The sequence below is a fragment of the Podarcis filfolensis genome (assembly GCF_964270895.1).
Source record: "Podarcis filfolensis genome assembly, chromosome: 7".
Taxonomy (NCBI): domain Eukaryota; kingdom Metazoa; phylum Chordata; class Lepidosauria; order Squamata; family Lacertidae; genus Podarcis; species Podarcis filfolensis.
Genome location: NC_139603.1, coordinates 15438779 through 15510867, shown reverse-complemented (window position 1 = coordinate 15510867; position 72089 = coordinate 15438779). Strand labels below are relative to the sequence as shown.

The 72089-nt window shown below is 43.4% G+C and overlaps 3 long non-coding RNA genes across 9 annotated transcripts; 1 reads left to right on the top strand and 2 right to left on the bottom strand.

Annotated features, from left to right (window-relative positions):
• Positions 1 to 20390: 20390 nt before the first annotated feature.
• On the bottom strand, positions 20391 to 39524 carry LOC310767197. 5 transcript variants are annotated; one of them, XR_014550711.1, is made up of 4 exons: positions 39372 to 39524; positions 34296 to 34497; positions 33231 to 33324; positions 20391 to 20405 (listed from the first exon to the last, which is right to left on the bottom strand). It is a non-coding gene; the product is annotated as an uncharacterized lncRNA (long non-coding RNA). The 5 variants fall into 5 exon arrangements; XR_014550712.1 differs by lacking the exon at positions 20391 to 20405 and adding an exon at positions 26117 to 26131; XR_014550713.1 differs by lacking the exon at positions 20391 to 20405 and adding an exon at positions 29989 to 30099.
• A 7-nt stretch (positions 39525 to 39531) lies between these two features.
• LOC310767204 lies at positions 39532 to 43362 on the top strand. 2 transcript variants are annotated; one of them, XR_014550723.1, is made up of 3 exons: positions 39644 to 39676; positions 40486 to 40992; positions 43232 to 43362. It is a non-coding gene; the product is annotated as an uncharacterized lncRNA (long non-coding RNA). The 2 variants fall into 2 exon arrangements; XR_014550724.1 differs by lacking the exon at positions 43232 to 43362 and having other exon boundaries at positions 39532 to 39676; positions 40486 to 41096.
• Positions 40456 to 65666, bottom strand: LOC310767276. 2 transcript variants are annotated; one of them, XR_014550830.1, is made up of 3 exons: positions 65538 to 65666; positions 49684 to 49801; positions 40456 to 40552 (listed from the first exon to the last, which is right to left on the bottom strand). It is a non-coding gene; the product is annotated as an uncharacterized lncRNA (long non-coding RNA). The 2 variants fall into 2 exon arrangements; XR_014550831.1 differs by lacking the exon at positions 65538 to 65666 and having other exon boundaries at positions 49684 to 49901.
• Positions 65667 to 72089: the final 6423 nt, after the last annotated feature.

Below are 72089 nucleotides of genomic sequence, written 5' to 3'. Positions count from 1 at the left end.
ATCCTGAGATGTTAGCTATCCCTCCTAATTTGGTATTATCTGCAGATTCGATCATTGCTTCCTCCATACCTTCATCTAGGTCATTGATAAAAATATTGAAGTGTATGCAGATCATAAGACAGCTGTCATGATCCCCCCTTGAAAGTTCCTCCAGCTTTATGAGGAACCATTGATGAGCATTTTAAATAGTTTTCCATCTCCGTGAATCCAGCTGATGTGACAGTATTATCATCCAGCCCCCATTTAACCACTCTTGTAGCAAAACTTTGTTGAAGTAGGGCTTTTAAAAAAATAAAATAGAATAGAATAAATGTTTAGAACTAAATTAACATGGCACTGGGGAGAATATCAGCTTCTTACTTTTTCTTAATAGTTTCAGTTCTTTTAACTTTTCTTTCAACTTTTCTTTGATATGGAAACGTTTCCCTTAGCACTTTCGTTGCATCCTAAATTGTCATAAAGTGTTATTAGAATAAAAGCAGTCAGTCTTGTTCATGGGCCTGTTATGATTTCTTTGTAAGTGGGGTCAATATTTCTTATTCTGAATTACAATGAAAGCCCCCTTCCACCCTCTTAACTTCCTACAAAACAAGTATAAGAAGTAATGAATAATTCTATCACTTCAAGGAGTTTTAGCATTTTTGAGAAAAAGACAAGATGCCGCGGCTATAGCTATTCAAATTATTCAAGCATTTTCTCCTCTTTTACCACTAAAATAATCTCTCTTCTGTTTTCTTACATATGGGGGAATGAGGGTGGTTAATTCCCATCATCATGAAATATGCTTGATGGAGACTCATAATATAAGCAATTGGAGGGGCGAATCTGTTTATTTCTGGCCTGGCCACTTTCACATCTCCAAACCAGTACAGTCATACCTTGGAAGTCAAACGGAATCCGTTCAACTTCCAAAACATCCAGAAACCAAAGCGTAGCTTCTGATTGGCTGCAGGAAGCTCCTGCAGCCAATTGGAAGCCACAGAAGCCTCATCAGATGTTCGGGTTCCAAAGAACGTTCACAAAACGGAACACTCACTTCCGGTTTTGTGGTGTTTGGGAGCCAAAACGTCTGAGTACCAAGGTGTTCAGGATTCAAGGTATGGCTGTAATTCCATCCCCTTTCTGCATGAATCAGTATCTGTGTGTGTTTTTTAAAAATCAGTTTGCAAACATTTATTCAAAATACATGCTTAAATGGTCACCCACCCAAAAAAATCTGTATTTAAGTGTGTGTGTGTGTGTGTGTGTGTGTGTGTGTTTCAAAACATTTAAACAGCTGAGCTCTGCATCACAATATTTTGAGAAGTGCAAAATCCAGCAAAACAGCTAAGTGGACAGTTTAGTCTGAGAAGTGTGAATTGACTAATTCCGTATAGGAATTCACAAAGCATCACATGAATAAACGTAAAGGGGCCATGGGGCATGCACCACCCTCCAGTCTCCTTGACCCCATGACTGGTGTGGAGAGGTAAAATCTGAAATGGGTTTCAAGTGTGCTTGAATGAATGCGCTCCATGAGCTAACCAAGGTTTCCTGGTCATGCAGGGCCATCTAAACATATTCAACTGAACATAGTTAGAAGCCCCTTTCACTCTCCAGGTGTGAAGGTTGCCTGTGAAGATGGGGACGATGGGTGCAGCTTGGACACATGAACCAGATGCCATCTTCAGGTGTTCACTTTAAATGCCCAAAGAAGGTTTGAATTCTTGAAGCATCTCTGCAGAGGCAAGGTCCCAGTGTACAGTTAGATTTTCTTTTACCTGCACCTGCACCCGAATCTTTTTTGCTTTCTTTGTGCTGCAGAAGGTGGTGGAGGGAATAACAGAAGGAAATTGCAATTCGGTGTTTCATAAATTGTGGTCAGAACCTACCAAGAGACGGTGTGACCTATCTGCATATGGTGTCAAACTGCGATTAAGAGGGCTAAGGAGGGAGTGATTTCCAGATTACTGGGTTATTCTTCTGCAGAAAGATAATGCTTCATTTGGGAAGTATTTGAGCCAAGTTATTCCACAGGTAACCTAAAGGAAGGCTTGCTTTCTTTGCTTCCAATTGTGTAAACCTGTCAATTTATTCAAAGCAATCTGCATTTGGGTTATTTAATACCAAAGTGATCTGAACCAAGAAAAAGAAATAACAGTTAAAATGTACTCCAACAATGCTGGCTACCAGTCAGGATCATTCAGAGTCCTAAGTAATATCAGTTCAATCACAGTAATTGTGGTCTTCCAAGTAGAAAGTGAAGACTCAAACTCACAATATGCAGAGAGAGAGAGAGAGAGAGAGAGAGAGAGAGAGAGAGAGAGAGAGAGAGAGAGACCTTTTACTTTGTCTTAACAACAAGAATTATTTAGATTAACAAACGTCTTTTGTAATCTGGTAGAAGTATAACACCATCTGTTTAATAGTGGCAGTTTATAATGATTTTCCCAAGTCACAGTATCTAATGCATATTTATGTATACCATTAAGAAAACCCCCATTCCATTATTTGCATAATCAGATATATCCTATTTAGTCTTAAATTCCATATCTATGTGATCTTTGTCCATCAAACATTTATAACTGTTGACAGGAGACCTCTAGTTACAGATTATCCTGGACTTATTCCTGGATCTCTCTCTCAGCATCCTCTGTGAAAAAGAGCTGTGTTGCCTCTGGCTAATTTGGGATGTGATGGCCTGCTGATCTACAGTACCATTACCCTTGACCTCCATCCCCAGACACTCTCCACTTCACTTGTGTATTGGTCAATACCCAACCGGCGAGCCAGAGAAAATCTGCAACCAGTCCTTGCTCAATTGCAAACCGAGCTTGAATGAACCAAGGCAGTGTACACAGATATTAATTAATGCCTACATTGCTTCTGGCAGTGTCATGGGGCAGCTTGAAAAGTTTGTTAATGAGAACAGGAAACTGGAAGCATATTGCTTGTCTCCTCTCCTAGATCTTTTGAAGGAGCCATATGTAGGATAAGAAAGTTGACATTTTAGAGAGGCTGCTTGGAATATTTATAGCGAACTAGAGACACTGAATCCCAGACAGATCTCAGACAGCTGCTCACTTATTGATACAATAGTTTTAGCCATGAGTAATAAAAATTTCAGAAAACAGTCTGCTACAGAAGGGTTTGCAATTACTTTTAAAATTTTCATTTTCGTTTATACACCACATGGACTTGCTTCATACAGACATTTCCCTACAAACACCCTGTCCCACAGTCAAATCCATCAGCTAAAATAAATCTTCGGTTTCAAGCCAAATCTTGGTGCCTTATGTTTATTAAGTTTAATAATTTAAGAAATGTTTATTGTAAGAACATCTTGGAATTTTATTTTTGAAATTCTTTTAAATCACAAACTTCTCAGAGCGGCTAGGACAAATATAGGCAAAACATCAAGAACAAATCAACTATACAAGTAAAATAGACCAAAAAGCAGAAGGGAAGAATAGTAATGAAATAGAATAGCATCCAAAATCAGGTGAATGCCTGAGTGAATAATTGACCAAGTGAATGCCTGAGTGAATAATTGACTACACATTGACCAAGGAAGCTGCCCTGGAGAGAACATTCTGTGCAGTAATTATGCCACCACCAAGAAAAAGGGTTTTTCCTTGGCAACCACTTGCCCAATTGTGATTTTAGCTATTTCAGCTGTTGCACATCCAAACACAGATGATAATATCCTAACTTGATAACAGCTTGGGGCCATGTTACTTGAAATATCTCCACCTACCTGTAGATACCTACCTGAACCATAAGATCTTTAGGGTCGTGGTTCATATGCTATTGGCAAGAGAGATGTTGTAGATGGCTTCAAAGCAGAGCATCTTCTCAGTTGTAGCACCCCAAATAAATCAACCTTTCAGGATGTCCTGGTTCCCACCCAAGAACAGCAACAGGTACACTTTCTTATAAGTAAAGAAGCTAACCCATTAGCAGATTGACCATGCAAACTCAGTAACCATAGAAGAACAGGGATTAGTTCAGAACCTTTTGGGCATCAGCAAGGGTCAGTTCTGGTGTGTGTGTGTATTGATGATATGCAATGTCCAGACTCTTTATACATATATTTTTAAAACCTTTACTTTCACAAACATATAACTTAGAAGAATATACTTACAATCTCATGCTCAGGCTTCTCCCTATAAATGTTTAGGGATCACTTCAGACAGATCACACACTAACACACACTGTCCTCAGCAGTATTCTGGGATGTCTCTCTCAGGAGCCGTTCTCCTCTCTCTCTCTCTCTCTCTCTCTCTCTCTCTCACACACACACACACACACACACACACAGAGAGAGAGAGAGAGAGAGAGAGAGAGAAGCAGAAAAAAGAGTTAAAATGACAGTTACTTGAATAACTGTCACAATAGAATGGAATGCTTCTCTCATGTGACTCACAGTCAGCCAATCACATGAGAGCTATTACCATAGGCAGTGGCGTAGCGTGGGGGGTGCAGGGGGGGGGGCGGCCGCACCGGGCGCAACATCTGGGGTTAGGGCAAATCCATGGGTTAGGGGGCGCAAATCCATGGGTTAGGGGGCGCAAATCCACGGGTTAGGGGGCACAAATTACTTGCCTTGCCCCGGGTGCTGACAACCCACGCTACGCCACTGACCATAGGAACTGCCCCCAGCAATTCAACATAAGCAAACATTTCCAATTCAGGGAATTAAACCATTGTCCTTAACAAATTCAGCTCAGGATAGGTGCTTGAAGAATCCTTCAGATAAGTTCGGGGACAAGGCCAGAGACCAGGATGTGAAACAAAGATCTGAGACTGCACAGGAGCAGTCCAATTATTGACCCTGAGTACACGACACACTTTTAAACAGGAGGGAGAAATCCAGCTACTCGTGAGAATGTTTGATCACCCAAGAGCTCCTGGCCTGAAGCCATGTGCTCCTTTCTTGGGGGCTGGGGCTGCTGTTGCCTCTTGAGACAAAGATTGGCTGTTCTCCTCCACAACAGCTAAATCTGTTCTGTGGAGTTTCCTTTTTCATTTAAGTTTATTGCTTTTGCTTATATCCTGGGCCATAAAGGTAAAAGGACCCCTGACCGTTAGGTCCAGTCGCGGACAACTCTGGGGTTGCGGCGCTCATCTCACTTTATTGGCTGAGGGAGTTGGCATACAGCTTCTGGGTCATGTGGCCAGCATGGTGAACCAGAGCAGTGCATGGAAACACCGTTTACCTTCCCGCCGGAGTGGTACGTATTTATCTACTTGCACTGTGACGTGCTTTCGAACTGCTAGGTTGGCAGGAGCTGGGACCGAGCAACGGGAGCTCACTCCGTCGCAGGGATTCGAACCGCTGACCTTCTGATCGGCAAGTCCTAGGCTCTGTGGTTTAACCCACAGTGCCACCTGCGTCCCTTTTATCCTGGGCTATAGGCTTACATTATTTAGGGAAACTAAAGAAGGACAGGGGGGCACTTGTGTGCAGACCAGGGTTTGGACTGATCCCTTTTTCTTTTTCTTTTCTGTAGCTGCGAACAAGCTAAAGGAAACAGTGCAACTAGAGAAAAGTTCCCCAGGCATTCTTAATCATCTCAAACATGAACTTATTGGATTCATAATGAAAAAATGTTTAAACTTCCTTAGTTACCTAGTTCCTTTATTAGTATATCACCACCATAACCATCTTAGGGAAGAAACATAAAGAAATTAAATTTGTAATCATTTTTTTTTTTAGAAGTCTAGCTCTCGGTATGTGCAAGAATGACAAATCACCCAAGAATGCAGCAAAAACATAAAACAAACAAACAAACAACAAAATTGTTAATGGACTGGAGATTCTGAGACAGTCATAATGATGTCATTGACCAGCAAGATTATATGCAAAAATGTAACTTGAGCTTTGTACATTCGAAGCACATGGCTTCTTCCAAAGAATCCTGGGTAGTATAGTTTTCTCCTCAAAGAGTTACAATTCCCAGCACCCTTAACACACTACAGTTCCCAGGATACTTAGGGGAAAACTTTAAATGTATAGTGTGTGTACAGTCTTGTTTACAAGAAAATGGGCTTTATTTCTGATGTTCTGCAATACTGAAGTATAGGACTGGATGTGGCCATATGCCTTGTTGAAATTGCCACAAATTGTAATACATTTGCCTCAGAATGTGTTTCATAATTGTCCTCTACTTTACAAGCATAAAAGAAAACAAAATAGAGGGAAAGCTTTGTATGATTATGTCTGTGTGTTTATTTTCAGCTGTGTGTGTTTCATTTTGTGGCTTCTTCAAGTGGTGAGTCTTGGAAGACTTGTTTTTCTTGTGATGCATGTTGTACTCCCATGTCTTGTTCTGCAGGTTCTGCTGCAAGCTGTCTATAACGTCATTTGGTATTAGTAATGTTTGCAGAGACTGAATGAAGCCTCTTCGAAGTCGGGTGGGATGCCTCTAATTAGCTTCCTTCCACATTTTTACCCAAATATAATTAAACTTTTAATCCTAAAGTGCCCTGACTATTAGTGGAATGACTTATAATGAATGTTTCCATTGTGGTTTTTAATGTGTTGTGCCTAGCTGCCTTCCTAGCATTCGAATGTTAAAGGAGGGGGAGGGAATCACTGGCCTTCAGGGAATAAAAGGACCCTGGGAATTCATAATAGGATGAGCTGAATTTGATATCAAGCTAATTTTCTTCCAAAAGTATTGACCAAAAACTGAAGTTGTGTGTTAGAGCAAGTGAGAAAGGACCATTTGTTTCCAGAAACTGTGAGAAGATTCTTGGAGATTCTCAAAGCATCAAGGTGCAAGATTCTTTAGTCTACAGCAGTTATCAATCAATCATCTATCATCTATCTATCTATCTATCTATCTATCTATCTATCTATCTATCTATATCTATCTATCATCGACTTGTGTGATTCCTACAAGGGAGAGACTGCTGAGCTGAGTGCAGGCAGCATGGAAGACTGAAGTATGCCTTACTATCTGTGTGGTAGTAAAGTTGTAAATAGTCTTCTACATAGACACAGACTTCCCATAGACCTCTGGTCGGTCAGTGTGAGTGCAAGATGTTGGACTCGATGGGCCATTGGTCTCATCCGGCAGGCTTTTCTTATGCTCTTGTGATCCTGTGAATATTCAGTACCAAAAATTCAGAGGAGAGCATTTTAGGAGCCATCTCATTTCATTTCCAACCCTGGCTCTGTTTTTATGATAACATGCTATTGTGGGGGGGTTATATTTAACTTCCAGAAACCCTGCTCAACAAACCCTGCATGCTTCACAATGAAGGAACACTTGCTTCAGAAATTGAAAGGTATTTCCACTTTTATTCACGATTTCCCATGATCAAGTGAAGTGGCTTGGGCTCAGCATGTTTTATTCTGCTCGGCAGTATAAAGCTCTTAATTAGGTAAAGCATTGCTAGGAATAAGAATGCAAAAAATGGCACAGGCATATATGAGCTTGTAAGCGGTTTACGTTCCGCAGAGTTCCTGGGACAGCCCGGGATCACACGGCTTTGCTGGGGGAGTGCAAATAGAGATTTAGCACTATTTGTAACTGTCCTACTAATTGGGAGGAGCAGAACATGCTCTGATGTGAGAAAGATGTTCTCTATTGTACACTTCGCTAATTAAGCTTGCTGGAAGGCTTACGATTTAGCACAATTTCCTAGCAGAATAATTTTTAGTAAAGGGGGAGGGAAGGATGATCTGCTAAAGTGCTTAGTGCTATAGATGCTGACAAAAGCAGGAATTTAAAAGTCTGGATTCCATTGTAGCTGAAGTTCATTTATCCTAAACATTCTATTTACAGAAGCTGTCACAGTTTGGTGCGGTAATGATGAAATATTCTTTGAAGTTCAACTTATCGTTGTAATTTGTGGCCATATTACCACGTGTGTTTTTTGGCGTTTGCCTGTAGTGCTGCCATCTTTTCATTTTAAAAAATACGTCTCCTGGGTGAGACCACCAAGTGATGCCAGAAAAGCCTGAACCAGGGAAGAATTTAGCGGATCAGAAATTCACAGGGAATGGGGCCTGGGGTGGTGGTGGGAGGAACGAAAGTGGGGGATATTGACATCAGCACCTTGTCATGGTCAAGTAATTTCATGTTGAGATTTATCATGTTTTTAATATTCTGCTGGGAGCCGCCCAGAGTGGCTGGGGAAACCCAGCTAGATGGGTGGATTATAAATAATAATAATAATAATAATAATAATAATAATAATAATAATTATTATTATTATTATTATTATTATTATTATTATTATTATTCTATGAGGATGGTCCTCTTTCAGAGGCTTATGGATCCAATTCATTTCAAGATGGCCAGGATGCTCACACACTAAAATATATTATGGGAAACTGCTTGCAAAAATGTGTGCATGAATAAAAATTGCATGCAAAATTTTGTTTATTCAGAGACATTTGCTGTAAAAATGCTGACACATTTCCATAAGGATTTTTTTAAAAATATACAAATCGCTACAGAAATGTGGAGAACTGAATTTACCTCTGGAAAAACGACAAATGCAGAGAACAGAAATTCACAGATCCTTTCATCCTGACATTGAGGTAAGAGACATGACCGCTAGGTGAGATAAGGTCCTGATACCTCTTGTTTTACATATCAAACAACTGGTTATTAGGCCTCATTTCTTTTTTTAAAAAGCAACACTCGACCCATTCACTACTTTGCTGTAATCAGTATTTCTGGAAATAAGGATATATATATAAAAGGATGCAATATTTACATCAAGAAATTGAAAAGGGAGAGAAAACCCTCAGCTGGACTCCAAACTCTGAGATCAATCGGTAGGTTGATCCTCTTTGCACAATAGCTAAAGTCCTTTGCATATATATGAGTGGCATATAAATAAATGATGATTATTATTACTCACTGAAAAATGGGATGCCAGATTCCTCCCCACCCAAAAAAACCACACCTCAAGTTTCCCTTCCGGGAGACAAGTGCATTGGCTAAAGAGAGAGAAAATTGAGATAAATTAGATGAGATAAATTAGGGACGCGGGTGGCGCTGTGGGTAAAACCTCAGCGCCTAGGACTTGCCGATCGCATGGTCGGTGGTTCGAATCCCCGCGGTGGGGTGCGCTCCCGTCGTTCAGTCCCAGCGCCTGCCAACCTAGCAGTTCGAAAGCACCCCTGGGTGCAAGTAGATGAATAGGGACCACTTACCAGCGGGAAGGTAAACGGCGTTCCATGTGCCAGATGCAGCTTGTCACGCTGGCCATGTGACCCGGAAGTGTCTGCGGACAGCGCTGGCTATAGAGTGAGATGAGCGCAGAACCCTAGAGTCTGGCAAGACTGGCCCGTACGGGCAGGGGTACCTTTACCTTTACTTAGATGGCCTTTGGGACTTACGATTTGTATATGTGCGTTTGTCATTTTAACAATCACACATTTTCTTAGTTTTTACACTTTACACCATGTCAAATTTATAGCATGATGTAAACAAACAGCCAAAGGGATCGTTGGTCGATTTTCCTCTCTATTAAATGCGTATCATGTGCAAGCCACTTCATATTACATTAATAAGGCCTTTAATCCAGTTACATTTCTGAGCTTGCAACAAGAGTTTAGTCTGTATTTTATCATCCAAAAGTTGAGACTATGATGTTCTTTTCCGAGAATTCCTGAGACAATGAGTGGAATCCATAGTGGGATTGACTGGAATCCCACAAAGCGGATTCTCTCACAGGTGGAAGATTTCTGCCAATTTGTGATTGTTTCAAATTTCCTTTTCCCTATGTGCTCCTCTCTGCCCCTCCCATCTTTTTGGAGTTGGGGGCCCACTGGAACAGTGTGGGAAGTGGAACTGAGAATTGCAGCTGAAAATTGCCTCTTTTCCCTTCCACCCATGGGATCTTCTCGTCCATAGATGGAGAGCCTCCTCTGCAGCTTATATCTGCAGCACCAGTATGAAGTAAGCAGCACATAAGCGGCACACAAAACACTACCAAACCATTCTACGTTCTAAATCTTATATTAATAATCCAAAAATTCAGAGAACAAGGTACAAGATCTACTACAGAAGCCACAAACAGAAAACTCATTCAAATTGTGTCCAAAAGGAAGATTCAGTCTTTAAAGTTCCTTTAGCCAGGCTCCAGTAGATATCAACAAAGCTAAGTTTGATCAAACGAAGTGTCGGCGATGTTGTGCTCAAGGGTTAGATATCAATGAAGATAAGTTTGATCAAATGAAGTGTCTGTGATGTTACGCATGAGAGTTAGACAGGGTGCCGGCGTATGTTACTTGTTTCGCCCATGAAGATTCACTGGTGGCACAAACCAAAACTTATTAATGTTTAAATAAAATTTCTAAATAATATCTGAACAGACAAGTACAAAAGTCTCTGCTTACAGTCCATATGTTACATTCCTTCTTGGCTTAAGATACAATATTTAATTTCTTTCTTCAGGAAATTCTCCCTCAAGATTTTGGTGTATTTACATACATTCACTGGTCACTGGTGTGCTGCTTATGTGCTGCTTACTTCATACTGGTCTATATCTGCAGCACAGCAGACCTGGATCCAAGCCAATGCTTTCTGTTTAAAGCAGGAGAAATATATTTTATTCTATATGAGATTATTTTGTTCCAGACTTTTTTGAAATTTGAACTTCTTGTGGAGGAGAGTATCAGCTGGTTTTCTCTTACCAAGCCTTGGCAAAGGAAACACCTTTTGAGAAGCTTTGTGTTTTTCCCCTTTTCTTATTGAAGTCGAGGAAAAAGGAGATGGTTTCAACTTTTTGGTCTTTGTTTTGCTGTGCAAAGGAAAGGCGCACCTCAGGACACAGAAGAGACAAAGATTGCATTTAAATATGCCATCAAAATGGCCCTAAATCACAATCTCTGTTAAAACCACGGTAACAGAATGGCCAAAAGGAAAGAGAAAGCCAGTACAAAAAAAAAATTGAGCCTTTTTATCGATATCCATAGCCAAAGCATTAAGATACTGATGCTTGAAATTAAGTGGGCCAAAGCTTTGCTCATAAAATAAGTTATAATAGTTCACGATAGTTGGAAAACTTTTTAACAGCAGACAAAAACCACATGTGAAGAAGTCACTTCTTGTTCTTATTGAAATACTAATTTTGAAAAATAGATAATATTGCCAAGGTGGACAGTCCTGCTTTTTTTGGGGGGGGATACCCCTCTAAACTCTTTGATTCCAAATATCTTCATTTTTCTTGGTTATCTGATGGCTTGTTTGCAGTAATATGCCACTCCTAATGTACTAGTATTGTTGACCAATTTGGTTTATCCCCCAATTGTTTTTATTAATGATTTTCTTGGGTTTACAAAAGTACACACATCGTCTCTGTTTTCAGATCATAAAGTTCTTTCCACAGATCAGCTACATTGGTACCTCAGGTTACATACGCTTCAGGTTACAGCCGCTTCAGGTTACAGACTCTGCTAACCCAGAAATAGTACCTCAGGTTAAGAACTTTGCTTCAGGATGACCTCAGAAATTGTGCTCCGGTGGCGCGGAGGCAGCGGGAGGCCCCATTAGCTAAAATGGTGCTTCAGGTTAAGAACAGTTTCAGGTTAAGAACCGACCTCCAGAATGAATTAAGTTCTTAACCAGAGGTACCACTGTATATGCAAGGTGTTAAACAACTCTTAGCATGCATTAGGGAAAGGAACTGGAGATATGTGCATCTGAAAGAGAAGGTTGAGGCAGAGTATGTTTGAGCAGAATGCTTCTCTTAGAGTAATGAACTGGTCTGAGGAAACAACATAAGACGCAGACCAACCCTGTCTGCATCTGAGCCTATCAGATGTGCTTGGGGAAGGTTTCGCATAGAATCCCGGTAGTGCTAGGACCCCCTCCCCCCACATCTGACATCCTGAGATGAAGGAAAGCGGAGAAGGATTTATAGAAGCTTTCCCCTGATCCTATGGCCCATTCTTGGATTTGAAGGATTTAAGTCACTGCCTATCAGCTGACAGGCAGCAATCCTAAACTTGCTTTCTGCAGGGATTGGCTGGGCAACAGAGTTCCCTGTGCAGAACCGTCACATAGCCAATCCAGCCCCATGCCTGATGACATATGTCTGGTGCAAAGCAGGTGAGTGTAGTTTAGGGGAAAACAGCCTCATGGGCCTAACAGAGACCCTTCCTGGGCCAGATTTGGCCCCTTAGGTCAGAGGTTCCCTACTCCTGCACTAGACAATATTAGAAGGACTGACCAGATAGAAGGAATCTTCCTGCCTCCTTTCTTTCAGGTGGACTGGACCTGTCATTTATTCAGTCCTACTATGCACAGGAGAGCACCTCCTTCCTAATGATTGAGTACACTAACCATTTATACCAGTTTCCCCAATATATAATGAAATGAAAAAAAAAATTCAGATATTCATTTTTTTTTAAAAAATATTTTTATTTTTCCATATAAACACAATACAACAAACATAAACATACAAAAACAAAAACAAAACAAAAGACATGTATCATTTCATATCCTAATTTCATATCCTATCTTCCCCGACTTCCTCATGCCTCCCCTTTCTGTATTCCAAATTCTTATCGATTGTTCAGCAAATCTTCCCTTATTTTAATTTAAATTTAGACTATTCTTCCTTATTTTCCTTGTCTTAACCATTGCTAATAGTAACCATTTACTTTCCAGTCCAACATCATTCTAACTTTCATTAACTTTGTGATATTTCTTTAAATAGTCCTTGAATTTTTTCCATTCTTCTTGCGCTGCTTCTCTTCCCTGGTTTCGGATTCTGCTCGTCATTTCTGCCAAGCCCATATAGTCTATCACCTTCATCTGCCATTCTTCCAGTGTGGGTAGTTCTTGCGTCTTCCAGTACTTCGCAATGAGTATTCTAGCTGCTGTTGTAGCATACATAAAGAAAGTTATATCCGTCTTTAACACCCCTTGGCCGACAATACCCAAGAGAAAGGCCTCTGGTTTCTTGGGGAAAGTATATTTAAATACCTTTTTAAGTTCATTATAGATCATTTCCCAGAATGCCTTAATCTTCGGGCAGGTCCACCAAAGATGAAAAAATGTACCTTCAGTTTCTTTACATTTCCAACATTTGTTGTCAGGCACATGGTAAATCTTTGCAAGCTTGACTGGGGTTATGTACCACCTATATATCATTTTCATAATGTTTTCTCTTAAGGCATTACATGCCGTAAATTTTATCCCGGTGGTCCACAACTTTTCCCAATCAGCAAACAAAATATTATGACCAATGTCCTGAGCCCATTTAATCATGACCGATTTAACCGTTTCATCTTGTGTATTCCATTTCAGCAGCAAATTGTACATTTTGGACAAATTCTTAGTACTGGGTTCTAACAGTTCTGTCTCCAATTTTGATTTTTCCACCTGGAAGCCAATTTTACTGTCCAGTTTAAACGCTTCATTTATTTGATGGTAGTGGAACCAGTCTCTCACCTTCCCTTTTAATTTCTCAAAACTCTGCAATCTCAATTTGTCCCCTTCCTTTTCCAAAATTTCCCAGTATCTTGGCCACTTGGACTCCATATTTAACTTTTTAACTGCCTTAGCTTCCATTGGCGACAGCCACCTTGGAGTTTTATTTTCCAGCAAGTCTTTATATCTGTCCCAGACATTTAGTAGTGCTTTTCTGACAATATGATTTTTAAAACTTTTATGTGCTTTAACCTTGTCATACCACAAATATGCATGCCACCCAAAAATGTTATTAAAACCTTCCAAATCCAAAATGTCTGCGTTTTCAAGAAGTAGCCATTCTTTCAGCCAGCAGAAAGCTGCCGCTTCGTAGTAAAGTTTAAAGTCTGGCAGGGCAAACCCCCCTCTTTCCTTTGAATCCGTTAGTATCTTAAATTTAATTCTGGGCTTTTTGCCCTGCCAGACAAATTTAGATATGTCTTTTTGCCACCTCTTGAAACAATCCATTTTATCAATTATTTGCAATGCTTGGAACAAAAACAACATTCTTGGCAATACATTCATCTTTATAGCTGCAATACGGCCTAACAAGGAAAGCTTCAAGTTGGACCAAATCTCCAAATCTTTTTTCACTTCTCTCCAAGTTTTTTCATAATTATCTTTAAACAAATTCACATTTTTAGCTGTCATATTTATACCCAAATATTTCACTTTTTTAACCACAGTCAACCCTGTCTCATTCTGGAACCTTTCCTTTTCTATCTGTGTCAAATTTTTCTCCAAAACCTTTGTCTTAGACTTATTCAATTTAAATCCTGCCATTTGACCAAACTCTTGAATTATTTCCAAAACTCTTTTCGTGCTAGCTTCTGGCTCTTGCAATGTAAGTACTAAGTCATCTGCAAATGCTCTCAGTTTATATTGTTTAGCTCCGACCTGAATCCCTTTAACCAACTGGTCCCTCCTAATCATATTAAGCAAAACCTCCAGGACCGATATAAAAAGTAATGGGGAGATAGGGCACCCCTGGCGTGTCCCTTTTTCAATCTTGAACTCTTCTGTAACCACATTATTTACAATTAGTTTGGCTTTCTGTTCAGAGTATATTGCACCTATACCATTTTCAAACCCTTGGCCTACCCCCATCCCCCGGAGGTTCTTCAACATAAAACTCCAAGAAATGTTGTCAAAGGCTTTCTCGGCATCCACAAATATCAAAACAGCTTTAGTGTTTATGTTCACTTCCAGCTTTTCCAAAATGTCAATTATATTCCTTACATTGTTCGACAAGTGCCTTTTTGGGAGAAAGCCCGCTTGGTCCCCGTGAATCTCCTCCATCAAAACTCTCTTCAGTCTTTTTGCCAAAATATCAGCAAAGATTTTGTAATCCACATTCAATAACGAGATGGGTCGGTAGTTTTTAAGTTGGGTCTTTTCAGTCTCTGTCTTTGGTATAAGTGTAATGTAGGCCTCTCTCCACGTATCGGGTGCCCTTTTCCCCTCCATAATCTCATTGCAGACTTCCTTCAAAGGTTGTATCAACCCTTCCTTCAAAACTTTGTAGTATTTGGAAGTCAGTCCATCCGGTCCAGGGGATTTGCCCAGCGTCATGCCTTGAATGGCATCTTCTATTTCTTGTGCTGATATCTCCTGGTTCAGTATTATCTTACTTTCATGCGAAACCTTTTTCAGCCCATTTTCCTCGAGGAACTGTTGTATGTCCATTTCTTTTTGCGGCCCTTGTGTGTAAAGTTGTCTAAAGTAGTTCTGAAAACAATTCCTAATTTCCGCTGGGTTGCTTATGTTTTTTCCTTCCACTTCTATATTTGTTACCGTGTTGAGTTTTTGTCTCTTCTTTATTTGCCAAGCCAGTAACTTGCCACATTTATCAGCAGATTCAAAAGTCTTTTGTCTCATTTGTTTAATTCTCCACTCTAATTCTTGATTCATCAGTTCCATATATTCAGATATTCATTTAGGAAAACATAAGAAGGTTTTCTATTGGGAATAGTACCAGGAAGTCTAAAGGAAGAAGACAAGACATTATATTTATACGCAACAGTAGCTGCAAGGCTATTGACTGAGAAAAATTGGAAAAGTGGTATAATACCGACAAAAACAGAGTGGCTTGCCACATTATTGGAGTATTACAATATATCCAAAACAATGGGAGAAACTGGAAGGATCTCAAAAGAGAAGATAGACAAGGACTGGAAGGTGTTTAAAGGATACTTGCAAAATCATATTGAAAAATCAAAACTCCTGTTAGAATAAACAAGTTCCGTTATAAATACTGAAATACTAAATAAGATGGATAACAGTGTGTAACAGAAAAAGAAGTAGAAAAGTTGGTTTAAAAGTGTGTGGAAGAAAGTAATAGAAGTGGAAAGAAATTGCAATTGAGTAGATTGGAAGTCTAACACAAGGGTGGGGTGAGGGATGGTGGTGGGAAAAGGAAGTATCTGTGGGATTGAGTGTGGGTATGTATGAATATTTTAAAGGATTGTATGAAATGTATGTTTGTTTGTATATTCGTAATATGTATGTATTAATGTTGAATTATTTTAATAATATTTTTTAAAAAACAAAAACCCCATTTATAGCAGTTTCCCAACCTTGGGCATGGAACTAAATCGCTCCTGCTTTCCTAATTAGTCTCCCTCTCTCTTTGTTTTGCTCATCAGGAGATAAAAAGAATCCTATTTCAGAGGAGATGCACATTCATCGAGACAGAGAGGAAATAGTGTTTATCCTTTCATGTCCAAAGCTGCTCAGAAGTGACTTTTCCATACAGAACTATCTCCCATCCGGCACCTGTTACTTCTCACTCCTACAAGAAGTAAGCAACGAAACAAAAAATGACTCGGAGGACATTTCTGATCATTTATCAAATAATGTATCAGAAATTACTTCTCGTAATTGCAACGCCACACTTGTGCACGTATGTTCCCCCGGTGTTTGGTCTGCTCCCGAGCAAATGAGATCACTTGCCTTGTGTAATCTTAGCCTTGTGAAGTGTCATGCCTTCTGTAGCTTCTAAAATGATTCCAACATAATAATCAAGGAGATTGACAAAGGAGGACTCTTTCTGTTATGAAGAAGTCTGATTACATGTGGCAAGCTCAGACAGCTTTCCAATACAACTTGGTGCTGAACACTGATTGATGGCCCCAATGAGCCATACTGTATGAACTGGCAAAACAAGTAAATCACCATGGCCCTACCTTAGAAATGTTAACCAGGATTTTTCTATGTACTTCCCCAAATCCATGAATTTGGTCATTCAGGGCACTCATTATTTCAGAAATAGATGAATACTCTGACAGCGGAGACAACAGCATGTGAGTTCAGTCCATGTTGCAAAAATGATCTGAGCTGTTCCACTTTTCTCCAATAAACTTTCCCCAGAAATTATTATCCTGGGGGTCACAGATGTGCCTGTTACACCCAAAATCAAAAGTGTATTGTGTGGGAGGAAGGACTGGATATAAATCCAATCAATCAATCAATCAATCAATCAATCAATCAATCAATGTATTGAGGCTGAATTCCTCTGTTTCTGCTGCCACCACTAAAGGTTATATTACAGAAGTTACTTACGTTCCGGGGATTTGTGGGGCAAGGATTATTATATGCTGTACAATTTATGGTCAGGAAATTGAAGTCTGTCAAAAGAAAAGGCAACTTATAAACTGGGCCAGAGCACCCAGAGGGGATCGGTAAGGGGGCAGTTATTAACAGAACAAATATATATATAAACATTAAAAGAGAGCTACTACCAGGCAGATTGTGATGAAAACTGTTTATTGTTCAGCAATAAATCATCATCCAGAGCACAGGAGTGAGGGGCTGAAATGGGATGAGTGGCACAGGAAAGCTCACTGCAGGAGCTGTGTGTCCAGGCAGGCTGCAAACGGTAATTGAAAGCCTAAATAACAGGGTGGGGGGTTTCCATTGTGGCTTTCTTCTCCCTCCCTAACATCATCATCACCATCAAACCTTTATTGGCATCACATACAAACATTCAGAATAAATAGGTCAGTGCGATCTCATCGCCATTTGAACAGTACAGTCATTTGCCAAAGGGAAGAAGAGGCGAGCAATCTATTCCCTCCCTAACATAATGTTAACAAAATTACATGATGGTTGAGGAGAACAACCACTGCAAATGGATGGAGGCTGGTACCTAACCTTGTATTGCTCATTATACTGTACTTAAAGTTATAAAAAAGCTTCCATGAGGATGCTGCAGCATGAAAATATGTATACCCATTCTAGTTAATAACTCTGTTACTATGGATGGAGGAGGAATCCCTTTTCAATGGATTTAACTACCCCACTGAGCTTGGCCACCTGCAGTTCCCAGCTACTCATATAGAAAGGCATAAGGCCTCTTACAATGGACTGTCAGGGACTGGGCAGAGGAGGAATGGTGGAGACCGCCTCCCCATCCTGACCCTTCCAAGGGGGAAGAGGAAGACAATATAGATTTACAACAGGGGTTTGAGGGAGGTCGCAGCTCAGAAGCAGATGAGGGGGAAAGTTGGGAAATAATGGGAGAGCCAAAGCAACACCTGACAGACATGTTGTCACTAGAAAGCATTCCAGACCCTCCATCTCCCAGAACCAGGTAAGCCTTAAAAGTAGGAGAGCAAAGAGCTCAAAGACAGACAGCACGTAGCAGCACCCATGAGACGATGAGAATGACAAATGAAGAAGTGGGAGAGACAGGGTGTGTGGAGATTCACTCGGAACAACGCCATTATCCAAGAGGCTGGGTTCTATAGCCTCTCTATGTAAAGACTGAAATAAAAAATGATGGTAAGAAACTTCCCCTTGTCTTTATACTTTCCTGTCAGGTGTGGAGAGTCCTCTCCCCCTCTTGTAGCATCAAAGGCAAGAATAACAAGCAGTTCATATTTTATAGACCCTTTTATTCAGTCATCTGGTTGCAAGACAAGAATCCATATCTCCACACAAAGAGAGATGTTGGCTACTCTGACCCCACCTCTTCCGTCCCCAACAACATCCTGAGCGCCAATGGGAAGTCCCAGGAGTCCCACCCCTCTGCCTTCTCTGTTCTGGAATGTGGAGGGACCAATGGGCCTGAGAAGATGGAGGATCTTCCGTACTCTCCAGGGAGGTCTCTGCTGGCTCTCAGCCCCCTTCCTCCTCCATTATCTCATAACTAGGCAATTCTTCCGTGAATGGTATAGCATCTCTCTCTCCCTCTCCTCCTGAAACTGCTGTAGACAAGGGGGAGGCAAAGCTTCCCCCTCCTCCTCTTTGGAGGGAAGCTGATCAGACTGAGCGCACACTTCCCAGTCTTCCTGTTCCAACCATTCCCTGACATTTCATGGGCAACTAGCCAGGAGCCACTGATATCATCCTGACATGGACATAGAACAAAGCCATGAAGGCTACTAGCCATTAAAGATGTATTTGTTGTTATTTAGTCATTTAGTCATGTCCAATGAGTCAGTCAGTCAGTCAGTCAGTCAGTGTGTTGGAGAGAGAGAGACTGTGTGTTAGAGATCGTGTGTATAGATAAGGTTGCTGCTAAGAGCAGCTGCAGACACTCAGTGCAGTGCAGCATTCATTTATGCTTAGACCTATTTAGCTCTGTATATAGTTGTATAATAGTTGTAGATAGAATAAAGAAGTTATTCTACAGAGCTGCTCTCCGAGTTGTTTATACTCTGCTATACTCTGCTATACTCTGCTGTGTGACGACTGTCTACTTGTGGAAGTGAATCCGGTGCTCACAACTCTAAGCTGTGAGTCCACAGCACTTTGACCTGTTCCTGTGCAGAAGGTGGTCTCTGGAAGTGCTACCCAGCTCGCCTAGCCCAGTCGGGGCTGAAGTGGATGTCTCCAGTTGGTGGCACTGGCTCAAGGGCGATGCTGACATTGGTGACCCCATGGACCAGAGCACACCAGGCACTCCTGTCTTCCATTGCCTCCACAGTTTGGTCAAACTCATGCTGGTAGCTTCGAGAACACTATCCAACCATCTCGTCCTCTGTCATCCCCTTCGCCTTGTGCCTTCCATCCTTCCCAACATCATGGTCTTTTCCAGGGAGTCTTCTCTTCTCATGAGGTGGCCAAAGTATTGGAGCCTCAGCTTCAAGATCTGTCCTTCCAGTGAGAACTCAGGGCTGATTTCCTTCAGAATGGATAGGTTGGATCTTCTTGCAGTCCATGGGACTCTCATGAGTCTCCTCCAGCACCATAATTCAAAAGCATCAATTCTTCGTCGATCAGCCTTCTTTATGGTGCAGCTCTCACTACCATACATCACTACTGGGAAAACCATAGCTTTAACTATACGGACCTTAAAGATGTATTATCCTCTTGTAAATATATCCAGTTTGGTGGTCGTTACTACATCTCTTGGGAACAAATTACATAGTCAGTTTTTCCCTCCTAGAAAACCTCCCTTGTTCTCTTAGAATGGCAATGGCACCTGCCTGAGAGGTGCCGGAAATGTGTTCCAGCCAGTTCCGGCTAAAAAAGAAAGCCCTGGTTCAGCCATGTGCTGTTCAGCTAAGTAATTTTATCCATGCTGAATCTTCTATTCAGCTGGATGGACTTTGAGTCCTACTAATAGGAGAGAGAGAGTATTTTGCTTGTATGGCGGATTGGGGAAATAACAGCAAACAGTGTGAGAGGACTGCCTCTCTTCAGAGGGAGGAGGTATGAAACTTATGGGAGATACACTTATGGGAGATGGAGGCATTTCTTTCTTTCTTTTTCACATTTCCAATTGTGCACTGAAGTCTTGTAGGAGGAGCATGGGGAGCCGTTGTGCATTTGCCCTCAATGAAATGTAAAAACAAGGGAGCTATCACCACAAATCATTTCTTACAAGCTATGCTGTAATTTTTGTTTTCAGAGATGCTGTTATGCCAGAGTCTGAACATGCAGTGGGAATGACAATGGCTGGAGTTGCACAGTTTTGTCCCAGTTATCTTGAATAAGGGTTGCTCTACAATAGGTAGATCTTCAGGAAAGTGGTCCCTTCATTGGGACACATGTATAATGCAGAAGATAAGGAATATAATATAAGCCAGAACAGTTTCATAGGAAATTTAATTGGCCTCAGGTGTTCAGGACTAAGGACAGCTACCTACCAATAATTTATATATAGGCATCTAGTCAATTAGTGAGTTAGATGTTGTTCATAATCCCCATTTGGGATCCAGATGCAGCATCATGGAAACCAAAGGTCAGAAAGGTTTGTTCTCATTTTTAACATTTTCCTTTTTCTTTGCACAGTACTTCTACTTCCCAGGGAACAGTAGGAACAAACTTCACCACAAGTTACTACGATTCAATGAAGCTGAACTCCTCATTACGTACTTTGCTGCGTCTCTGCTGGCCAGGGTCCCTTAGTGGAGAGGAACAGCTTTTTATAGTGCATCTAAAGTGACCTTAGGCAAAGTAGCTGTATATTGGGTCAATTTCATGAAAAGACACCATTTAGTCATTTTTCAATACAAACACACGCGGAGAGAAACTTACCGTGTGTCCCACCAATAGCTAGAAATCCTCTAGAGCCCAACTACATACAGCGCTCTTTACTGAAGGTAAAAACCAAACCACAACTTCAATTCTAGTCTCTCTCTAAAAGATTATTTTTCAAAAAAGGTTTTACACTATCAGCCTCTATTACTTACGATCTGATGATATGGAATAGACATAGGCTTCTTCACTGCAGATATCAGCTGACCGCAGCAGATTCCTTGTTCTCATTTTAGTCTTTCCCAAAATTCTAGTAAAGCTGCTGCTATCTCCACTTAGGGATATCTCGCTAGTATCCAGTATGATTGCTGATCCTTGGACCCCTTCCCTATAGAGTGGTGTGAAACAGGGCTGTGTTCTCACCCCCATCTCTCTCTCTGGAATACATCCTCTACGGGGAGCTGGCTTCAGGTACCAGGTCCATTGGCAGACCTACTCTGTGTTACAAAGACGTATGATGATGATGATGATAATAATAATAATAATAATAATAATAATAATAATAATAATAATAATAATAATTTATTATTTGTGACCTAGCTGAGTCTAGGAATACAATTCTGTGGTATTAACCAGCCCTATGCTTGCTAAGTATATTTGATTGCAATTTTCCACAAAAAGTCCTATTAATGCCCGAGTCCTAAACACTTATATAGGTCTACTGCCCCACAATCATACCATAATACTAATAGCTTAACTTGGTCCTGTAAGTGGCATATACTGTATATTCTTGTGCCTCATCCTCAGAAATTACATGCTTGTATGTCATGGGTTAGGCTATAAGTATCTTACTCTCGTTTATAGATGGAAATTGGTGGTTTCTCAGGCTTGATGTCTACAGTTCAGCTGCATTCTCAACGTCTCAGTGGAGTTAATTGTAAGCAGCCTGGGGACTGCAGCCACATTCTGCCTGACAAATGCGGCAAATTTAAAAACTAATGAATGAAATCAAGTGTGTATTATAGAAGCAAGACATCAGGGCTTCAAAATAAGAGATGATATTTAAAAGATGGATGCAAATCACCCTATTGAAGGAAAATGGATTATTCGCTTGAGCAAGGCAAACGGGATAGAGTCTTTGCGGTAAAAGGTGCTTTCGTCTAATTTAGGCTACAAAAGAATAGTTACTGATATTTTTTTTTAAAAAAGCAGCTGAACACTGACTTATTTTCAGAGGGTCCACATAATTCTTTGAAAGGACTTTATAAAGCAGGCCAGCTGAATATAACTGCAATGAAATGGGATTATCTGCAAGTGTAGCCATCCTAGAATTGACATGGATATTGTCACATTATAAAATCTTTTAGATTTTTTTTTAACTAATCATTTAGCATTCTTTTTCTAAATGTTGCTCATCAGAAGCAAATGTGATCCTACTACAGTATTTTGACAGTCTGGTGCATCTCAGTGCTTCTGAGCAGGTAGTAGCAGATTAAACAGCAAAAATTGAATCTCTCTCAATATACAGTGTTGTGAAATAACTGGAATGATAATAGTCAAGGCAGCAAAGTCTGTAATCTTATTCCCACTTATTTTGGAGGAAGCCCCATTAAACTCAGCAGGGCAAACTTCTGAGTAAACATGCATAGAATTGCACTGTAAACCTTCAACTAACTTCACCCCGGGCTAACTTACTCACACTTACATGTTAATAACTTTCTAATTGACTGGTATCTGGGAATGAATGTTCCATAACAGTGTGGGACACTGGAGGCGCTGTGGTCTAAACCACTGAGCCTCTTGGGCTTGTTGTTCAGAAGGTTGGAGGTTTGAATCCCGCAACGGGGTGAGCTCCCATTGCTCGGTCCCAGCTCCTGCCAACCTAGCAGTTCGAAAGCACACCAGTGCAAGTAGATAAATAAGTACCACTAAAGCAGGAAGGTAAACAGCCTTTCTGTGTGCTCTGGTTTCTATCACAGTGTTCTATTGCACCAAAAGGGGTTTAGTCATGCTGGCCACATGACCTGGATAGCTGTCTGTGGACAAACACCGGCTCCCTTGGCCTGAAAGTGAGATGAGCGCCGCAACCCCATAGTCGCCTTTGACTGGACTGAACCATCCAGGGGTCCTTTCCCTTTACCCATAACAGTACTTTCCTATTGCTCCATGCCAGTTCAATCACGTGCCTTTCAATGGAGAAAACTCAGACATTTGACTGTAATCAGGTGACACGATTTCCCATGTTGCACATGAATATGGATAAACCAGCTCCCAGGTTCCTCAAAATCCAACACACACAGAAGGGGAGCACATCCCCTAGGACCCCTAGAACAGAGTCAGAGCTTATGTGGGGAGAGGAGTGCAGGGGTGGGGGGTGGGGGTCTCATTTTGGAAGTGATGCTTGTACTGATTGGACCCATTCCTCAGCATCACTTGGGATGCAAACCAAAGCTTTTTTTTATTATCATGCTTCTGAAATATGCCCGGATTTTGATTTGAAAGGAGGGTACCCTATTCCTGTGGCACAGTTGCTGTGATTCCCCACTTTGGCAGTGACACAGGCAAAATTAAAGACAACATCATAACACACACATACACCCTATTTTGGGAGGAAATTTTTGGCATGGCCAGAGCATGGGAGCCCAAATGGGACATCTGGGATTGGAATCAGAAGCCGCTCCATCAATCTGGGATGTCCCGATTAAATCAGGACACTTGTGGGGTATGCAAAATTAGTAATATTTGTCTCTATTCCAGCATTCTTTGGCCACCTCATGAGAAGAGAAGACTCCCTGGAAAAGACCCTGATGTTGGGAAAGATGGAGGGCACAAGGAGAAGGGGACGACAGAGGATGAGGTGGTTGGACAGTGTTCTTGAAGCTACCAGCATGAGTTTGACCAAACTGCGGGAGGCAGTGGAAGACAGGAATCCCTGGTGTGCTCTGGTCCATGGGATCACAGAGTCGGACATGACTAAACAACTAAACAACAACAACATTCCAGCATTAAATCAGGAGCAGATGACATATGATGAAGTCTATTAGGTTTGAACCCAGACATCAAGGAGGCCTACAGTCAGTAATAGTAATTCCTCTCCCTTCCTGTTGTTCATCTTCCCCTTGATTGTCCTCCATATCTTAGACCAGTTGAGTAGATTCATTAATTTCTATAAACAATAAAGCAAACTGGCTTTGTATATTCCCTACAGAACTATTAAAATCAGCAAAAAAGTGACTGTTCTGCTCCTAATAAGCTCTTCTTCTAATATATTTCTCTGCATCCTCATTAAAACCATGCTGCTTAATATAAAAGAAAAATACAGCTGAAACACATACTTTTTCTTTCAAAAACATAAACTGCAGCATAGAATGGGAAGAGAGCCCAATCATCTTGCCACACAGAATAAGTTAACCAGCAGCTGGAATTTTGGCTGCTTTTCATGGTTTGTTCTTCAAAACTCCACCCTTAAGCTGCAGTACAAAAACTGGAGCATGGAAGTGAACGGCAAGCCCTTATGGCACCTAATTGGTTTTTTTGGTTTACCGTTCCACACATTTATATGAATCTTGTAGCACATTTGAATCTTGTTTGAATCTTGTAGCACATTCCTAGCAATGTAAGATGTAAACCTTTATTTAATTACTTAAATGAAGCCTACTCCCAGGTAAGTGTGGGCAGGATTGCAGCTAACCAGATTTGATGGTTTCAGTGGACCTTAGTCTCAACTTACAATTTACTGTTTACATGTTTACATATCCTTGGAAGTCTGTTCAATTGCAACATCCAAGGGCAAATTTCAGCAAATGCAGGTTGCACAATTAACATTGATTTTGAGCTCTTGCACACATGGACATCCCAAATCAGACCTTTTGCAATAAGGAAAGTGATGAGGAGATGTACTTGGAGGTGTGGGAATAACATTTGCTTGATGCAATGCCATCTAACCTTCCAACAAACAAATCAGGATGAACACTCAATAAATAGTTGGTGTCGTCAAATCTCCCTGCAAACCAGTCAGAACAAATGCTTAATAAACAGGTCATCTGGAAGTGACACCAGCGACATACCCTCCAACATTCCTCCAATGGAAATAGGGACGTCCTATTCCATAATAGGGATGTGGGTGGCACTGTGGATTAAACCACAGAGCCTAGGACTTGCTGATCAGAAGGTCGGTGGTTTGAATCCTCCCAACGGGGTGAGCTCCCGTTGCTCGGTCCCTGCTCCTGCCAACCTAGCACTTCAAAAGCACGTCAAAGTGCAAGTAGATAAATAGGTACCGCTCCGGTGGGAAGGTAAACGGTGTTTCCGTGTGCTGCTCTGGTTTGCCAGAAACGGCTTAGTCATGCTGGCCACATGACCCGGAAGCTGTACACCAGCTCCCTCGGCCAATAAAGCGAGATGAGTGCCGCAACCCCAGAGTCGGTCACGACTGGACCTAATGGTCAGGGGTCCCTTTACCTTTACCTATTCCATAATAACAACAATAATAGTTCTATTATTAATACCCCGCTCATCTGACTGGGCTTCCCCACCACTCTGGGCAGCTTCCAACATATTGAAAAACATTAAAACTGATTTAAATACTTCCCTATACAGGGTTGCCTTCAGATTTCTTGCAAAGGTTGCAGAGCTGCTTGTCTCCTTGGCTCACAGGTTGCATAACTCCATATCCTCCAACATTTCTCCAATGAAAATGTTGTTGTTTATTCGTTTAGTCGTGTCCGACTCTTCGTGACCCCATGGACCAGAGCACGCCAGGCACTCCTGTCTTCCACTGCCTCTCGCAGTTTGGTCAGACTCATGTTGGTAGCTTCGAGAACACTATCCAACCATCTCATCCTCTGTCATCCCCTTCTCCTTGTGCCCTCAATCTTTCCCAACATCAGGGTCTTTTCCAAGGAGTCTTCTCTTCTCATGTGGTGGCCAAAGTATTGGAGCCTCAGCTTCAGGATCTGTCCTTCCAGTGAGCACTCAGGGCTGATTTCCTTCAGAATGGATAGGTTTGATCTTCTTGCAGTCCATGAGACTCTCAAGAGTCTCATCCAACACCGTAATTCAAAAGCATCAATTCTTCAGCGATCAGCCTTCTTTATGGTCCGGCTCTCACTTCCATACATCACTACTGGGAAAACCATAGCTTTAACTATATGGACCTTTATTGGCGAGGTGATGTCTCTGCTTTTTAAGATCGGATGAAAACAGGGACATCCTAAGCAAAAGGGGGACATTCCAGGATCAAATCAGAAACCGGGGCTGCTTCTGTAAATCTGGGAGTGTCCCTGGGGAAAAAAGGACACTTTGAGAGTCTGCAGTGAAATGAAAAGCATATTGGTCAAGTTATAAATACAGAGCTTTTATTTGCTGCTTCCCTACATGGGGCTTTGGAGCCTAATCCAAGATCCCAAAGAAGCGAGAAGAAAAGTTAGGAATTGTGATTCCTATCCCCCAGGTGGAAGCAAACATCACTGGGTGCAGGTAAAAAGCTTCAGGTTTGCTAACACTCTTCTTATTTAATTACATGCCTGACTGAGTCCCAGGAACTCCTTGTGCTCCAGGTCTTTCGATGACCTAAGGCCTCAGACTGCTTATCCAATGGATTCTCTTATTTAATCATTTATATTTGGTAATAAATAAGGCCTGACCAAATGTAACATTTATTAGTAGTTTCTCCCAGGCTGAATTCATTATAGCAGTAGCTTGGAATCAACATTGCATACAAGGTAAATCAACTGTGAAGTGGAATATGGTGCAGAGCCTAAGTACTCATTTAGTTTTCGCCGTCTCCACCCCGTTACCTCTCAAGATCTGGAAAGGTATAACTCAAATTTAGAGTTTTAGACAAACAGATCTCTGGAGTTACTCTGCTGAATTTGGGAGTTATGTGACAGAGATGGAGCTTTGTAGGTCTTATTTTGTTTTCTCGGTGCCAGAAAACATTGCTGTTCAGAACTGGAAACAGAGCCAGAAATTAGTATATTTTGCCACGCTCATTTTACATTTGGGTACTGGGAAAAGGAGGCATTAATGTCCATTTGTGAGGTAGTCAAGGTGAATATGCATGACATTTTAGTGTCCCCTTTTGACCCTGAATATTCTTTTCGCATGTTCAGATACTCATCGCCCCTATTTGGCTTTTGGGGGAGATCTTGGATTTTTGTTTTAAAAACAAGAACATACCAAATATACTTAACATGAACACAAAATGCACTAGATTCACTGCTACGTCATCCCACATAACTGCCTGTCAAGAGAATAAATGTACAGAAATTTATTCATGTATGCGACTACAGAGGAAAGAATGCTACTTGCCCTCAAAATGGAAAGAAGCAGAAGTCCCAGCAAAAGAAGAATTGATACAAAAACTTCTGGCATATGCAGAAATGGCAAAACTTACCGGAAAGAAATAAGAAATCAATATAATGAACTTTTTATAAAAGAATGGAAATGCTTTATTGAATATTTACAAATAAATTGTAAACAGATAAGAAGGTTGGCAGGATTATTGTAATAACCTGCAGTTTTATAAGAATATATATTTATAATAGATGAATAAATGAGGAAATTAAGTTAATTTGGATATGCAGAAAATATTAAAAATAACTGAAAGACCATACAAAAGAAAAGAAAAAGAAAACACACTATGGTCATTGTGTGGATATTGTCATTATACCATTTAGGCACTGGGTGACATGGGACTTAATTGTATATGGGCGAAGTCAGGAGACTCCTGTCTTATGTAAACTAAATATTTTGTTCATTTCAGGTAAATTAAAAGAAAGGATGTTAAGGATAATGGTTTAATTTCCTGAAATGGGAATGTTGCTTATGTTGAATTGCTGTGTGTTTTTAGCATGGTTTCCCCCCCCTTTGGCAGAAGCTCTCTCATGTGATTGGATGACTGTGAGTCACATGAGAGAGGCAATCCCTTTTGTTGTGACTGTTATTCAAGTAACTGTCATTTTTAACTGCTCTCTGTGGGTGATGGGGTGGAATGGCTGCTGAGAGAGGTTTCTCTGGATGCTGCTGAGAACACTGTGAGTTAGTGTGATCTGTCTGGGATGAAGAAGACAGAGTAAGATCCCTTAATGTCAGTAAGGAGAAACCTGTGCTCTCTATAAGGAACAAAGTGAATTTGCTTGAGATTGTAGGTATGTTCTTCTCGGTTATATGTTTATGAAAGCAAAGTTCTTTTGAATATAAAGAGTCTGGATATTGCATAGCTTCCAAATTTATATATAAAACAGGTGGCATGGGAATTAATTGTATATGGATGAAGTCAGGAGTTTCCTGGGTCTGTTTTGCTCTGGTCTAAGAAAGACAATGGGATGCAGGTGGTGCTGTGGGTTAAACCACAGAGCCTAGGGCTTACCGATCAGAAGGTCGGTGGTTCGAATCCCCGCAATAGGGTGAGCTCCCGTTCGGTCCCAGCTCCTGCTAACCTAGCAGTTCGAAAGCAGGTCAAAGTGCAAGTAGATAAATAGGTACCCCTCTGGCGGGAAGGTAAACAGCGTTTCAAAGTGCTGCTCTGGTTTGCCAGAAGCGGCTTAGTCATGCTGGCCACATGACCTGAAAGCTGTCTGCAGACAAACGCTGACTCCCTCAGCCAGTAAAGCGAGATGAGCGCCGCAACCCCAGAGTCGTCTGTGACTGGACCTAATGGTCAGGGGTCCCTTTACCTTTACCTTTAAGAAAGACAATAAAATTCCTGCCTAGATTTCTGGCTAGCATGTATTCTGACTAAGCCTTCAATGGGTGCCTTCAATTACAAGCCAAGCTGCAGTCAATGAACATCACATATGGCAGGCTTCAGCAATGTGTGTTGTTGTTGTTTAGAACAACTCTTCTTGATTGGAGGCTATGATTTTGTTTTCCACAGTGGCCAACAGATGCCTATGGGAAGTCCACACGCAGAACCTGGGTGCAAAAGCACTCTCTTCCTAGGGATACAACCTTCCCAAACCTTCTAAAATCCACACACACACCCTCAACTCGGGTTCTGCAAGCTTATTTATTTTATTCCACGGGGGGGGGGGAGGGTCCCCCAGTAAGAGAGGCAGAGCATGGGAACTGGGTCTAGGTCTTTTGTTGACTGAAGGGAAATTATGGGCTTACCTGCCTTCAGTCAGCTGAAACACCCACTGAGTGAGAAGAATCTTGATAGACCATCCTCACATAATGAGAGTTCTTAGGGAACAGTAATGGTCTCCCCTGGATTAGAGGCTGCCATTGTGACTGCATAAGGACTGATACCGAGAGAATTCAGCTTGCTGTTGGTATATAAGATGATGCCTGGTGTACAAGAAAGAGATAATTTCAGGCTTTATTTCTAGAAAGTTCATGATCTTTATATGCACATAAATGTCTAGCTCCCATGTTTCTGCAATTGCAGAATTTTAAGTAGCCTTCTTGGCCAATTATAAAGTTTTTTTATCCCGTCAAGCCAAAGTTCCTTTTTCCATTTTCTCGTAGATTGTTTATCTCGCAAGACATGGGAATTGGTTTGATGTCTGTGCGGTTCATGAATGTGGATGTTAAGCTGCTTGTGTGTGCAGATTAAATTCTCTTTGCATACAAATAACAGAAAAAATAAATCTCCCTTTTCATGTCGTAACATGCATATAGAATTAATTGATTTGTAAGCACAGCTATCTCCTTCCCAAAACAGGGTGCTGAGGAAAACGCGAAAATTAAGGGTTTAGCACAAAGATTAAAATGGAATCTGAATTTCTCTGTCTCTCTCTTTGAGTAGCATTAATGCCTTACTAAATAAGCCAGCCAGTAAAATCCGTGAGACATTGTTGCAACAGCCTTCAGTTTTAATGGTATACTTGCTAGAACATTCTGAAAGTGAGTGAAGATTGTTCAGCATTCATGCCTGAAGGACTGGGCCAATGAGTCGCCACTAAAACATTTGCCCAATGTAAAATTAGAAGTGAATTGGGGGTTCCCCTTCAGGAGACACTTCAGAGGGATGTCAAAGGAAAACAAAAGGATTTAGATGATAACGAGAATTTTTTTGATTAGCCTGACCAGCTTTCCCCTCCATCTGCAATGCAGATGGTGAAGACCAAGGAAGGCTGATTTTAGAATATGAGCAGCTGTTGGAGAGGTCATTCAGTAAAAAATAACTCCAAAATGCAGCAATCATTTGTGATTTTTATTGAGTGAAGCAAAACCCCAGCTAGGTGGTTCTTTTTCTTAGTTTGAATCAAAGTTGGTTGAGGATTTCATAAGGAATGGTGGGATACTGTGGATAAGAGTCAGAATAGGCCGACTGAGGAACCTTAATTAGTCATATGCATTAATTCTAGTGGGTCTACTCTAAGTAGAAATTAGTTGGATAGAATCATATGTTTTTCAGGCGCTAAACCACAGAGCCTAGGGCTTGCCAATCAGAAGGTTGGTGGTTTGAATCCCTGCGATAGGGTGAGCTCCCGGAGCTCGGTCCCTGCTCCTGCCAACCTAGCAGTTTGAAATGACGTCAAAGTGCAAGTAGATAAATAGGTACCCCTCTGGTGGGAAGGTAAACAGCGTTTCCGTGTGCTGCTCTGGTTTGCCAGAAGCAGCTTAGTCATGCTGGCCACATGACCCGGAAGCCATCTGTGGACAAACGCCAGCTCCCTCGGCCTGTAGAGCGAGATGAGTGGCGCTACTCCAGAGTCGTCCATCACTGGACCTAACGGTCAGGGGTACTTTTACCTTTGCCTTTATTAATTCTAGTTGGCCTACTCTAGGTAGAAAATAAGTTGTATCATAGGTTTTCAGGCAGGTATTGTGGATTTCCTGTGTTTAGGGAATGTTTAATGTTTAATAGACTATTGCATTTTAATATTTTGTTGGAAGCCGCCCAGAGTGGCTGGGGAAACCCAGCCAGATGGGCGGGGTATAAATAAATTATTATTATTATTATTATTATTATTATTATTATTATTATTATTATTATACTATTGTAGAACATGACTTTAATGTCAGCACTGACTGACATCACATTTGCGCTATACATTTAAAGTCCTATGATACCACTTTAAACTGTCATGGAATCCTGGGAACTGGAACTTGTTAAGAGAGTTTTTGGAGGTCCTGACTCCTCCCTCAGAGCTACAATTCCCAGAGCCCCCTGCAAAGAGGGATTGATTGTTAAACCACTTGGAAAATTTTCATTCAGTGAGGGGAACAGGGGCCTCCTAACAGCTGTCAGTACCCTTAACAAACTACAGCTCCCAGAGTTCTTTGGGGGAAGCCATGACTGTTTAAAGTAGTATTGCAGTGCTTTAAATATATCTTGCAGATAGGGCCTGGGTCAAACTAGATGTGACTTGAATGAGCTTTACTTTTTCAAGGAGTTACTCAAGAATGCAAGCCAATAAACCTGTTGTTTACATTGTCCTGGAATAATCAGCCCCATGATAATACTACCTCTTTTGTTGTCCTTTCCATGTTGGGAACTCTAGTCTGCTTTTTAGTGCTTGGGGAAAATTTTCAATGGTGCGCAATATGATGCACTATTAAGCAGTGGTGGAGCTTCATGCTCCGGCACCAGGGGGGGCGGAGAGCAGGTGGGGCGGGGGTGTGCCGCCTGCAGGGGCGTGGCACGCGTCCTGGGGGCGTGGACGCTGCCTGCGGGGGCATGGTGCCCAGCATGGGCAGGGGGGGCAGCCACGATGGCACCCCACCAGGATGGCGCTGCCGGTGCGCTCCCCCCGCACTCCTCTTCCTCCACCAGTGCTATTAAGCCAATTGTACAGAATGGGGGTGGGTATACAATAACTAGACTCGCAGTGGTTCTCAACCTGTGGGTCCCCAGATGCTGTTGGACTACAACTCCCATCATCCCTGACCACTGGTTATGCTGGCTAGGAATGATGGGAGTTGTAGTCCAACAACATCTGGGGACCCACAGGTTGAGAAACACTGAACTAGACAGTCTTCGGTATGGTTAGTGAACACAATGAGAATTGGCAAGATCAGATGGATGCACAACAGCTAGCCACTCTCTGATTTGGACTGGGTCTCACAAAGAGCAGTGGTTTTGATTGAGCCAAGCACAGCAACTTCCTTTAAATTGGGACTAATGCACAATGATGCTGGGATCCAAGCCAACATGCAGAAAATGCTTCTGCTTTCACATGTAAGTGCCTGAAATAGTCATTGTCATTTTTCAACAAGGTGGAAAAATACCCGCCTGAAAATCCCTGACTATAGAGAAGCTTGATCAGTAGAGCATGAGCCTCTTAATCTCAGGGTTGTGAGTTTGAGCCTCACATTGGGGAAAAGATTCCTGCATTCCAGGGGGCTGGCCTAGATGACCTTTGTGGTCCCATCCAACTCTGAAATTCTATTATTCTAATATAAGATAATGTTGCTGGGTTTAGATTAAGGTTACCAGATTTTTTTCAATGAATCTGGGGACACTTGAAATAAATGCATACATATATACTACATGTTCTGGGCGTTGGTGCTGCAGCAATGGCGGCGGCAGAGGGGCAGCCACCGCCTTGACCTCAGCTGCCACGTTTCCCCTTCCTCTGAGGCTTCTATCTCCTTTCTCCATGAGCCTGGGCAGTCCCTGAGTTGTTGGTTCTTTGGTGGTGATGGGGAAGTGGTGTGCGGTGGGTCAGGCATGGAAGGCGGAGAAGGAGGGCCAAGAGCAGCGGCAGCAGCGAGGCTCGGGCAGCGCAATGCCTCCCTTCCCATCAAAGCAGCCCCAATCCCTCTCCTACTTGCGTGCAAGCAGAAGGGGGCAGGGATCCCTCAGCTGGGACAGGAGGCTTCCCATTGCCTAACTGAGAGATCCCTGCCCCCTCCTGCTTGCACGCAATCTCTGATAGGCAGCGTGAAGCCTCCCTTCACAGCTTAGTTGCTGGGGTCAGGGAAGGTGGAGGCAGCCCGGAAGCTGCATCTTAGAGCCCCTGCACCATCATCATATGGGGACTTCCGAGCAGCTCCTGAAGCCAGCCAGAGCCAACTGCTCCAGGCTGCTGAGAGACTGCTACTGCTGCATTTACCAGGGACATTAGATTAAATCTGGGGATGGAATTTGTCCTGGGACTTATTCACAAACCTGGGGACTGTCCCTGGAAACAGGGACTTCTGGTAACCCTAGTTTAGATCATTAAAGGCCAAACTAGAACAGATGTCAATGTATAATGGCATGGATGGCTTTAAAATGGTTCAATCTCTTTCTCTGCAGAGGGCAATGGGTGGCATCTCACCATGTGGCAAGTTATGGGAGAGAAGGAAGTCACTGACCTTTTTCTCATTCTTCCCCATCTCCTCCAATTGTTTGGGGATAAATAACTGCATACATGGAGCCTGCATTGCTGGATGTCCTAATGGGTAGCACCAAGGCCCCTGGGATGATTTTCTGTGAGCTTGTACCTGTATATGGTGCTTTCAGAGCATTAGGAACCTCCCACTCTCTCCTTTCTGTGGGGACTGCACTCTAAGCATCCTGCTGTTTTTATATCCTGCCCTAAAAAGAAATACACAGAATGAAAAGGAAGTAATAACTTCCAACTGGTATGTTCAGCTGTACATGCAGAAATCTAGCCTGAAAACAATCTAGAATGATATATCTATATATCTATCTGAGGGGGTGCAAGGGTTTCTATCCATTGCTACAAACTAATAAGAAGTGAAGAAAAATAGATCGAAGCTGAAGATTTTTGGAAAAGAAATAACTCATTTGTTTATTCCGCTGATGGATTTTCTATTTTCTCCTGTGTGCAAAGCTGTTAGATTTAGAATGTCATTCATTCTTCAGTTGTGGAAGTGTAATATTATTTTAGGTATATTCTTGGAATTGGCAAACCCGATAAAATATTTATTAGATCTCAGATGATTGAAACCCAGAGTTCTCTCCTCCAGCAGTAGCTGGAGCAACAGGAACGCCCCCCCCCCCCAGTGCACCACAATATTTATTAAGTTCCAAGATTATTCATTTTGGACACAAATGTGTCATGGAAGTTGCAAAACAAATGAGAGTTGAGCCTAAAAGGGAAAGGAGAGGCTGTTCTGTGAACTCTCAATGCTGATCGCGTTGGTGACAACACTACTTTCCTTTAACAATTTCATCAACATTGTTTGGGTCAATATTATTGTGGAAGGATTTGCATTGTTCTGTTGATCACTTTTATCAGGCAGGCCAATGACCACCTAATTCTTTTCAGGGGAACATTTTTTAATCTGGCCCAACCTTCCTAATTCTGCCAACCCCAGCCATTGAAACCATCCCACTTCCTTCAAAACAGCCCTCATTCCCTCCCCCCTTTTCTTCTTCTTTGAGCACTATATATATCAGGGCTTGACAATCTTTTTAGGCCCTTGATACATTTTTATTTTTGAGTGAATGCCATAGTCGCTTGTTAAAGTTATACAATTTAATGTACATAAAATGCTGTGTTTGAAAGCATTGTATTTAGAATGCTGTAAAGAGAAGTTTACCTTAAAAAATAGGTTCCACTCTGGTTGAAAGCGGAAGGCTGGTCTTTTTCCACCTTGGTGAATTAAACCAACAAATAACTCGTTATCCGGAAAACTGAGCTGCAACTCTCACAGCAGAAGAAGAAATCTGATAAATCAGAGATGGCTAGTAGTAGCAGTAGCAGAGAAGCATTGCAGTGATGAAGAAGCTGAGGATCTCTCTCTGGGACCAGAGAGAGGAAAGTTTACTGAATTGAACTGAATAAAGGACTTAGAGGACTGAACTGCATTGTTTGATTGCAGCGTGTTACTTTGTTATTTTGTTCTTGTAACTTATTGTAACTAGATTTAAGATCTTTCAACAGTAAAGCTTTGAAACTCATTATCAGAGTGGAAAGCTCACTTATTTCTACACAAGACACAGGTTAGGGATTCCTCTGAACTCTTCACAAGATCAGCCCCCACCCAAAAGACATAAAGAGACACACACACTTAACTTTTCCAAGGGATGTGACTAAAAACAAGAATTGAACTGAGCCTTGAGAAGCACATAGAGCTGAAAGAGGAAGTGGGAAAGAGGGTTACTCTTCCAACTTTGTCCTTCAGCTCTCTGTACTCTTCAAGATAGAAAACTGTAACCACCCTCACTATTTCATGACTGGGGGGAGATGAGTTGGGGGGGAGAGAGAGAGCTCAGAGGATTTTGGGGCACTGGGGAAGACCTCAGATTTCCCTTGATAATCATTTTAATGAGTGTGTAAAGATGAGCATTCAGTTAAATGGTTGCTGTTCATTCACAGAGGGGACAGGAAATTGCTACACATGTTGGCAGTGAAAAATCTGTCTCCCATCCAACAGTAGAGTGTTCTACATTGTTGTTATGTATATCTGCACAGGGAAATGCACCAGACTCTCTTTCTCCTCCTCTGGTTTCTTGCATCCACGTTCATTATGATGGGCATTCTGCAAGGGAGTAAATTTTCTTTTAAGGGCTCACCACGTCCATCAGTTAGCTGGTATGGCTAATTACTTAATTGCAGAACAACAATTGGACTCCAATTAACCGGAGTCAACTTTCCCACCACGTCCACTGGAACATGTTTTGGTTCCCTGCTGCCTAATTCTTTCCCAAGCGCTCCCCTTAATTTCTCGTTGCTGCGGACAGAGTCTTCCAGAGATGGATTGCCTTGGCTGAATGCAAGAGAGTGAGTGGACAGGTTCCAGCATTCGAGAAAAGGCAGATGGCTCATCACATATGGACAAAAGAAGCAGAACTGGATTTCATCCTGAAGATGTCAGAGGAATTTGCCATAGCCAAATACTGTATGCATGGGCTCAGGCTGGGAAGAAAAGGGCATTGGATATGCAAATATAGCAGCCCCCTGTCATGTTCGCCTCTCATTCCTTTTAGGATGTAGGCAGATTACCTGTTTTGCGATACTTTGGGTTTCCCCGATCCCAGCAGCTGCCAATGAAATGGAATGCAGGTAAGTGAATGCACTATAAGATGTAGGTATTATGGGAGACTGGAGAACTTGACTTGGGGGTGCTGGGTGTCCCCCCCCCCAGCAATGCTGTGTCAGCTGTAATATCTGAGTCAGAGGCAACGAGTCTGTGGCCCTCAAGATGTTGCTGGACTATGTATCAGGTGGCACAGTGGGTCAGTGGGTCTGGCTTTTAACCAGAAGGTTGGTGGTTGAGCCCACCCAGGGTGGGATTCCTACATTGCAGAAGGTCAGGATCCCTTCCAACTCTATACAGTGGTACCTCAGGTTAAGAACTTAATTCGTTCCGGAGGTCCATACTTAACCTGAAACTGTTCTTAACCTGAAGCACCACTTTAGTTAATGGGGCCTCCCGCTGCCGCCGCACCGCTGCTGCACGATTTCTGTTCTCATCCTGAAGCAAAGTTCTTAACCTGAAGCACTATTTCTGGGTTAGCGGAGTCTGTAACCTGAAGCATCTGCAACCCGAGGTACCACTGTAATTCTATGATTCTATGACTCTGATCAGCCCTGACCATTGGCCATCCAGCTTGGGACTGATGGGAATAGGCAGTCCAGCAATGACTTGAGAGTCACAAGTCCTGCAGCCTTGAACCTTAGGATGATATACATTTAAATGCTTTGCTTTATTATAGTTGGTCTAGAAACCTAAATGCATACAACGTCCCGCCCCATTATGTTCCAAATATTCCATGGAATACACAGTATAGATGGTTTCCTTGTTGCACCAAACAGCTGAATTAGAGTTTGCTTTGTGTATATAAAACTGGCTCATTTCTTTCTGTTTGCCATTCAGTATCTAGGCCCTCCGAAAGGAGCAAATAGATGTAGAGTTGGGGGGGAGGGGGACTAGATGCAGGGAGGAGCATATCTTTTATTTAAAGGTTAAAACTGAGTGAAATGCCTTGTTTTTATCTTCTTCTTTAAAGGTTTGTGTCTGTCTGAATGACCTTACAGTGTTTGAATTTGAAATTATAGTTTCATTACCTGGTTTCAGACAGGTTGTTGTCATGTATCGGCTATGTGGGGGGAGGAACAGAGATCTGGGTGGGTTGAAATGAAACTAAAATGCAATTGTGATTATGTAGTCAATCTCCTGTGTTTAGGTATAAGCTGGGCATGCACTAGATAAGACATGAGTGGCTTGTCACAGTGAGGTTCCCCACAGCTTGGCCTTCTCATTGAAGGTCCAGATGTGATTTATTATAATCCAAACCTTCATTTCCCTGATTAATATTTGCCTCTGTCTGTCTCTGATGCTACTGAGGATGGAATTGATGGAGAGAGCCCCTGACCTCATGGTCCCTTCTGTCTACCAGATGGAGCTGCCTTGGACACAGAATTAACCTGTGCCTCCATGGACAGCTGTGAGTCCAAAATGACTTCCAGGCTGCACACCTGGTCCTTTAGGGGCACAGTTACTCCATTCAGGACAAGAGAGTTCCCCACAGCTGCCCATCCCCTGTCCTCCAGAAACATTACTTCTGTCTTGTTGCGATACAATCTCAATTTCTTCATTCTAGCCAGAAAAACAGAGCGTCTCTTGACAGAAGAGCAAAGAGGAAATATAAGGGTTTGGCAGACCCAGGGCTACAGGTGGCAGTACTCAAATCTAGACCTACTTTGCAACTCAAGGTCCTTGAAGTCCATGCCTTGAAGGCATGAGGGCTTGTGAAGCTGAAGCCTGAAATCAATGCAGCATCAGATGTCAGTACTGCTCTGTTGACCAGGCACAGGCGAAAAGCCAGGGCTCTTAGTATTTTATACAAAGCCTTTTAAGCCAGAGGCTTCATATTTTCTGTCAACTGCAGGGGCCACTACTACACCACCCTATTTGCTTTGGTGCTTAAGCAGTTCTCTGACTCTTAGGTCTGAGCACATGCAGCCTAGGTTACTGCAATATTTAGAAATCAGCTCCACGTTCGTTCTGGCGGTTCTAAGAAATTAATTCAGAAACTGGGGTACTTCCAATCCCAGGTTTCACTGATGAATTCTCTCTCTCTCCTCCCTCCACAAGGCAGATTGCCTCAGGCAGCCATGAAAGAATCTGGTAGGCCTGACTCTAAATACTTATTTCTACTGAAGTCCTTTTAATAAAACCACACTCTTACAGCAACTTACTGGGTTACGTCCCAACAGTGTTTGCTGTCGTCTATCAGCATAGGAATTCTTTGATAGGAGGCGAAGAAGGGATTTTGTTTTTCCCAAAGTAGGGCTTTTCTTAGGCAACCACACATGAATGAGCTATTTCTGACAGAAAGCCTAATTATGCCAATTTCGTGTTTGTGCACAGGAGTTCCAGAATATCCAATTACAATGCATTATGTCCCCCCCACCGTCACCACATCAGCAAACAGAATTTATTACAAAGGCGCAGAAGCTGTGCCTGAAAGCTACCTTGTCGTGAAGGCTGTGTCTTGAATTTAGTTTTCATGTCTGTTTTGCAGCACACAAAACATGTTTCCATAATCAGGATTCCAAAAGGGGGGGTTGGTTGTTGGGTACGTTGAAGGAAATCGATGAATAAAAGATGTGAACATTGGATTCCAGACTCAGAACATGGTTTGTTCTAGCTACGAAACCCCATCCTGACTTAATATGCTGTTAAAACATTTGCTATACATAGAAGCAACGTGACCCTGTATTGTCTGGTGGGGAACCTGTGGCTCTCAGTGTTACTGGGCTACAGTTTCCATCATCCCTAACCATTGTAGTAGCTTGAGGGCCACAAGGGCTGGATCTACACTGACCTGTTTAACGTTATTTCCCCCTATTAGAATGATATTAAATATGTCGTTCTAAAACATCACAGGGCATACTTGTTAATTAAAACCTTGTTTCTCCCTGTCAAATGTAAGTAAGCCTTCCTTCCTTCCTTCCATGTCCTTTGTTATCTCTGCATGTCAACCTTTCAAATTTAAATGAAATTGAACACAGCCCCTCGGATACCATCGGAGGGGGTGGTGGTCAGCGTTTGAAAGCAGTGAAGAAAGGTAAAATGCTACACAGGGACATAAAAACAGTGCTTCACCAATATAGCAGCATAAAACGGTTAAAAATCAAGCGATAAATAAGACAAGGTAATAACGCATTATGAATGTAAAAAGTAGGACACCATCTAGGTTATGAAAACCATTCCTAAACCTTTCCTTAATGTTAAAAACTGTGTGTGTAGATCTGCCCCAGAGCTGCCCTAGGTCCCTATGCTGTGTGCTTCTCTGTGTGGTGTGGGGTGAGCCATGGTCTGCTCTGAGGAGAATTTAGTTGAACAGCACCCCATGTCTTTGGAGAAGGCAAGGTGAAGTCTTGCTAAATGGGCCAGATTCCCCCCTCCCCCCCATTTTAAAAATGATATCCCATGCAGTAGCTCAGCTTTTCCCAGCCTGGTGCTCTCTTACAAATCCCACCAACATGGCCAATGGTCAGGGATGAGGGGAGCTATAGTACATGTGGAGGGCACCAGGCTATGCAAGCTGCAGTTGCACATTCCCAGTGAATTCATAAACCAGAGACTTACCCAAGGTTTTTTTGGGACTGCCATATTTTAAACAATTCTGGAGTGCAGTAGGCCCTGCCTGGGGAACCCACATACCTGGCAATAATAGCTGGACCATTTGTCACATCTTGTCAAGATGTATATGGACCTCAAGAGTTAATGCTGGCCAGTTGTTAGCTTCCAATTCAGGGCACTGTTTCCATTCCCACCCTACCTGGAGGCTTCATCAAGCATCTAAGACCATTCACAGTGCAATCCTGTGATGTAATAACAGCACTGGGTTACATATTATGATGCTGTTCATGGTTTCCTAGAAGACAGAAGGAAAATCAACAGCTACAGTTTTTAACAACATGCAGCGATGTTGATGCCATTTGGCACTTTTCTCTGAGCTTTCAAAGGTGGGTCAGTATTGCTATACATTATTTCCCAAACTGACAGGAAAGCTTCACCTGTGATATTTTACCTGACTCAGCTGTGGCCAAGTCAGTGGGCTGCCCAAGGGGCACAGAAATCACTGTTTTAAAAGGGAAACGTCTCTGAGAAAGGTGGCAGACCAATGCAGATTCAACTGCTTTATAGTTAGTCCTCACTGATTTTGATAGAACAGACTTATATGCACTTACAGAATCTTTAAACACTCAGCTAATGGCCATTTGTAGGCAGATGTAAGCTTCCACCTATGAGTTCCTCACTGGTTGCTTCCGTAAACTAGCTGCTAGGTGCACAGTCAAAATAATACACCAATCTGCTATAGTGGGAAGCTGGATTCTATCCCTCCTTTAATCTTCCCTGGCAACACTGGCAAAAGCTAAGAGGCCAATTTTTTGACCTGGACTACAAATGCATTGCTTGATCAGCTCTGTTCTGTTTAAAGGTTTGAAAAGACCTATCCCTTGGTTGAGATATCAAAAACAGCATGCCTGCAGTCCACGGCTCTGTCAAGAACAATGAGTGGCATCCGGTCTCCTTCTGTCATATGTAGAGATTGTTGGTTGTTCATTTGAGGGACAATGTCAGAAGGAGCAGAAGCTTAAAATGCCACCTTGATGGTGGACCATTAGATGGCTGTGACAGTGCCACTCAGCAGGTATATTTGGAATGGGGGATTTGTATGACTCACTCTTGTATCACAACTGAGGGCTTATCTGTATTAATGGATATGAACGCTGGGTCAGAGTAAGTTGGAATTTTCATCTGTATTATACAGTGTGATGCTCTGGCAGTTTTGAAAGGCTCCACTTCAGCAGACCTCTATCATTTCTAAAGACAAAACACTGAAAAACAAGAGCATCTGTGATTACTTGCATTCCTCCAGTATTACAGGTCAGCTAAGCCAATGCTTATCATTATAAATCATTTTATTTCCACCGTTGTTGTGGCTCGAGAGCGTTTAGTTATAGGATCAGGAAGCACAGAAGCAAGTGCAGAGAAATTTGAGAACAGGGTTAAAATGAGGAGAGCAGCCATGATCGGGTGCTGTACTTATTACAAACCTGTCACTTCGAGTCACCTTTCTTGTTAGTTGTTCCTTGCCAAGCAGTGGAGTGTGGCAGCCGGAATGCGGGGAGCCGGAGGTGAAGTTACTGTGGGAGATCAGACTTGGAAAGGTGCAGAGATGCAAGACCAGATAGAATGTGGAGCACAAGATTCTCACTGGCGGAGGACAGAGCAACTGAGTAACAAGCACCACCAAAAGGGGAAGAAATACATCAGGGTAAGATAATGGAACAGATGAGAGCTCAGTGATATCATGTTGTACCGTGCCTTTCTAAATAAGGTGTTTTATAAATAAACAGTATTTTACTTGTTTCCAAAATATTTTACTATTATGATTATGATTATTAAAAAAAGGGTAAAGATAAAGAACCCCGGATGGTTAAGTCCAGTCAAAGGCAACTATGAGGTTGAGGTGCTCATCTTGCTTTCAGGCCGATGGAGCTGGTGTTTGTCCACAGACAGCTTTCTGGGTCATGTGGCCAGCATGACTAAACCACTTTTGGTGCGGCGGAACACTGTGGCAGAAACCAGAGTGCACGGAAACGCTGTTTACCTTCTTGCCACAGGTGTACCTATTTATCTACTTGCACTGGTGTGCTTTCGAAATGCTAGGTTGGTAGGAGTTGGGATGGAGTGATGGGAGCTCACCCCGTTGTGGGGATTCGAACCGCCGACCTTCTGATCAACAAGTCCAAGAGGCTCAGTGTTTAGACCACAGCCCCACCCGTGTCCCACACTGTTATGGAACATTCATTCCCAGACATCAGTCAATGAGAAAGTTATTAACAGGTAAGTGTAAGTCAGCCCGGGGTTAAGTGGTTAAGTTAGTGGAAGGTTTACAGTGCAATTCCATGCATGTCTACTCAGAAGTGTGCCCTGTTGAGTTTAATGGGGCTTCCTCCAAAATAAGTGGGAATAAGATTACAGAAACCAGAGTGCATGCAAAGGCCGTTTACCTTCCCGCCGCAGTGGTATCTATTTATCTACTTGCACTGGTGTGTTTTCGAACTGCGAGGTTGGCAGGAGCCGGGATGGAGTCACAGGGATTCGAACCGCTGACCTTCTGATTGTATTTGCTTCTGGGTTACATTGGTAATTAAAAAAGGTAAAGGTAAAGGACCCCTGGACAGTTAAATCCAGTCAAAGGGGTCTACGGGGTTGTGGCGCTCATCTCACTTTCAGGCCGAGGGATATGGCGTTTATCAGCAGGCAGCTTTCCAGGTCATGTGGCCAGCATGACTAAACCGCTTCTGGTGCAACGGAACACCGTGACGGAAACCAGAGCGCACGAAAACACTATTATTATTATTATTATTATGGTTCATGACATAAAAATGTGAGATATAAAGTACAAAATACAAACAAATAACCCCCACCTCTTCCCACAAACATATATTTAAAGGTGTTAGAGGTTAATCAAAGGCCTGGTTGAAGAGGAATGATATGGGAGATACATGTTTTGTTGCAGCTGGGGCAGAAGAAGGTGTCCGGTTTTGCTGCTGCAGATGCACCATGGCGTTTCCTCTCTCTGCGCTCCTCCTGGTGGTCATTCCGCCTCTGGTCACTGCTATAAATACACAACATGATTGCCAGTCTCCAGGCACCTTAGACGTACCAGCAGTGTCTAAGGTTGCCGTTTCCAACCTGGTGCCCTCCAGATATTTTGGAATACAACTCTTGGCTTTTTGTTGTTGTTGCATATACTATTTTTTTTTTTTACTGAAAACCCTGCTTTTCTTGGATTGAGCATGCAATTTTTTTCATTAAACGCATTAAACACACACTCCTTCTCTCTTTCATAATGTGGACAGAAAGGGGTTCTATTCCTCCCCCCTCATGGACACGTTTTCTTTCTTCCTTAGTTAGGCAGAGAGCCAAAGCAAGGCTGTCTAATTCATCTTCTCCCCAGCTCTGATTCCTCATGTTGAGGGTCAATGTGTGTTGCGCAGTAGGGCATTGATTTGCTGCATGTAGCTCTCCTTCCTTTTATTTTTCATCATTAGTACCTGACTCAGTACCTGGTGACGGGCTGACTGTTACCACCGAGATCATGCCATGAAGAACTATTTTTTTTTTCAACAATTGAGATGAAACGCCTGGGTGTGTTTTTTTATTATTTATTTAAAAAATGATTTGGTAAGCCAGCTAGACAGCTGGATCATTAGAGGCATGAAAAATGCATGGGGTATTTAAAAACAACAACAAAATGTGGCTGATACGCTGTGCTTGCAGGTAACAGAACAAATCTACATTTGTAAATTGTCTCCCAAAAATCAGGAATCCAGGAAAAGAAAATGCCTTCGGTCTGTAGAAAGGAATTTATTTAATTAATTAAACCTGCCACAGCAATTGACATAATACGTACTGTTCTCTGGTCTTTGCTGTAGACCACTTTGAAAGGCCCTTCTTCCATCTTAGGGACGATAATGTTTATTTTTTTTCAAAAATAATCTTAGGAATGATAATGCTACAGTCTTGTCAGAGAAAGATGCTGCACATTATTAAAGAAGTCATGATCAAAGAGAATGGCACTTCGGATTCCCGAAAAATGCATTCAGAAGGGAAACTGGATGTACGGGAGGAGTAATATAGGCTTTGCTTTTGCACTAGGAACCAGTCCCAAACAAAACTGATCTTAGCCTCATATCTGAAGCACCCAAAGCAGTTGCGTGTCGAGGTCCCCAGGGCCACCCCAATAACTCATACATCAAACAGAAATTTTTGTTTAAGGTTTTTGGCATAATTTTGGCCACAACTTTATTAAAATACAAAAATGTGAGTGGTTGCTTAGGCATTGGTTGTGACTATCTGCCCCATGGGGGACAGACTGACATTCCACATGCCTGCGAAAGTCAGAAAAGGGGAATACACTTGGGGGTAGCGATGGAGCAGGGAACCTGCCCTCAGCCCTCCCCAAATGCAACCAGGGGCTCTTGCATGGCCCTAGCTCCCTTGACAGGGTGGACAAAAGCAATAGTGAGCCCCTGTATTCCTTTAATGGAATCCCTTGCAGCAGCAGCATTAGAGGGGCAGGCACAGCCAATCCATGCCCCTCAACCAACCAAACCATAAACCAATGCCTAACCGCAACCTTACAAGTTGTGACGATTTGCTACGCAGTAGGCAAAAACCAAATGGCCCCAGCCAATCAGCCAGATGGACAAAATTCCTACTGGGCCCTGCCCCAAGAGCAGACGACCCCATGACAGGCATAGCAAGGTCAAAGTGAACAACCCTAAATATGGGGGGGGCGGGCAATCCGATGCACAGGGCGAAAAGAGGAAGCTCTACGCCTCGTGCAGGGAGTTTCTGGCTGTCAATCAACAAAGGCAACATTAACTTCATCCCAACAACAAGGGAAGCCCAATCACATCAGTGGCCAACGATCAATTAGCCCGCCCCACAACTTTGGAGTGTCCTGTCGGCCCCCACCGCAACACGTGCTCTCCATGAAGGAGAACACGCTTAAACGTAAAACTAGGAGCTTGGCAGCCTCCATGAAGCCAGGAACTTGGACTGATTCTTTTCTGCTGCGAAGAGAAGTGTGATCTGCAGGGGAGAAGCATCCTGGGGAGGGGGGGCGACTTGTGCTGAAGAAGAGGCCGTTCCAACATTTTCTCTCTCCACTCCTTGTGTGCAAATGGAAGAGCCACACTGCTTTGCAGTTAGGTCTATCAACCTGCGTTGGTGTATTGCCAAAATCAACTTGAAACGAGCCTGGCAGCACCAGCTTGAAGCGCATCCTCAAGGCTCACCTGAAACATCTGCTTAGCAACAAGGATTCTCCTGAGCGACAGGTGTCTTCATCAAGGCATGTCTGGAGAGATGGAGCTGAATTTGAGGCACTCAGTGTTGGTCCGTGTGGCTGCCGGAATATGTGAAAGTCTGGATGAAGCAGAGATCTGTAAAGTGTGTTCTCCCTCATGGAGAGCACAGGTTGCGGGCGGGGCTGACAAGACACCTCACTGTTACTAGGCAAATGGTTTGGCCATCCTTTAAGCAGGGGCGGGCTGTTACTGGGGAAATCTAGATGTTGCCATTTGTTGATTGACAGCCCTATTTGTTAAATACAATGCTCGCAGCGAGGAACTTCCTCTTTTCGCTGCTTACTTCGGATCACCCGCCCTCCCTTCCCTAATTTTAGGCTGTTTGCTTGACCTTGCTATGCCTGTCATGGGGTCGTCTGCTTTGGGGCAGGGGCCTGGTAGGAAATTTTGTCCATTTGGCTGATTAGTGTGTGCCACTTGGTTTTTGCCTACTGCGTAGCAAATCGTCACAACTTGTAAGGTTTGCGGTTAGGCATTGGTCTTGGAATTGGTTGGTGGAGGGGTATGGATTCGGCTGTGCCTGCCCCTCCAAAATGCTGCTGCTGCTTCAAGGGTTTTCTGTTAAAGGAACTCAGGGGCTCCCCATGCTTTTGTCCGAAACCCCCTGGCAAGGGGCTAGGGCCACGCAAGCCCCTGGGAGCATTCTGGGGAGAGGTGAGGCATGGTTCCCAGTCCCGTCTCTCTCCCCAGGTGACTTACCCTTGCTGACTTCCCGGGGGGTACGAATGTCAGAGCTGTCCCCATGCGGGGTCAGTTAGTGCTACCAATGCCTAAGCAACCACTCACATTGCTGTAAATTGAATAAAGATGTGGCCAAAATTATGCCAAAAACCTTAAACAAAAATTAAGTGTCAATTGTGCTTTTCTTTGGGGGGGGGGGTGTCTTGGGGACCTCGACGCGCAAATAGTTTTGTTTCTAGTTTTATATGTAGACCAGTAGTGCTATGCAACTTAGAATGTAAATAATAGAGACTTTAGAGAAGAACTGGATGGGTGAGGTGGTTATTCCTTGGTAATTTGCCAAGAGAAGGCTGGACTGCCGCGGCTGTGGAGATGCAGAAAGAGTTTCTGCTTAACTCTGCTGAGACAGAGAAAATAAACCCCAAGAGTTGGCGCTTATGCAATTAACAGCCTGAATCTCTAGACCCATGTTTGCCACCAAATACGTAGCTTCAGTCAGAATGACCAGGAAAATGGATACATTTCACTATTAAAAGGCATAAGAGTCCTGCTTTAAATGATCCGTTGGAAATATCACCTTAGACAGTATACAGTTGCTAGCATTGCTTTTTAAAAAATGCATGAATTGGTCTTTGCATGCCTAATGTAAGGTTGTGCATTACTTTGTCACCATAATCAGCAACAAGCTGCTTTCCTATGTGCTACACAGCAAATAGCATTCTGGACAATCCAAGCTGGTCATTAAAAATGTATATTTTGGGATTTGGATTTCCAATGGCCTTAATTATCTTAAGTTTTTTTCAATACCCTCTTTATGGATACCGTGAAGAGCCAACAGATTTTATATTGGTGGTCATTGCGTTGCGCAAGGCATGTTTTCTCCCCCCCCATAAGCCCATCTTGTATGAATATAAAGCATTGTTATGCTGCCTTGCTTATTCATTAAGCACTAATAAATGGAACATGCAAAAAGGTAGTGCTGTTTTTGAATAAATAAGAATACTAGCAATGGTTAGTAACAATACTACAGATTTTCTCCAATTGGATTAACAAATTAAAAGATCCTTTGGCGTACATGTATTATTCACAGAATGACCGCTCCCTGCTTAAAACGGGGGGCGCCCTTTGCATGGACGCGCGCAGCCCCTAGATCTGGAGCGGCTCCATCAGCATAGGCTTGGCTTTGCCTTCCCTCAGGTGGGATACCTGGAGATCTCCGCCTACCCCAGTCAGCTGTCCAATCCCACCTGGGGGAAGCGTTGCCAAGGAGACCAGGCCAGGTAGGGGAGGGATTACCTGCCCACACAATAGAGGGAGGATCTTACCTGGGAATCCTCACTTGGCTCCAGAGCTTCTCCCACCCTACCCACCCTCAGTTAATGTCTAATTTTTCAGGTTAACTTTTCTTCACAGGTTTTGCAGGTTAACTTTTCTTCACAGGTATGTGGGCGCTGCTATGTTAAGGTCGCTGTTGAAGGGCCGGAAAGGAATTTCCCTGCATTGGCAAGTTTCGCCTTTCCCATAGCAAAATGTCACAACTTTGGCGGTATCAGGCCTTGGGCGGAATCCTTTAGTCCATCTTCCTCTTTGCGGCGGCAATACCAGGGTTCCCCGTTAAAGGGGTTTCTGAAGGGAGGCTTTGACCGTACGCCGAAAGGTCGTCATTGCTCTCCCCTGCGGCGGCGGCGTAACAGGGGCGGCTATCTCTGCTTGAACATATGTTCTCCAGAGCCGGCCCATCCCCCCCACACACACACTGGATAACCCTGATGCTCCCTAGGTCCCCGGCTGGGGACTGGGGAGGGATAACGCCCAATGCCTGAGCCAAGGTCTACCCACATTTGAAATTTAATAAAGTTGTGGCCAATTTAATCCCATAGCACGTTGTCTTGAGTCGTTATTCCACAGGACGGGGGGACCGCTCGGGATCTGGGGACTCCGCCTGTCCACGCAATAAAACAGCAACAAATGTGTAGATTAGGTAGAGAACAACTCCCTATATTCTGGTCTGCTCTTCCAACCTTCTGACAAGAAACAGCCTAGGCTTCCTACACAGGACTGCATTTGCACACTATATATGTTTGATATTTGTACTCAATATAAAAAAAGAAATCAATCTGAAAACCAGCTTTGTCAATAACAGGAGGATGGTAATTTAAAATATATTAAAATGCAGCTTAAATTTTAAATGTAACAATGGCCGAGCTTTGCAAAGTGTTAGTAGGTACACCAATCTGCTGCAACAAAAATAGCAGTGCCTTGTGATGCTCTGAAGACAAATAGATTTATTATAGCATAAACTTTGTTGGAGCTGAGTTCTACGGTAAATCTATTAAGTCTCTAAACTGCCACAATAACTCTCTTCTTCTTCTTTTAAGGAATGAAGTTTGGGTGAATCCAAATTTTTAAACAAGTCCCACAAACCCCACACTTTATTGAAGCTAACAGGCCTTTGAACAGGCAGTCCTTCAGTAACCTCCGAAGAGATGCAATCTAGTGAATAAGAACACATTGCAAACAGACTCCTGTTCTCCTGGGTGTAGATCAAACTCGAAAACAGTGACACTTCCATTTATGAGAGCGACTTCAAAGATGCAGTTATGGTCACGACTTGTAAACAGAACTCCTGTAGCAAGCAAAATGGTCATTAAAAACAAACAAACAAACAAACAAACAAACAAGAAAATTATTTGTTACTTTTTCATTTTAAAGTCTTTCTGCCTAGGGCTCATTGTAGACAGAGACTGAGGCTGGCAATAGCTGAGACTTCACTTTAAGCCAAGTGAAGAGTTTCAAGTACAGTGGTACCTCTGGTTACAGATGCTTCAGGTTACGCAATTTCAGGTTGCGCACCGCACCACACCCGAAAGTACCGGAACGGGTTACTTCTGGGTTTCGGCGCTTGCGCATGTGCAGAAGTGCTAAATTGTGCTTTGTGCATGCGCAGAAGCACTGAATCATGACCTGCATGTGTGCAGACGCGGGTTGCGAATGTGCCTCCCGCACGGATCACGTTGCAACCCGAGGTTCCACTGTACAAGCTTTATATAAACTATGTTAAAATCAGGACAAATAACCTGTCAACTGCCATGGGAAAAATGGGACACCCTGCTTTTTCTCATGAGAGGGCAGTGGCCAAAATGGTCGCAACAATCTCACACAATTTTGGAATGCACTTTGTCTGGCATGGTGCCCCATAACACACGTTTTGGGGTGCCATGCAAGATCACTGTCCTGGAAAAAGCACTTTTTGCAGGGCAGTGATCTTGTGTGGCACCCTGTAAGGTAAAAACCCCCACATAAATCTTGCCATTCTCTCCCAAGAGAGTGATGCAATTACTCCTGCATTGTGTAACTGTATGATATTCCTGGCCCAAGCAGAGGAACTGGTCCCGTCAGTGTTGGGGCTGGAATTTGCATCCTAGAACTGGTGCAAAAGGGCAAATTAATCCTTCATCTTTTTATCATGAATAATTCTACTGGATTCGTCAAAAAGCTGCCTGAGCACAGATGAAAAGACTGCCTACTAACCAGTATTTTGTTCACAGCTTCAACAAGTAAACACTGTTCTGTCAGTCAGGTAATAATGGGGTAAAGGTAAAGGGACCCCTGACCATTAGGTCCAGTCGTGACCGACTCTGGGGTTGCGGAACTCCTCTCGCTTTATTGGCCGAGGGAGCCGGTGTACAGCTTCCGGGTCATGTGGCCAGCATGACTAAGCCGCTTCTGGCAAACCAGAGCAGCGCACGGAAACACCGTTTACCTTCCCGCTGGAGCGGTACCTATTTATCTACTTGCACTTTGACGTGCTTTCGAACTGCTAGGTTGGCAGAGCAGGGACCGAGCAACGGGAGCTTACCCCGCTGCAGGGATTCGAGCCTCCGACCTTCTGATCAGCAAGTCCTAGGCTCTGTGGTTTAACCCACAGCACCACCCGCATCCCTAATAATGGGATATAAGGACTGCCATAACCCTCTGTGTGTTTTCCCTAGGTTGGCTCACATTTTTCTAGGTCCCATTCCTTGCCCTCTTTGTTATGCCCGGTTCCACTGGGGCTGGGCAATATTTGGAAGTCAAAAGTTGGAAATCTTGACAGTGTGGGTTTGGGTGGGTGGGAATTTCCAGGGAAAGACCCAAAACAACACAATGAGGAGAGCATTGCCTAAATGAAGGGGCTGTTCATTACAGAGTGCTAATTACAGAACTGTAAGTTTGCGTTCCTATTTTTGTTTTGTTTAGAGAACAATTTCCCTCTCTTACGAATTCATGAAGCTGAAACACTCTGCATCCTTGCACTACAACCTGTTATTCATTCAGTGATGTTTTCATTTTCCAACGCCCTGTCTGACTTTGCGCATAAGTTTGCAAAGTGGTGTAATGCATCATTTATGTTTTCCCACCTTTCTTGACTGTTAGCCTTCTTGACTGTCAATTGCATGGTAATATTCTGCAAAGGAAAGAAAGCATGTGTGTGCCTGCATGGGAGATTTAGTTGTCCTGGAACTCAAGTGCATCCACCTATGAACAAATGCACAAAATAAAAAGCATAAGTTGGGATTACAGAAGACCATTTGATAGACAACAAAGGCCCCAAGAGAAGGCACTTAGAGATGGGTACGGGAATAAATGAAGCAAATGTGATCTACTTAGCTGAGCAAGAGTCTTTGAGCAAAGGGGAGCATAATAGCAAGACTTCTCTTACTAATCAGATGGTGCATTTATAATATATACTATAATGAAGTTTCCAAAATAGAAATTATAGGGATGTGGCTGTAAATGCCAATTCCTGTATAATGTGACAATCTTTCCTATTTTTTTTTAAAAAAAATGCTTAGTATAATAAACAGCTTAACAAAATTGATCATTTTGGATCAAAATTGATCCAAAGGTTTCGTTACAAAGCGTGTTCTCCAATAAATGAGAGCACGTGTTGTGGTGTGGGCCACCGGGCCAGGCCTCTTGCTGCCAGGCAGGTTAATAGTTGTTGCCTGGCATTGTGATTGGATAACCGGGTTGCTGGGGTAAATTGTATGTTGCAAATTGGGTGGGTGGGACCATAGTCTTTAAATATTGGTGCACTCTGGTTTCTCTTTCTCTTTGCAGAGTGCATCGGATCAGGAGCAATCTTCTCATGTCTGGTTACATTTCTTTATTTCCCCCCTTCTTTTTAATCCTCTCTAGTCCCTTAATTAATCTAATTTCCCCTTTTTCTTGTTTGATTTCTCACCCCACCCCTTACCCAGCCCTGTGGGAAGATTCTCCCTGTATCTGTGGTTTGCCTTTCCCAATAGGGAGAGAGCCCCCATTAGGGGCTTTCTTTTGCAAATAGGTTTCCCCCATTTTTGCCTGTTTAATTGTGGGGCTAGTCAGGGCTGTTCCCAGCTTAGCTGGAATCACTTTCGTTTATAGTATCCCCAAAGGTTGGCTTTATTTTGGGTGCATGCAGTGCTGTTGGCCGAGTTTTAATCTAGCCTTGGGTGGGCGCACTATATTGAGTTCCTTTAATATTGCAATGAGACTATAAAAGGCAGAGAGCTGAAGCAGGGAGGCCTTCACGGTCTGCTCGGCCTGCACATATCTTTCAAGCCTAAGCCTGCTACAGTTAGCAGTACAGTAAATTGTTAAGTCTCTGTGACATGTGACTCATTTTCTCTATAAGAATTTATCTGTTTGTTTGCAGGCTCACTTGTTGCTAATGTATATCTTAGGCAGACAGAGTGGAGCCAGAGGCTCTCTGTGCCTCCAGTGAGCACTCTGTGTATGCTCTTTAACTATGCTGTTTCTGAACAAGTTTATTTTCTTCAAATTTGTTTTGCCCTGATAGTGGCAACTGCCATTTTAGAGGCGAGCCACTGTGACTTAGTGGCCAGAGTGCAGGACTAGGACCTGGGAGTCAGGGTTCATATCCCCCACTTAGCCATTGTTATCACAAAACAAAACAAACTGCTCCTTTTGGACTATTCTGTTGCTGGGTAGTTCGGCCCACTTGTGATATTGCTCCCAAAAAGAACTTTGGGTTTCTTGAGGGCGTGCTTCCCTCTAAAGGGCAAACAGGGGTATCTGGTCAGGCAGTGGGCTGCCTCGAGTTTGTTATCTCATTGGAAACATTTATGTCTGGCCTAGCAGGTGATCTTAAGGTTTGGCCCACTTGGCCCTAGAATTTGATGGCCACTGGCAGCGTTTCCGGCCTGAATAGCTTCCCCATGTGGTGCACAAAGCATTGGTTTCACCAGTTCCTCACATTTAGTTTTTTGCAGATTATGACAGGGCCTTTGCAGATGCCTCCAGAGCTTGCCTCTCCCGCAGAGGTTGATTTGCTGATGCCCTAGGTGCCCTCTTCCAGAAGGAAGCATCTTCAGAGGTGGCGATCCAGGAGCAGGGAAAAGGGGAGCAGGGATGATGCTTACACCTCCTTGCAGGTACGTCAAACCTGGGTCTTTAGGGATCATCCTGGATAGCTCAGCTGGTCAGTGTATGGTGCCGGTAATCCCTAGGTTGCTGGATTGGTCCCTGTATGAGACAGCTGCATGCTCCCTCATCACTCTGCCCGGACACTGAGGTCCAGCGCCGAGGGCCTTCTGGTGGTTCCCTCACTGTGAGAGGCCAAGTTACAGGGCACCATGTGGAGGACCTTCTCGGTAGTTGCACCCGCCCTGTGGTACACCCTCCCATCAGATGTCTACTACCAGACTTTTAGAAGACATCTAATGCAGCCCTGTTTAGGGAAGCCTTTAATGTTTGCTGCATTTCTGTATTTAATCTTTTGTTGGAAGCTGCCCAGAGTGGCTGGGGAAGTCCAGCCAGATGGGTGGCGTACAAATAGATGATGATGATGATGATGATGATGATATTGTGGGAGAGTGGACTAGATGATCCTCAGGGTCCCTTCCACCCCACTATTCTTTAAGTTGCAATTCACTATGGGTATGTTAGATGCAGGGCTGCCATCATCCCCTCAGCTTGCTAGGATCGCAGGGACGGGGACATGTGGACCACTTGCGCAGCTCCACATTTCAAATGGAAATTCCTTGAGCAATAGAACCTGAAGCTGGTATGCAGGAAGCTGGCCCGGCAGCAGCTTTGTTGGGACTTTTTAGGGTTTCTGGCCAGCGTTGGCCCTGTAAATTTACACATCATGGTGGCAACTCAAGGCAGGGCATTCTGCCCAAGTGGGGGCTGGGGGCTAGCAAGCAATAACTCAATACCTCTTGCCCATATTTCCATAAAAATATCTTCCTTGAAAGCCTGGCTAAAAGGTTATCTAGATGGGTCAGTGGTTTTGTGCTTGTGGGAAGGGTTTTCCCAAGGTTTGGGATTCCTCTGGCTTTTCAACCAGTGGCTCAGAATACAGCAACTCAAAAACCAGTCAGAGAGCTACCTGCGGTAGCAAGTAAGAAGGTTAGGAAGCAGCTTTCATTGGGCCGTATGGTGGGATCCCCTTCATTCTCCTTCTATTCCTGATTTTTATTTATCCCCTTTGGGGATCGTCCCTAAGAAAGCCCCATATAATCCATATTTATCACATCCCAAAGGCACCTCAGTGAATGACTCTCTGGAATTGTTCCGTGAAATATGCATCTTTGGATCAGGCAGTTGAGCTTACCAACAAATTGGAAGAGGGCCTGGTTGGCATTATGCGATATTGAATTGGCTGTTAGGCTGCTGCCGGTTCACCCTCAAGATTATAAGTAGTTGGGCTTTAATTGGATGGTCCTTACATTGATAAGGCGATGCCAATGGGTTGCGCTATAGGCTGTGCAGCACTCGAGTTCTTTAGTGTCTTTCTGGATTGAACATTGCGAGTCAAGACTCGTTTAACTGGGGGTACCATTATTTGGATTATCTCACTGGCTGGTTCATGTGACACCAGCCCCTGCTTAGGCTTACTGGACGCCCCTTATATTCCCTGAGGAGCTGGGTGTTCTGTTGGCAGTGGATAGGACAGTGGCTCCTACTGCCCCTTTTAACGTATTTGGGGGCTAGCTGGATATCGTTGCTCATACCTCTGCTTGCCTGTGGAAAAGCTGTTTGCTGTGAAGGACGTTATTCTTGTAATACTTCCTCTGATAGCAAATGTTGCTTTGTCAGATTCTACCATTGCTAAGTCAATTAAAAATTGGCATGCAGGGTGGTTGTTCCAGGCTGCCCCTTCCATTCCTGCTTGGCCAGGTGGTCTCATGGCCCGGGGTCCCTTCAGCATCCTGTACAGTGGCCTTGAGCCTGGCAGGGCAAGGCTATCACATGTGACCTAACTTTTCTTGAGTTCTCCCCATTGTAGTGTCAGCGCACATCTGGACTGAGGAGTACAGGGACCGTCGGGTCTGTCTTGGTCTGATAACCAGGCAGTGTGAGGGTCCTGGCAAAATGGTCCTCATGCTTTGGCAGAGTCTCCGCCCCCTTTTATGCGCTTTCCAGCTGCACTGCTTAATGTTTAATATTGCGTTTCTGCTCGCTTTATTACGGGATCATCTAATGTTTTCGCTGTCACTCTAACCCGTTTTCAGTTGGAGAGCTCAGATCCTGGGCTCCGGACGCCCGGCTATAGCTGGATTTTCTGGAGCTCCTGTGGCGCTTTGGCAACAATTGATAATTAAGAGGAGTAGTAGCTTACATTTCCCCTTCTGCTTTCAGGTCTTATGAGAAGGCCTGGACTGATTTCTTAGCATTTAGCTGGCTGTCCTTGGCCATTCAGAGGAACTTGCCTCCATTCTCTGAGCAGGACCTGCAGTAATTGGCCTACCTGCTGCAGATCGGATGCACTGTTAAATCTATCAGAATTCAGTCCGCTGCAATGTCTGCTAGAGTAAAGCTTTAATTTTTCAGAGACCCTTCTAAAAGTGTGTCGTGTGCAGGGTCTCGGAAGGTTGGAAAAGACTCCAGCCTTCACAGGACTGCAGGCAGGAAGCCGGTCAATCTTGACCTATGCAGTATCCACAACAAGTTAAGACTTGTCTCCTGGTTCTAGATCTAGACGAGACTTCTTTCAGTATTCCATTGTAATTTTGGTGTACTGAGGGTTGGGGAAATTGTGTTGGAGCCAGCACGGGGCTGAGAGTTTGGAGGCTTATTGCCTCAGGATTTTTCCTTATCTGCTTTGGAGCTTGTCATAAGTGTCTGGAGCTCTAAGTCAGACCTAGTGAGCAGGGTTGGCATCATCAGGCTTCCAGTCACAGGTAAGGTGGGCCCTTGCCCTGTTATTGGATACCAGAAATATTTGGCTTTTCGTTCCCCTGGGGGGCTGGCTCGATCCTAGAAGTTGCTGGTTCTCATGGGTTGCTCCTTCAGGATATATGCGTTTCCCTTTTGGAGTTGAGACTTGTAGTGTGCAACTCCAAAACTGACCAGCTGGGTCGGGGGGAGGTTGTCCGCCTCCCAGCGACTAGGGAGGTGGGCCCGTGCCCGGTCAAGGATATAAGGAAGTACTTGGCCTTGAGACCTCCTGGGGACGGCCCCCTACTCATGCATGAAAATGGTCACCCTTTGGCGCGACACTAGTTCACAAAAGTCATGCGTAAGGCCATCTCTGCTTGTGGGATCTTGGCCTCTGGTTTCACCCCTCATTCCTTTCGCATAGGTGCAGCGACTATGGCGGCCCATTGGGGCTTCTCAGCCGCCAGGATCAAGGATTTGGGACATGGAAATCGGATGCTTTCAAGGGTTATGTGCGAAACAAATGCTGAGTTTGGTACTAATGCTTGTTTGTTTCAACCTTTGTAGATCCCACGCTGGTCCGCGTCTGGATAGTGGGACACAGCATCGTTCATTGGGCTGGCAGCAGAGCGAGGCAGTCTGCAAGGGGAGCGTGTCTCGGCCTCCCACAGCACATGGAAGTGTCATGGTTTTCCAGACGCGGAATGTCATGGGGAGAGTTTATGCCGCTGATTGGTCGCTGGCTGCTCTCGGACCTCCCCACCCTATGGCCATAGTGGTGCAGCTGGGGGAAAATGATGCGGCAACTATTGATTGCCTTGCTTTGCACACCTCAATCCAAAAAGGGATTTGGAGGCATTGGCAGCCTTATTACCTTTAGTGAGAATAATTTGGTCTCACCTGTTGCAGAGGCAAACCTGGCGCGGTGTTTCCCACCCAGAGGCCGCTGAAAGGGCCAGGAAACGCATTAACTCTGCTGTTTGCGGGAAGGTATTGGAGCTGGGTGGTTTGGTGATTTCGCACCCAGACATTAATTTTAAGGCTGAGGCCCTTTACCGGGCAGATGGAGTGCACCTCTCCGATATGGGGAATGATGTTTGGCTGGATGCGGTGGCTACTAAATTGGGTTCATGGTTGGGTTTGTGAGTGGTTGGTGGCGAGCGTTAGAGCTCGTGTGGCGGTTAGGCATTGGTTATAATATGCTGGTGGTGGAGGGGTCAGGATAGGCTGTGCCTGCCCCTCCTATTGCGCTGAAGGGAATTCCGTTAAAGGAATCCTGGGGCTTGCCACGATTTCATCCAATCCCTGTCATGGGACCAGGGCCGCCCAATCCCTGTCATGGGAATCCTTGTCATAGGACCAGGGCCGGCAAGCTTTCGGGGAGCTGCTGGGGTGAGCGGCGTGGGTCCGATGCTTAGCTCAAATGACCCCCAAGTTTGACTTTCCCTTCTACTGGCTACCGATCGGACCTCGGGATGTCAGTTCTGTCCCAGGCGGGGGGACAGACAGTCATAATCAATGTCTAAACAACCACTCACTGATTTTGTATTTTAATAAAGTTGTGGCCAAAATAGTGCCCAAAAACCAAAACTAAATTCTGTGTTATATGTGAAGTTATTTGAGGGGTGGCCTGGGGACCTACACACGCAACTCCAAAGCCTCTTTCCGATTTATGTCGGACATCAAGAATCACAAGACAGAGAAACCAGTAGGAGAACACTTCAATCTCCCAGGACATTCTATACAAGATCTCAAAGTAGCTGTATTACTACAAAGGAATTTCAGAAATAGACTGGAAAGAGAAGCTGCTGAATTGCAACTCATTACCAAACTTAATACCATGGAGAGACCTGGTCTGAACAAAGACATTGGATTCTTATCTCATTATACATGACAAAGCCATTTTTCACCTTCTCACCCCTTGCTTTTTCCTGTAAGACCTATTGCAGTCGTTAAGAGTCGTCAACAGGCTCATCACAGCTATCTGCCAATCACCCATTCCCACCACCCTTCTGAGTAATACCCCTCTCCACCTTCTCACTATATAGAAGGATCTGGCAACTTCTGTTTCAGTGTATCTGAAGAAGTGTGCATGCACACGAAAGCTCATACCAAGAACTAACTTAGTTGGTCTTTAAGGTGCTACTGGAAGAAAAAAAAAAATTCGTTCCAAGAATGTGAGACCCCATGGCCATTTCCAGATGACCTGTTTATTGAGCATTCATCCTGGTTTGTTTGCACAAAGTGTGCTGGGAGGTTAAATGATACCAGCTATTTATTCAGTATTCATTCTTATTTTGCTGGACAGAACTCCAGCCAAGTAGTTGGCCTGTACTTTATGAACACGTCGCTGTCATCCTGAAGCTCTCATGGTAAAAAAATGGGAGGGGCTGAACCTAGGAACCAATTTTCAGTATTGCACCTAGCACTAGCTGAGAAAATCTCCCACAACTGGTGTTCTGAAGCTGTTGCTATCAAAAAGGAAGTGAGATATCAGTCAAGGAAACATCTAACTTGCTTTTGACACCCCTTTTTTGCACTACCTGCCTACATCCTACTATGTTGCTGCCATTTTGAAAGGAGAGGCAATGAAATGTGCAAGTGTCTTTGCTTTATTCACCCAAGCTCAGTTGTGTACATCCGAACCCTTTCCATCTGCAGGCAACTACAAAAGGGGCAAGAAGATCTGCCACATTTATTAAATTGCCCTGAACACTTTTTTGGAAAGATGAGACAGATGTATAAGAAACAGTGTCTGCCACATAATTTTTGTTTTTATTTTTAGTAACTGTGAGTTGTCCTAAAGGTCTGGATCAGTGCTTGAATTATGAATTATCAGTGAGGAAGACAGGAGGGCCCTTAGTGATACCCAACAGCTTCATCAACTTACTCCCTCCAGATTATGCCATTTCTTTCCCTACTCTGTAACTACCCGTATTTTTTGCTCCACAACACTCACTTTTTTCCTCCTAGAAAGTAAGGGAAAATGTCTGTGCGTGTTATGGAGCGAGTGCCTACGGGTGTCGAGGGGGATCTGCTGCAGTCGTGAGCAGAGGATCCATGGTTCCCCTTCCTTCCCTCCTCCGTGGCTCGCTTTGAAACAGCAAAGCGGGAGAAGAGCTGCTGAGTGGGGAGGAGAGAGGGACAGAGACTCCCTGCCTTGGACCCAGCTTCAGCCTTGATGGACAGCCTCCATACGGCACCCTCAACCTTGGACTGGACTCAGACCTCGCTGCATGGTTAACCCTCGGGACCAGCACACTTCAGTTCTATTAACTTCAGCTGGATTCAGGCAAACTAAATGTGTGCCGGTTTGCAGCCTTTGGTGGTAGGCATTTTTGAAATACCACAAAAGGGAAATGGTAGCAGTGCCAAGAGAGCCAAGGTTATGCAAGGTCGTACAACTGCTTTGAATTCTTCCTACTGTGATTTCCTCCCCATCAAACCCCCGGTACAACTATCCTCACAATGGCACATATCTAATTAAAGTCAGTGGCAATTGAACAACCATGCACCCAGACTTTTATAAAAGATGATTTATGTGTCTGAATGGAGACTGTAATCCTGATTTTCTTATTCAATTAAATGTTTAAGTGCTCTATAGCATCCAAATGAAGGTTAAGTTCTAAGTGATTAAGATCAGTTGCACTGAAGAGTTTTTAACAAGACAAGCCTTATATGATAACCTGGTTATAAAATCTGAGCTTTTCAGAGCAGTGAAAGCTAACGGTAGGGTATGGAACTCCAAGGTTGCTGAAACTAGTGAGATTTACCCAGTGCTATGTTTCTAGAGTTTTCTTGGCAGGGATACTGGAGTGGCTTGCTGGTTCCTGCTCCAGGTGGATCACGTTTGGTCAAAACTCTCCACTATGACCTATCCATCTTGGGTGCCCTGCTCGGCATAGTTCATAGCTTCTCTGAGTTATTCAAGCCCCTTCGCCACGGCAAGGCAGTGATCCATGAAGGGGGCTGGATGAATCCCTAGCCGGAATTAAGATTGCCAGAAGAAATATCAACAACCTCAGATATGCAGATGACACAACACTGATGGCAGAAAGTGAGGAGGAATTAAAGAGGTGAAAGAAGAAAGCGCAAAATATGGTTTGAAGCTCAACATAAAAAAAACAAACTAAGATCATGGCCACTGGTCCCATCACCTCCTGGCAAATAGAAGAGGAAGAAATGGAGGCAGTGAGAGATTTTACCTTCTTGGGCTCCATGATCACTGCAGATGGTGACAGCAGCCACAAAATTAAAAGACGCCTGCTTCTTGGGAGAAAAGCAATGACAAACCTAGATAACATCTTAAAAGGCAGAGACATCACCTTGCCAACAAAGGTCCGTATAGTGAAAGCTATGGTTTTCCCAGTAGTGATGTATGGAAGTGAGAGCTGGACCATAAAGAAGGCTGATCGCTGAAGAATTGATGCTTTTGAATTATGGTGCTGGAGGAGACTCTTGAGAGTCCCATGGACTGCAAGAAGGTCAAACCTATCCATTCTGAAGGAAATCAGCCCTGAGTGCTCACTGGAAGGGCAGATCCTGAAGCTGAGGCTCCAATACTTTGGCCACCTCATGAGAAGAGAAGACTCCCTGGAAAAGACCCTGATGTTGGGAAAGATGGAGGGCACAAGGAGAAGGGGACGACAGAGGACGAGATGGTTGGACAGTGTTCACGAAGCTACCAGCATGAGTCTGACCAAACTGCGGGAGGCAGTGGAAGACAGGAGTGCCTGGCGTGTTCTGGTCCATGGGGTCACAAAGAGTTGGACACGACTAAACGACTAAACAACAACAAATGTTTCTAGAAAAAGATGTGCTGGAACTCACCATGAATGCCTCCCTTGTTCTCTTATAAGGGCAATGGTGTCCACCTGAGTGGTGCCGGAACTGAGTTCCAGTGAGTTCCAGCTGAAAAAAGCCTCCCACTAAATCATGTGAAATAACAATGGATGTGATTACAGTGATAGGATGTGAAAGCTTCATATTTGAAGGTGTAATTTCATCCCTTGTCTTATTTTCTTTTCTGTTGAAAGCAATGGCTGGAGCAGTGTGAAGATTCCAGCAAGAGTTCTCTGCAATCATTCAAGGTCTAGCAAAGCAAGTGAAGCTAAGTAGGGCAGATTCCAGGTTTCAGCAAGGCAAAGCAGGGCAATTTTTTTAAAAAAATGATTTTCAGGTTTATACATTTCAATAATTTTACAGTCATTTTAACATCTCAAAACTTGACTTCCTTCCGCCTCTTTCTTTGAATTTAATTTTAATATCTTCTGCATATCCAAAGTAACCTAATTTGTTCATTTATTCATCTACTTTAAATCTATACTCTTATGAAACTGCAGGTTATTACAATAATCCTGCCAATGTTCTTATCTGTTTACAATTTGTCTGTAAATATTAACCTATTTCCATTCTTTTATAAAAAGTTTATCTTGATTTCTTATTTTTCCGGTAAGTTTCTCCATTTCTGCATATTCCATAAGTTTTTGTATCCATTCTTCCTTTGCTGGGACTTCCAATTTTTTGGCAAGTAGCATTCTTGCTACTATAGTAGCATAGATGAAGAAGTTTCTGTACAATTTGGGTAGTTCTGTTCCTATAATTCCCCAAAGCAAAGCTTCTGGGTTGTTTTTTTTACAAACGTTACTTTAAACATCTTTTTCAATTTATTATATATCATTTCCCAGTAAGCTTTAACCTTACTACAAGACCACCACATATGATAAAAAGAACCTTCTTTTTCTTGACATTTCCAAACTTATTTGATTTAGATTTATACGTTTTTGCCAATTTACTCAGTGTTCGATACCATCGATATATCATTTTCATATAATTTTCTCTTAGACCATAACATGCTGTAAATTTTATATCAATGTTCCACAATTGTTCCCATGCTTCCATATCTATATTATGACCAATATCTATTGCCCAGTGTATCATTGAGGATTTTACTTGCTCATCCTTTGTCTCCCATTCCTGTAATATTTTATACACTTTAGACAGCACTTTTACATTCCAACAGGTCTCTCTGTAGTTTTGGTATTTGTTACCCAAGCAGGACAAAGTAAGGCAAAGCGGGAGTTATGGCATGGCTTGGAAGAAGTTCAGGATGCATAGAATTCACTGGATAACCAAAGCTGGAAGCTCATAGGAATAAAGCTCAAATGATTCAGATTTGGGATGGTGTGGGCACAGAGCACAAAGCTGAAGGGGTGCATCTTCATCGTCTACCGTATTTTTCGCTCCATAAGACACACCTGACCATAAGATGCACCTAGTTTTTAGAGAAGGAATGTAAGAAAAAAAATATTATTTAAAGGGAGCGCTGAGCAGAGCCTGTATGCATCCCAGGCTCTGCTCAGCGCTCCCTTTCACGAGCCATGTGGAGTGTGTGTGCGGCGCTTGCAGGCTTTTCTCTGAGGAGGGAGAAGGGCAGCCCATCACTTATGGGCTGCCCTTCTCCCTCCTCGGGGAAAAGCCCCCAAGAACCGCACACACGCTCCACGCAGCTCTTTAAAGGGAGCGCGGCTCTTGCGGGCTTTTCTGGGAGGTGGGGGAAGGGACAGAGTGGCTAAGCCAGAAGCTAGAACAGCAAGAAGGAGCGCTGGACAGTGATCCATCTCGCTGTTTTGGCTTCTGGGATAGTCCTGCAGCCTGCATTCGCTCCATAAGACACACGCACATTTCCCCTTACTTTTTAGGAGGGAAAAAGTGCGTCTTATAGAGTGAAAAATATGGTATATTTATATGGGTACCTAATCAAAGTTAGTGGGGGTGCCAAATGCTGTCCTTGCTGAAGGTACCATATTACCCAATCCACCCCTGCTCAAATGTTGACTCAGCAGCAAAGCAATCCAAAATGGAGTGTTAAATAGAGCTGCAACTCAACCTGGAAACTGAAGACAGAGAACAGTTTAGTATAGCGATTCTGATGACCAAGCGGAATGCATTAGCACTGCACCAAAGAATAAAGAGGTTTGATGAGTAAGGAGGAAGGGGGAAAAATACTGGAAGACTGACAAAAGTCCTGGTAGAGTCATTTTTTCCTGCTTATATAGAAAGGAGAAAACCGGGGTGAAAAGATCACAAGGGCTGTCTTTGCCACAATTGTCTGAGAGATTTCCAGCCCCTGTTAACAATAATTGCTGTGTGCTTGGCTCATCCCTGTTATCTTAAAACGTAGGTTGCGGCAGGAAGGATAAGGGCACACCATATCACGGGCTATCCAAAGATGCAGCATGAACTGGCAAAGGATGACCTCGAGAAACACCCTTGGCAGGAGACAGCACAGTGTGGAAAAAACCGAAGCAAGGAGGAAAAGCATAAAATAGGGGATTGCCGCTCCAGGCCAAGGTTTCAATACCATATGCTTCTGTCTCTGTGTTTTGCTTGTGCAGAACAAAAAGTATTGCTGTAAAACTTGCTCCACCAGATGCACACTTCCTTCTGAACAGGAGTTGGCTGCCTTAAAGGTCAGCAGATGGACAGGTGATGGATAAACCGCTAAGCTGAACAATCACACCCAAGAGTCAGTATTGTTAGGCGTTGGAGGTCTTATTGGAACACGAGTGCAGGAGAAGTTGGAGAGGCTGGCTGAAGTTTACTTAACGCTTTCTGAAACCAGAGACACACTCCTGGCTGTATTCACCAGCATATATCCAGTGGAACAGACTGTGCATTGTTATTAGCTGAAATAATTGACTGCAAGAGCTGCAGCTACAGCTAATTTAGTCAGGATTACTGTCTCAGGCTGTAGCTCCCAGTACTCTAATAGAGGTCTTGCTGAACAGTAATTATTGTACATGCCTGTCAACTACAAGAAGTATTTTGAGATAGTTTTTATCATCAGACAAAAAAGTGCTGGAATTATTTATAGGTGCAACCAGAATATAATAAATGTTAAAGCAAGGTTGGCTGTTTTGTACATTTAAAACCTAGTGGATTGTTGGGACTGTGGGTTGGTTGGTCTGTGCAGGATTCCTCATTTGGAGTAGATTAACATGGGTAGTGTATTAGGGTTGTGCTGTGGCAAGTATTGAATCGAGGTGCCAAGCCTGAAGACCATGAAAGTATTTAGTATCATTGCTTAATTGACACTGAAATAGTGAATGGCTGTGTATATTGCTGAGAAAGTTTAACATCAGAAAATGCCACTGGAGTATACTAAGTGGTCTCTGAACTCCTTGATGGGTTGATTATTAACTACTGCTCCCCCCCCCCCCCGCTAGCTAACGTGAGTGTTTAACCTTAAATCAGGTGACAAAGGTATTTGGTTGCTAATCTCCATTTTGAAAGAGAGTTGCCTTTATTTTTGTTCCCAGGCTCTGTAGAAGTAAAGATGTGTAAATGACCATCTCTAGTGAGTGAATACAGGCAAAATGAAGACAGTAAGGAGAGACAGACCTTTGATTTTAGATCTGTTTGGAGTATTTCATATTTCATATTCAGCTGAGTCATTACTGGACTTGCACATGATCTTCTGGGTATTTTGTATTTACTGTTTTCTGTTCTGTTTTGGAGAAAGTAAAGCTTTAATTAAACTTATGGGCTTTGGCAATGTTTTATTTCCCAAAATGAACCAGTTTTTATGCATCCAGTCACTTTAACCTGCACATTATTAACATCTGCAATAGAGAGAGGAAGGCGGCAGAAGAGCTCGGGCCTCAAATAGCTGTAAGGTAGGAAAGAAAATGGGAACATGGGAACATGAGCGCCGACCAGAGGCTCCTTCCCCCATTAGTGGATTGGCAGAATGAGGGGCCCTACATCAAATAGGCTAGGGATGAAGAAGCTGTGGTTCTTCAGATGTTGTTTGACTAGGTAAAGGTAAAGGGACCCCTGACCATTAGGTCCAGTCGTGGCCGACTCTGGGGTTGCGACGCTCATCTCGCTTTATTGGCCGAGGGAGCCGGCGTACAGCTTCCGGGTCATGTGGCCAGCATGACTAAGCCACTTCTGGTGAACCAGAACAGCGCATGGAAACGCTGTTTACCTTCCCACCGGAGCGGTACCTATTTATCTACTTGCACTTTGACGTGCTTTCGAACTGCTATGTTGGGAGGAGCAGGGACCAAGCAGCGGGAGCTCACCCCGTTGCGGGGTTTTGAACCACTGACCTTCTGATCAGCAAGTCCTAGGCTCTGTGGTTCAACCCACCCGCATCCCTAGAGCTCCCATTATCCTATCATCATGCTACCTGGGATTGATGGCAGTTAGATTCCAACAAAATCTGGAGGGAATTGGTTCCCCATCCCTGCCAAAGATATTGCTAGATGAGTCACACTCTACACAGAAGCATAAGAGTGAGATGGAGGAATATTGGTAGGAATGGAACTTTTGTCATGCTTAAAACAAATTTGTATACCAGATGAGTCTGTTTGCCACTTGTAAGCCGAAGTCCTTAAACAGAAAAGTCTCTCCTCTTGATCACTTTGTGAACATATTTTTTATAAATGGGAAAATCTTGAATAGAACAGTGATGTTTATATTTAAAATTACTACTCTTGAAAAGTGTTAGGAAAAGTAATAGCAATTTGCTGAGGAACCCTTCAGAACAAAAGCACGTTGTGCCGTGTTTCAGAAAAGGAACCTTTATGGTCACTATTATGTAAATAAGCTTTGTATTCTGTTAATGCCATTTTAAGTGTCTCCGAGAGAACTCTGCAGGCCAGTCACGTAGCAAAGCTGCCAGTGAGACTGGACAATCCATCTAAAATGCCATTTTGAAAAGACATTTCATTTCCTTGTATAAAGCATTGAGAATCAACCCAGTGAATATCTGCTGGAAGCAATTGCTGCATTCAAGATGCCATGTAATGAAATCCTCTGCCCTTGGCGGTAGGAAATCAATAATTTCTTTATTCAATGGTTGAAATAACAAAACAGAGATTATACAGATCTGGATGAAAATATATCTTATACATGTGTAGGCTAAAAACAAAGAAAGTGCTATGAAGAAGTCTTTGGATGCAGTTGTAAGAGCCCACTAGGATCCTGGTGATCTGTTGAAATAGCGCTGCTTATCACCACCTCACTTGTGACTAGCCTGTTACGAGCAGAAGGCAAGATACCCAAGTACAATTCAATGATCGAAAAAACCTTGCCGGTGTAAGGTGAGAGTTAAGGCTATCTCATGTTGGCTCAAGCTCCACAATGCTGGGATGTAAGCTATGGTAGATGCCTCAATGGAGTCAGTAATGATGTTGCGCTATGTTACAAAGTTTGCTTGCTCGCAATTTATCCTCCATGCTCCCCATGGTTATTTTGCTACCTGAGGCAGAGAAGAAAAAGGGACAGTTAATTCCAGTCACGAATGACTCTGGGGTTGCGGCACTGATCTTGCTTTACTGGCCGAGGGAGCCGATGTTTGTCCGCAGAGTTTTTCCAGGTCATGTAGCCAGCATGACTAAGCCGCTTCTGGCGAAACCAGAGCAGCTCACGGAAACGTCGTTTACCTTCCCGATGCAGCGGTACCTATTTATCTACTTGCACAGGTGTGCTTTCAAACTGCTAAGTTGGCAGGAGCTAGGACCAAGCAACGGGAGCTCACCATGTCGCGGGAATTCAAACTGCCGACCTCCCGATCGGCAAGCTCAAGAGGCTCAGTGGTTTAGACCACAGCACCACTCCTTATTTCAGAATACAGAAGCAGACAGGACTGGCAGTTGTCTTGCATGGGGGATTGTGTGTGTGTCAGGGTTATGTATTGGGGTGGTGTTGTGTTATGAGCTGATGAGGGGTTTGCAATGTAGGCTAGGGCAGCATGTTTGGTGAGGTTTACCCGGAAGATGCTCAAATGGCTGTGGGGTGTGGTCTTCCAGGACAGTTCCTCAGATTTCCATATGCGCTTATGGGCCAAAAAAAGGTGGGCAAATGCTCATCGAGCTGCTTCACACCATACTGTCATAACTAATGGAAAAATCACTGTACGTAGCTTCCACTAGATGGCTGCCTCAGCAAACGCTGAAGTCCTGGTAAATTGTCACTTCAAAATTTAAAATGCACATGCACAGTAGTTTGCCAATAGTTGCTGTCTTAGGCTTTATGGGGCAGCAAATTCCTGATAACTTTTGCACTGCCGCTCAGAACATAATCAAACACAAACCTTTATCTGAAGTGGGCAGTCTGCAAAGCATTTTGGAATATGTTGGCCTGTTTTCCAAAGTACCAAATTGGGAACCAAAGTAAATCTTGTGGTCAGTGCATATTTCTACCAATAGTGTCGTTAAAGAAGCTCTCAGTGTTCTATCACATTCCTTTTAAAAAAAAAAACTTAATAAGGAAAATATAAACGATTATAAGGGGGGAATCATCAGTACTTTTTTTCAAAAAAAATGTTTAGGGGTACTCTCATTGACTCAAGAAAACCAGCATTTTATAGTTCAAATCGGGGAAAATAAACACAGCAAATGGACCAAAGTACAAAGATTTACAAAATGTTTAGAGATATGCGTACCCCTGCTCCCCCCCTCCCCGAAAAAAGCACCGGGGGTCATCATTTTTATAATGGAATAAGTTGATCTCACATACCTTTCAAACACCAATTGCATATTTTTTCCTTATCTTTTACATTTACAACTCTCCTTTTCTCAAACTAAATTCTTGCATTCCACAGCACTCAGGATATTGGTGTTAGTTCTGTGATAGAAGTTAGCTTGATTGTCTCAATGTCCTATGGGGAAAACCAAAGTATTCTGATGGGGAAAATGCTTACCTCTACTCCACATACTGGGTGTCAAGATCAACTCATGCCTGGAACCAGAATAGGACAAGAAAGAAGACCAAAAACAGACCCCAGCATGGCTTGGGATCAGTGGAAGTCAGTATACAATCAGGCCAACCCTGAAACCAAAACCCAGAAAGTTGTACTACTTGGGAAAAACATGACAAATGGATTCACCCCTTTGTTACTTAGTGGTTATCTCCCACTAACCACTAATGAAACAACCCCATGTCTCAGTTTCTGGTTTCCAGCCTTGGGGATACCACAGATACCCCTGCTAAGAAGATTCCAGTCTGGGTTTTGGCAATTATTTCCTCCTCAGTGGCAGCATTACACTACTGATAATATGAGAATTGGGGTTCTGGTTAACAAACAATCCGTACAACTCAGAACAATGCAAACGCTTGTCGGTTCTGCATAGAAACTAATGAATAAAAAATGGTTTATTTTTGTCTGGCTGGGCAAAAAAAAAATCTGTTCTGCAGCCTCCTGGAAGATCTCATTTATGTTTGTGTAACAGTTTAATTTTAATCTTTTTTGTTTTAATTAGAAAGCCTTTGCTGACGCTCACTGCAGCTTAGGGGGTTCCCCTCCTCACCATTTGACATAATTTCTAATTTATACTTGGTCAAAACCTCCCAGAAAGCTGTAAATACATTTAGCATTATTAGAGAAAAACAAGTAGATTGATGAACAAAAAGTGTGGTTGACACCGTGAAGACAGGAAGGAAGGCAGAGCAAAGCTGAACTCCTCAGCTTTTCTGTCACACAATATTAAACCCTGTGCCTTTCTTTAGGAATGCCACAGTGAGGCCTACAAGTTGCAGCATTATGTTGCAGCGCAGCCCCTTCTCCTAAGATTGGCGCTCTTGTTCGTGGGTATAAAATGGGGGGTGAACCTTTGGCCCACAGACCAAATGTGGCTTGTCAAGCCTCCCCATTTTGCCTGCCAGGCCATTTGGGGGAAGCCACACCCACCGGCCCCACACCTGACGTCAAAGTGCAGAAAGCCAGCAATGACAACACTGAGGCTGCAATTGTAATGCTCATTTACAAGCGAAGAAAACTGTTTAGGAGTGAAAATGAAAGCTTTGGTGAAGCCACAGAGAGCCCACCTTGTGTTAAGGTAAAGGGACCCCGGACCATGAGGTCCAGTCGTGACTGACTCTGGGGTTGTGGCGCTCATCTCGCTTTATTGGCCAAGGGAGCCGGCGTACAGTTTCTGGGTCATGTGGCCAGCATGACTAAGCCGCTTCTGGCGAACCAGAACAGCACACGGAAATGCCATTTACCTTCCCGCCAGAGCGGAAACTATTTATCTACTTGCACTTTGACATGCTTTCGAACTGCTAGGTTGGCAGGAGCAGGGACCGAGCAATGGGAGCTCACCCCGTTGCGGGGATTCGAACCGCCAACCTTCTGATCAGCAAGTCCTAGCCTCTGTGGTTTAACCCACAGTGCCACCCGTGTCCCCACCTTGTGTTACCTGGCCTATATACAGTGGTACCTCGGGTTAAGTACTTAATTCATTCCGGAGTCTGTTCTTAACCTGAAACTGTTCTTAACCTGAAGCACCACTTTAGCTAATGGGGCCTCCTGCTGCCACCACGCCGCCGGAGCACGATTTCTGTTCTCATCCTGAAGCAAAGTTCTTAACCCGAGGTACTATTTCTGGGTTAGTGGAGTCTGTAACCTGAAGCATATGTAACCCGAGGTACCACTGTACTTAGCTACAGAGATTGTACCTTTCTCAGTTGTGCTGTATTGTGCTAAATACAGTCCTGGTGGCCTAGACAATTGAGCCAGTGCTCTGAAGGCAGCCCGGTTTAGGGGAATTTTTTATGTTTGATGTTTTCTTGTGTTTTTAATGTTCTCTTGGGAGCTGCCCAGAGTGGCTGGGGAAACCCAGTCAGATGGGTGTATTATTATTATTATTATTATTATTATTATTATTATTATTATTACTACTGTTTCCAACCAGGGAAACAGACATCTACCTATTGCCCTCTGTGATGGGAAAGCAATGCATCTGAAGTTCTCTGGTCAGTAAGAAGGGGAAGGAAATAGAGCTTTAAAAGGAGGACGAAGATGCAAACTAATACTACTTCTAAAGAAGGAGGCTAAGGAAAGAAAGGAATGTGCATATTTGTGGGCATGAATATGAATGATCTTGTGGATGCCCATGCCTGCCACTGACTCAAGTAACTTCCACTGGCAGATATGACCATCACCCACTCTTGCCATGCCACCGCCAACCCACTGTTGCTTGCAGTCGTTGGGGGCAAAAATGTTGCCCACCCTGATGTGGAAAATTGCTGGTTACTCCTCTCCAGCTCTTTTGCACCAGTCCTGAGAGGTTAGTCACAGTTAGGTCCCACTGTAGCCATTTGTTGTGTTTGAAAGACGTCATTCAGTATATCTCTCAACTAGGCTGTTTAGGCTATGGTTACCAGACGTCCCTGTTTCCCGGGGACAGTCCCCAGATTTACAAATCTGTTCCCGGACAAAATCCATCCCTGGAATGTCCCCGGATTTCATTTAATGTCCCCGGATTTATATTTTAAGTGGTGTAGATTTATTAGTAGGGAATGAATGTTGTGTGATTGTTTCAGTGGCACAAGACGCATCATATGGGGACTTCCGGCGAGGCAAAATGGCAGACACCATGGCAGCGAACAGCTCCTGGAGCCAGCCAGAGCCAACTGCGCTACCAGGCTGGCTCTGGGCTGCTGAGACTGCTGCTGCCGCCACCACTGCTGAGGGGGAACTGCTGACACACACACACACACACACACACACACTGCGACCCAAACTGAGCTGGTGTGAGAGCACCCGGCCACCCGGTCAACTGACTTCTCTTTAAAAAAAAAAAAAAAAGTGTCCCTGTATTCTTTGAAAAAAATCTGGTAACCTTAGTTTAGGCACCAGTATTAAGCAATGAGTTAGAAGTGCTTTTTAGAATTAGCAGACTAACACCGGGATTAGAAAATTCGTTTTGTAGAACCAGGAGCTCAATGCACCATGGAAGAGAGTTTGTCTATAACTGGGGGAGAATACATACAGTATTTGCATTTTTGGTACTGCTTGAATACCCTAAATCAACAATAGTCTCAATTCTATTAAACTAAGGTCTGCGTTATTTACACACAAAGTAGTATTTGAAGAATGTATAAGATAGTTTCCATATTTTCACAAGATGCCTGTGGGCTGGTTCTGTTGTCTATGCAGTTCATTCAGGTGCTGAAAGGTTCTTTGAAGGACTTGCTAAAACATGTTGAATGACAGTGAATCCCTGATATGAAATTACAGCCCTCACTAAATCACTATGCTTCACTTCTACTCAACATTTGCAGGATCTGCATATAACTAAATGTACTATGCATCAAGTTCATTTCAATGTTGGAGGTTTACTGCTGACATTCAGTGTCAAAACCAGCTTTCCCCCCACTAATCTTGGTGCCGGGCTAGCAACGTGGCTTTCGTTAAAACTATAGAGCAGAAAGACCATAAAAGACAGGACATAACAATGAATCTTAGAATGCAATCTACAAATTAATATGGAAATGTAGTAACGCATATATCTGCCATTTAATTTCTTAAGAGGCAACACAGAACTAATAAATGGACAAATTAGTATAGAAGTAACATCGCATAGTAATTTGGGTATTTAGCGTTAATTAATGTCTGCTTATTGTTATGTGTCATCTGTAATTGAATTCTGCTAATGCTAATAAATTACTGTAGACAAAGTCGGCGGTGGAATGGCACCACCAGACAAATCCCTGAGTAGCTCTCCTTGTCATTGAGAGGGAGTTTCGAATGCATATTGTGTTGAGGCCTGAATAGATCACTAAACTTCATGAAAATGTATGTATCCAAGAGAACAAAAGGGAATACAAACATTAGAACGCTATAAAGAGATTACACAGGGATTATTTTAGAAACACTGAAGCATGTTTTCTAATATAAAGACAGTTGTGGGGGAAGGGGGCGTTGTTTCGTTCCCTCTCCCTCGGAGCAGGGAGAAACTCAGTGCAGCCTTTCCAGAGTTGGTTTGCCTCAGAGGACAACACTTTGAAGCACTATGACACAAAACATTCCCATAATCCTCATTCAAGTGGTCTGGAGGATGCAACTGAGCATCTGGGGAGCATGCTAAAAGAGTTTTGGGGAGCCTTCCAGACGCTCATAAGAGCAGGCCTGCAGGAAAAGACTAAACAGAGTCTAACATCCTTTTCCCACAGTGGACAACCAGATGCATTTGGGATGCCCACAAGCAAAATGGGACTATATATTCTGTAATCCCCAGATATTGTTCTTCAGATACACACTTGATCTTAGCCAAAAGGCCAAGAAGCGGACCACAATAAAGCTGTGTGTGTTATTTGGAGACATTCTGCCTGTGATACTGGCTGTAGTACATACAGTCATACCTCATGTTGCGTCTGCTTCATGTTGTGTCTTTTCACATTACGTCCCACGGCAACCCGAAAGTGCCGGAATAGGTTACTTCCGGGTTTCGCCACTTGTGCATGCACAGAAGTGCTAAATTGCTTTTCGCGCCTGCGCAGAAGCGCCAAATCGTGCCGCGCGCCTGCGTAGACACAGCGCTTCAATTTGCGGGTATTTCACGTTACAGATGGGCCTCCGGAACGGATCCATCCGTAACATGAGGTACCACTGTAAACACCTTCATGACTAGCAGCCATTGCTAGGAATGGTCAAATCTGTCCGCTTTGAAGGTTTTTTGTTTTTGTTTCATTTTCCCATACATCAGTTGAGTTCGCCACATTTCTGCATCAGTTCAGAAATGTGTCAGCTAGGTAGGTTTGCGTTACAATGTGGACCAAACCAAATTTATCCCCCAATCTTAGCCGTTGTTAACTTTATCCTCCATGAATGAGACATACACTCTTTTTGAAACTGTTCAAACTGGTATGCAACACATCTAGTGGTAGTAAATCCTGTGTTGAAATATTCACTGTGTGAAGAAATACACTGTTGGGCCTTGAGCTACAATTCTTCTATCTGGGATGGTCGTCCTCTTCCGCAGAGCACGCCGCTTCAAGAGGAACGCACATGGAGTGGTGAGAGAGAAAGGGGAAACCCGTCTAGCCAGCCAGATCAGCCGAATCAACCCTGACAATCAATGGGGTGAGAGATGTCGCAGCCAGATCGCCCTTGCATCACCACAACAGTTATTAACACTGGGCTTCAGCAAAGCAAATAATTTAATTAGACAGTGCCTATATGATATCAAGGGATGTGGGTGGCACTGTGGGTTAAACCACAGAGCTTAGGACTTGCCAATCAGAAGGTTGGCGGTTCAATCTCTGCAATGGGGTGAGCTCCCATTGCTCGGTCCCTGCTCCTGCCAACCTAGCAGTTTGAAAGCACATCAAAGTGCAAGTAGATAAATAGGTACCGCTCTGGCGGGAAGGTAAACGGCGTTTCCATGCACTGCTCTGGTTCACCAGAAGCAGCTTAGTCATGCTGGCCACATGACCTGGAAGATGTACACCAGCTCCCTCGGCCGATAAAGCGAGATGAGCGCTGCAACCCCAGAGTCGGTCATGACTAGACCTAATGGTCAGGGGTTCCTTTACCTTTTTATATGATATCAAGCGACAGAATAATCTGGCCACAATAAGGAAATTTTGTCCATGGCATGATTATTTTCCACCTAGTCATTTTGACACTTGGGCACCCTCATTGCAAAATTTAACAATTCCAAAATACAGACGCGCTTTCACTTTCGCAAGATGGAATATACTGCCCTCGGCTATGCTTGATTTCAAAAAATTCCACTGGAAAAACGGTTATGTCCATGTGGAGATGGCAGTATTGAGTCAGTGGCTCATGTGCTTCTGACTTACACTCATATAGAGATTTGAGGAGTGAGGTCATTGCACCTCTATTATTGTCCCTGCCAGG